The sequence below is a fragment of the Eulemur rufifrons genome, chromosome 19 (assembly GCF_041146395.1).
Source record: "Eulemur rufifrons isolate Redbay chromosome 19, OSU_ERuf_1, whole genome shotgun sequence".
Classification (NCBI taxonomy): Eukaryota; Metazoa; Chordata; class Mammalia; order Primates; family Lemuridae; genus Eulemur; species Eulemur rufifrons.
The window spans coordinates 20160123-20231866 of NC_091001.1; the positions used below are offsets into that span (position 1 = coordinate 20160123).

At 45.8% G+C, this 71744-nt stretch overlaps 1 protein-coding gene across 1 annotated transcript; it reads left to right on the top strand.

Moving 5' to 3' along the window:
• Positions 1-29665: 29665 nt before the first annotated feature.
• On the top strand, positions 29666-56827 carry LGI2 (leucine rich repeat LGI family member 2). Its single transcript, XM_069494833.1, has 8 exons — positions 29666-29871; positions 31760-31831; positions 33432-33503; positions 35500-35571; positions 40921-40992; positions 41693-41862; positions 48227-48391; positions 56005-56827. The coding sequence occupies exons 1-8, from the start codon at positions 29666-29668 to the stop codon at positions 56820-56822; spliced, it is 1647 nt and encodes a 548-aa protein (XP_069350934.1). The 3' UTR covers positions 56823-56827.
• Positions 56828-71744: the final 14917 nt, after the last annotated feature.

A 71744-nucleotide genomic window follows, 5' to 3' on the forward strand; every position in this document is an offset into this window, starting at 1 on the left:
AATAAAAGATTATTAAATAAATGGTATTGGTACAACTATTTAATTATGGGGGAAATACAGATATTGCTTTCTACTTTTTATCAAAATTATCGATTAAAAAGTTCACCCCTCCTCCTCAAAAAAATCATAAACTCTAACAGATACTATAGGTTAAAGTTTATTGGATTTGGGGATAGAGAAGGCCTTTCTAGGCTGGGCGAGGTGGCTCACGCCTGTAATCCTAGCACTCTGGGAGGCCGAGGTGGGAGGATCGCTCGAGGTCAGGAGTTTGAGACCAGCCTGAGCAAGAGCAAGACTCTGTCTCTACTAAAAAAATAGAAAGAAATTATCTGGACAACTAAAAATATATAGAAAAAATTAGCTGGGCAAGGTGGCACATACCTGTAGTCCCAGCTACTTGGGAGGCTGAGGCAGAAGGATCGCTTAAGCCCAGGAGTTTGAGGTTGCTGTGAGCTAGGCTGATGCCACAGCACTCTAGCCAGGGCAAAAGAGAGAGACTCTGTCTCCAAAAATAAAAAGAGAAGGCCTTTCTAAAGCATGGAATATATTATGGAGAGGAAAAAAAAGTTCCATAAGTTAAATTCCATAAGCAATATTAAAATTGAACTGAAACAAACTAGGATTAAAAGTTTGCAAAAAACAATATGATAGAGAACTTGTATTCTGAATATAGAAAGAGTTTTTACAAATATAAGACAAATGGTCTAATGAAAAATACGAGCTAATAATAAAAATGTACAATTCATATAGAATATACCTGGAAAAATTTTAATCGAATAGTAATTAGCTATATGAAATTTTTAAAATAAGACTTTTTTGCCAGTTAAATTGGCAGAGTGTGTTTTGTTTTCTAAATAAAACTCAGTGCTGATGAGCATGGAGTGAGAAGGAAACTCTCGTCATTCCTGGTGAAAGTGTGAATTATTACATTTCTGGAAAACAATTTTGTGACATGCATCAATGACCTTAAAAATGTTTGTGACTTTCTTTCACCTGTATGATACTACTTGTAGGGATCTATCCAAAGCAAATAAGCAGAGATGAAACCATCCTAGAATTCCTTATAGGGAAAGACTGAACACAACCTGACTTAGGCAGCTCTGCTGTATAACAGACAATCTCGGCATCTCATGTCCTACAACAATACAAAGTGATAGATATAATGTAATAAATGCAAAGGAAAGTGAGAAATCAGATGAGAAAGGAATCGTTCTTCCTGGAGGTGTCAGGGAAGTCCTAACAGAGAAAGTGATATTTAAATTGGGTCCTGAGAGATGAATAGGAGTTTACCAGTAGGGTAGAGGAGGGGCCAGGCAGAAAGAAGAACATGTGTAAATGTGGAGACGCCTAAAAGAGTATGTTTAAGGCACAGTGCGGAGTTTGACGTGGCAAGAGCTTAAATTGGGAAAGGGAGGGAAGGTAAAAGGGGAGAAGTCACTTGGGGTCCGAAGGATTTTGGTGCCATCCTGAGAATTACATAGTAAGTAGTCGACTTGTAAGCAGAATTTTGAGAGGATTCATTTTCCTTCAGGAGGTTCACGAGGCATCCTGGAGGCAGGGTGGCATTTAGGAGGCTCTGGTGAGAGAGACCAGCCAGGACTTGCTGAAGTTCGGCCCGAGGCAAAGGTGCGGAGGGATTAGAGAGGTATGAAGGGGAAGGGCTGCCAGGACTAGAATAAACAAGACATAATTCCTGGATTTGAGATTTTTTGAGACCTATGGGAACAAATAATCAGAATACAATGGACACGTGCAATCAAGGGTGCAAAAGGGTGCCTAGAAGGGAGGTGGTAAAAGTAGGTATTGGGGGAGTTATTGCCCCAAACAGCAGGAGTTCCAGAAGAATACTTCCATACCTTGTGTCAGCCTTATCCAATGAAAATAAAACTTCTTCCTCCCTGGAAGGCGTCTGGGAAGCCCAGTGCACTCCCGAGGACCGCAGGTGGGCTAGCTTACGTTCATATCAGTTTTCTGGCATCTTCTTTTCTCTATCAGTTGTCCCTATAGTGGAAGTAGGGGAAATGAAGGTTCATTAAATTGAATTTGCTACAGTTGACAGAGTGCAGTTAGTGGCCAAACTCAACGTATGGATTTTCTGTGAATATCCGCAATCGCCCTTCTCCAAAAGGGATGGATGACTGCAGATACTGGAAATTAGTCGTGCAGACACACAAACACACACACACACACACACTCTCACACACACCACTCTCTCCTATCCACTGTGCATGCATTTTTGCCTTCCTTTAATGGGTGACCATTTGCAAAGCTGACGTGAATGCCCATGCAAACAGTCCCATATGTTACTGTGACATTCTTATTTATATAATAAGAAAAAAAGAAAGGGTTGGGGGTGGGCCTGTAGGCTGTGTCTGGTAATAAGGCCCTCCCTTTATAGGTTAATTCTCCCATTGGAAGAGGGCTGCCTTCTCAGGCATGTCGGAGAGAGGAGAATTTATTATCCAGGGCACTGCTGTCACTGGGAATGCAGGTAAATAACCCACTGTAAATTCGGTGTGGAGGGGACATGCTTCTGTTCAGAGCTGAAGGCAGGAGGAGCAAAGGGGAGCTCAAGGCCTAGGAGGTAGGGGAGAGAAAGACCACCCAGCTTATGTGTTTAGACATTTCCCATTTGGGGACACTGTCACGGTCACCTGGGAAGTCCTGTTTTTCAGACTGGTTAAGCTTGGGAAAGAGAGCTCGTTGTGCATTTTGGAGCCTGTTTTCAAACAGAACTGTCATTATTACTGAAGGCTTTAAATTGATAGCCTGGTGACAACAGGGTTTAAAATGCCAAGCGTGTGGCCGTTTAGCAAAAGCTGGCAATTAACCTTCATGACTCCTATTATCACTTGGTTTTCTCAAAATTAGGTGCCAACTCCAGATGAAGTTTGACCCTACATTATAGACTCATGGTCTGTGGTGACAATTAACGTTCTGGGCCCAAGCCCCTGGGAAATGTCTTTTCCTCACTCGTGCTCCAGTGTCCCACGGTAAATATCCCATCTTTGGGGGCCACTCACTGCAGCTTCCCTTTGTCGACTCCCCATAAATTTTAAGGGTAAATACTAAACTATTGTAATGATACCAGAAAATGCAGAGCCTCAAACCAGAATTAAATTTGTTTCTCTCTCACAGAGCACTCAGACATAGGAGGATGGTCCAGGTTGGGTGGACAACTCTGGTCTGTTGAGACCTGGCCCACGGGACCTGGTCACTTCTACCTTGATGTCAACCATTCTCCAGCAAACATTTTCTGCAATGGGATGACAGTGAATATTTTCAGTTTTGTGGGCCATATGGATTCTGTTGTGACTACTCAGCTCTACCTTGGTAGCACTAAAGCAGCTGGAGATGATACATAAACAAATGGACGTGGTTGTGTGCCAATAAAACTTTATTTACAAAAACAAGTGGTGGGCAGGATTTGACCTGCTGACCCCTGCTCTAGAGCAATGCTGTAAAATGGAAATACAGTGCAAACGACATATGTAATTTTAAATTTTCTAGTAGCCACATTAAAAAAGTGTAATGAAACATGAAATTAATTTTAATATTATATTCTTAATGCAATATATCAAAATTTTTATCATTTTGACATGTAATCAATACAAAAAGTATTAGTGGTATATTTTATGTATTTTTTTTAGTACTGAGTCTTTGAAATGCAGTATGTATTAAACACTTACGACACACCTTAGTTTGGATAAGCCACATGCTTGGTAGCCACATGTGGCCAGTGGCTACCATATTAGACAGCACAGCCCTAGAGGGTTGCTCTTGTCTGTGTGGTTAAAGTGGCCCATTGACACCTCTGGTGCATTCTAGACGGCGACAAAGGGAGGGTAGTGTATGCCCTACTGTCTTAGCACTAAGACTCCAAAGTTTCGTACATCCCTTTCCCTGACTTAAGACTGGTGAGAATCCAATCACACAGACACACCCAGCACGAAGGGCACTGGGAAATGTATTCTCCAGCTGGGTGGCCGTGTGCTCAGCTAAAACATGGTGAGCAGTTCTATCACTAAAAGGCAGAAGGGGAGGAAAGATATTGGTAGGCAGTTAGCAATTTTTGCCATACTATCTTAGTTTCATTAATTTGCAACAGAGCCTTCTCTCTGATTCTGAAATCGCACTCCGGCCCAAGGATAGTCCTGAAAGTCAATCTATTGAAACAGAAAGGAAGGCAGGGGGTGGTTCCTGTTTCAGGCTCTTTCTTTCTCCTTTTGACACCTCCCATCCCTCCACCATTCTGAGTCCCTCTCTGTCCCCTGCACCTGTATGAGTTTCCTATTGCTGCCACGACATTTATGGCAAATGTGGCGGCTTAGAACAATAGAAATTTATTCTCTCGCAGTCCTGGAGGCGAGAAGTCCAAAATCACGGTGCCAGCAGCAGCACACTCCCTCCAAAGTCCTAGGGGGAGTCCCCCTCTCTGCCTCTTCCAGCTTCTGGTGGCTCCTGGTCTTCCCTGGCTTGTTACACATCACTGCAGTCTCCGCTGCGTCTCCCGTCATCCTTTCCTCCGTGTCTCTGTGTGCTCTCCTCTTCTCTTAAGGATACCGGTCGTTGGATTTGGGACCTATCTTAAATCCAGGATAACTTCAGCTCAAGATCCTTAACTGATCACACCTGCAAAGACTTATTTCCAAATAAGGTGACATTCCAGGTTGGCATGGATTTGGGGAGACAGTATTGAACCCACTACACTGTCTTACCAGGACTCTGAATCACTGCCGGTGGCTTTCCAACCACCCTGCCCACATGGCCCTGCATCTCCGCTGCTCAAAGCCCCTTGCAGGCAGGGTACCTAGTGCCAAGGAAGAGCTCAGGGAGCCTGTGGGGACCCTCCAAATGGCAGGAGGACCTAGAAAAGAGAAGAATTCTGGAGAAGAATATGCAGAGCAGAGGGCCCCTGGGCACTGGGGCCGGCAGATGAGGGGTGGCGAGGGAGCATAGGAGCAAACTTGCACACCTCCACTATGAATAAATGTGCACCCATCACGCCCCACAGATGGAAAGATATATAAAACACTTTGCATCCTGAAATGAAACAACAACAAAAGAACTGGATTGGATCACCCTGTCTAGTTCCAGAACCTGAAACAAATGAATCCTTGAGCATTTCCTGACAGTTGCTGATTACCTAGCAAAACGCCTTTATCCCTGACTCATGCAATGCTGATTTCTGCGGATGTGGAGATGATAATCTTGTCTGAAAATGGCCATTATTTCCCCATGAACAGACTAAAGGAAAGTTGGCAACCTTAGTAGTTTTGCAGGTGTTTTTTTTTTTTTTTTCTTTTTTTCCTTTTAAATAACAGTTGTGCTTAAATTTTCTGGCTTTCTTGCAATTCTTTGCAAATGGACTTTTTGTTCTTGCCTGAGTCTTCTTTTCACAGTTGCCTTAGCTGTCAAGGGTCAGCTGAAAGGTGACGCTGACCAGGAAGGCCTTACTGTCCCTCTCCAAGTCCTGCTGATTCTCTCTCCTAGCTATCTCTTCATTCTGCCCACTCTCTCCACCTCCACTCCACCATCCTTGTCCAAATCTCACCTGGGCTATTGCAACAGTTCTAACTGGCCAAGCTGCAGCTTCTCACTTGCCCACAAGCCACTTTCTACATGGAGGCTAGAGTGATCTTTTTGAAACTCAAACCCAAGGATGTCACCTGGACTATCTCCTTGATCTTAGGAATAATAGTAAATATGTATGTGGCACTGTGTGCCAAGCACTGTTTGAGAAATTTTAAACACACCTGTATTAATTAATTTAATCCTACCATTAAATTCTCATATTTCACATGAGCAAAATTAAGTAACACAGATAATAAGTGATAGAGCTGGGACTTGAACCCAGAGAGATTGGCTCCAGTGTCCATGTTCTTAACTGACAGGACAATGGCCTGGTGACCTCTGAAGCCCTCTGTAATGCCCCTGCTACCTTGCCAGCCTCCTCACTTCCTGCTCTCCGGGACACTGGTCTGCTGGCACGTTCCTGTACCTTTTCCATCCTACCCACCACAGGGCCTTTGCACACACACTGCCCTGTGCTGGGCATGCTCTTCCTTCCTCTCTAAGCCAAGGTTAACTTCTCACTTTCCAGACCTCAGTTCGGGGATGCCATCCATAATCTCCCCAAGCAAATCAAACCTCTGAGAGAGGCCTTCAGAGCACTAAGTCTCCCTGCACCACACATGCTTCAGTTCTACCTTCCACTGGTTTGGGGGAGTATTTGGTAATGCTCCTGTCTCCCCTCTCCCCACTTCCTCAACCCAAGTGTGAACTCTTCAAAGACAGGGCACTTTGCTCTCCGCTGTCCCTCCAGGGCCTGATGTGGGGTCTGGCTCACAGTATTTGCAGAATAAGGAAATAAATGAGGAGGATGTTGATGAATCAATGATACATGATATCAGATTTTAAAAGCAGTCCCGGGCTGGGCATGGTGGCTCACGGCTGTACTCCTAGCACTCTGGGAGGCCAAGGTGGGAGGATCGCTTGAGACCAGGAGTTCAAAACCAGGCTGAGCAAGTGCGAGACCCCATCTTTCCTAAAAATATAAAAAATTAGCCAGGTGTGGCAGCTCACACCTGCAGTCCCAGCTACTCAGGAGGCTGAGGCGGGAGGATCGTTTGAGCCCAAGAGTTAGAGGTTACAGTGAGCTATGATCGTGCCACTGTACTCCAGCCTGGGTGACAGAGCAAGACCCTGTCTGTCAAAAAAACCAAAAACTGAAAAATAGTCCTTACGGATGTAGATTACGGAAAAGCTCACAAGAGGGGAATAGAACTAAAAATTTTTGTTGTGCCGTCATAATTCCGGTTACAGTCCTCGGTGTGACCTGCCATGGTCAGGACCTCACGCACAGAGCAGGGAACCAGCGGGCTCTGCAGGAGAGCGAGCCTGGTCTGGGGACCGGAAAGACCCGGATGTGCGAAGCCTGTCCTCCGCGCTGACGTCTGCCACAGTTCTGTGGATTTCAGATGCTTTTTCACCCCTTCAAATTTTAGTGTTTTCGAAAGCAAAAGTCATCTTACCACAGAGCGGTGCACTTAATGAAGTGTATTTTTTTGTTGGTCCCTGTAAAGCAGTTATGAAATCAATGGTGAGTACCACAATCAATGGCATTTTGGAATCGAGGAAATTCTATTTGTGGCCTTGGGTAAATTCTTTGCTTTTCTGAGTCCTAATTCCCTTATCTATAAAAGGGCAGGGTTGTTGTAAATATTGGAGACGTATGTAATAGCCTTACTACAGTGACTCGAGCTTTAATTCATCAACAGAAAGTCTATTATGAGTTTCATAAAATATGTGGCAGATTAGTGTTTTGATAGAATAATCCATATGCTTGTATGCTCAGTCGTATATTTGGCTACTCACAATTTTAGAGAAGAAATGAGAGAGAAGCTTTTTGGGCTCTGTCTTCTTTACATTTTAGTTAATTCTGTATAAAACCTCTTTCTCATATCTCTACGTTGTGAGGCAAACCCTCACCAGCAGAGCCACAGGGAGGGAGGCGCCATCACTAGGGTGTATTCTGAAGGCTCAGTTTTTCTCTCTCCTGCATTTTCTAAAGACTCTACAAACATTCCACATAGGACCTTGCTTCTCTTCTCCATCAAAAATTATATGGAGGCCGGGCGGGGTGGCTCATGCTTATAATCCTAGCACTCTGGGAGGCCGAGGTGGGAGAATCGCTTGAGGTCAGGAGTTCAAAACCAGCCTCAGCAAGTGCGAGACGCCTGCCTCTACTAAAAATAGAAAGAAATTATCTGGACAACTAAGAAAATAGAAAAAATTAGCCAGGCTTGGTGGTGCATACATGTAGTCCCAGCTACTTGGGAGGCTGAGGCAGGAGGATTGCTTGAGCCCAGGAATTTGAGGTTGCTGTGAGCTAGGCTGACGCCACGGTACTCTAGCCCGGGCCATAGAGTGAGACTCTGTCTCAAAAAAAAAAAAAAAAAAAAAGATATGGAAATTTGACTCATCTACAAAACACGTCACTTTTTATTTTATTTTTTAACTCAGGGCAATTACTTGTTCTATTTCTACCTCTAATGTTCTTTCCAGTTTATTCTTGTGAGCATTAGTCAGTGCAGCTATATTTCAGTTAAAGATTCTATTTGCTCCGAACCAGTAACTGGAGCACTGGAGTACAATCTCAAAAAAGTCATCTAAAGTCTTCATTTACGTCACTGTTTGCTCTTTCTGTGACTTGAGCCGGGACATGAGCAATGATATAAATCAAGCCTTCAGATGATTCAGTGACAAATTATGCTTTTATGAAGGACCTCCCTTTACCCTTAAAAATATCACAGGCCCGAGAGATGTCTTAATCACATTTAACTTGGCAGATTAATGTGTACTAAGAATAAACTAGAAAACATATATTCAGACTAAAAACAGAAAAAGCAAATGCTGACTTAGGGCAGAGAGAAAGTATGAAATGGATTGATGACATCTTTCAAGTGGAGAGGGTCCGAGTGCCTTTTCTGCTGATTGGGGATCGGCCGTGGTGAAAGAGCTCAAAGCATAGCTTTTCCATTGACCAACTTTTGTGGGTGTCGGCAACTAATTTTTCCATTCTACGTATGCCACTATGATACAGTTTTCCACTATTTGCTGTGGGACATAGTCCTTGTCTTTTAACAGTTGATTTAATGTTTGGAAAGAGCAAAAAGCATTAAGAGCTAAGTTGAGTGAATGAAGTTGGTGATGAAGTGGAGTCGTGGAGAGAGAGAAAGAAAGAGAAAGATTTTCCTAACTGACTGTAAAGCAACAGAAATGATTGCAGTGTGTTGAATGGTACCCCTTGCCCAATCGCCAAAAATATACGTATATCTTAATCTGTGGAATCTGTGAATGTAACTTTATTCGGAAAAAAGGTCTGTGCAGATGTAATTATATTAAGGATCTTGAGATGAGATCATCCTGAATTAGCCCAGTGGGCCTTAAACCCAATGACAAGTGTCTTTCCAAGAGAAAGGCAGAGGGAGATTTGTGCCGCAGGGAGGAAAGGCCATGTGGAGATGGAAGCAGAGATTGGAGTGATCCAGCCACAAGCCAAGGGATGTCTGGAGCCACCAGGAGCTTGAAGTGGCAACACAAGATTCTCTCTCAGAACCTTCAAAGAGAGCACAGCCTTGTCACCACCTTGATTTTGGATTTCTGGCCTACAGAATTGAGAGAATAAATTTCTGTTATTTTAAGCCACCATGATTGCGGTAATTTTGGGGACAGCTCTATAAAGTTAATGCACCGGCTTGCTTTCTTCTTCGTCGTCTTTTTTTTTTTTTTTTTGGCTTGAAAACTTGGTTCTAAGACAATTCCCAAAGAGAAAGGAATTTCAGAACTAATTTGAGTAGTGTCGGTATTATCGAAATACCTGCTCATTGTCCTCTAATGTCTACTTAAAGCAATTTCTCACCAACTCAGTCCATCACGGTCCAACTAGAAAAATAGGAACCACTTCCAGTATTTATAGACAATGAGTTTAATGCGCGGATTTGTCGTACTGGTGAGAGGGGAGCTGAGAGGTCAAGAAGAGACAGGCCGCCCAGAGAGGAGCAGCAGCAGGAAGCCGTGAGCACCGCGAGGGGGCAGCCCAGGAGTCAGGGTCACCTGTGGGAAGCCGGAGCCACTCCTGAGAACACATTCCAGAAGCTGCTCCGGGTGGTGGGATGGGATTCCACTTATCTCCCAGAAGACGTGGTGCCATTCCTCTCTGTTTTTTATTTCCCCCTCTGCGGCAAACAGAATAATGGCTCCCTGAAGATGGTCATGTCCTTGTCCCTGGAACCTGTGAATGTATTACCTTATTTGGCTAAAGGGACCTTCCGGTTGTGATTAAGTTAAGGATTTTGATATGGGGAGCTTATCCGGGGTTATCCAGTGGATCCAACGTCATCACAAGGGGCCTTGTAAGAGAGAGACAGCCGGGTCAGAGACTGAACGGGAGAGGTGACACGGAGCAGAGGCTGGGGGCATGTTCTTTGAAGATGGGGAACGGGGCAGAAGCCAAGGAAGGTAGGGGGCTCTAGCAGCCAGCAAAGGTGAGGAAATGGCTTCTCCTCTCCATCCTCCAGAAAGAAACACGGCCAGCACTGGTGGCGCTTCGGCTTCAGGCCGGTGAGACACACTGTGGGCGTCTGACCTGCAGAGCTGGAGAATAACACATTTACGCTGGTTTAAGCCAGTCAGTGTGTGGTAATTTCTCACAGCAGCGATGAAAAAGCTAATGTACCTCCTACTTCAACTAGTAGGTTGAAACAGCCAACGTCATCGTCTCTCCAGCTGACACACGGCGCAGACGGACTCACTTGCTTTTTTCACTCCTTCCTTAGTGCCTCTCTTTACTTTGAGAGTTCCACGTTCCACAAAAAGTCAAGTGGCCAAGAAAATGATTGTGATTTCATGCAATCCGAAGAATTAGAAGCCATGCTATTTTGCGGTAAATGATGTTACAATTATTTTGTGAAAAAGTTTGATTTACACCCATAGGATGGTGTTTAATCCTTGTGTGCAACAGGTCATCACGCTGAGTTTGGACAAACGCCGCTTTTCAACGTTTAGGCATAATTGCTTTACTTTAGTAGTTGGTTACATTACTTTGGTGATGTTTATTAAAGCCATAAAATGTCTTATGCTGTTACTTGAGTGTCTTAGTTAAATGAAGCGGGCTTGATTCAGATAAATTCAGTGAGAAAGAATATTTTCTAAAATAATAGCTCTTGCTTTTTCAAGGGTTTTTACAATCTAATTAATGACAAAGCCTCATGGCACTGACATTACTTTCTTCTTTCCTCATTCCAAGGAAGGGAAAGAGACAAAGAAGGGAAAAAAAGGAGGAGTCAGCTTCCTTTCATATCAAGGGATAACGGACTAATAGTAATAGTGATAACAATAATGTAACTAAACTACGTTGAATCTATGTTAAGAGAATGATTTTGCATGCCCTTTTCATTTAGTTCTTACAGCCTAATGAAAGAGGTATGATTAACAATATTTTGCAGCTATAGCAGTTGAGTCTCGACAGGTCAAGTTTATCCTGGTAGTAAGCTTTTGAACTGGAACTTTTAAATCCAAGATTTTAAATACTGTATTCAGTTCTTGTTGTTGTTTTTCCCTCCAGCTTACTTTTCTGTCATTTGGATGCCAGAGAACACTTCCACTCAATGATAATTTATACATGGTATACAACGGTTAAATATTTATCTCATTCATGTGGGAATAAATGAATGAAATTTGTCTACCCATCCCCTGCACACCTCCAGGCAAGTTACCTGCTAACTCTTTGCCTGAGTAATGTGTTGCCAAGAGGCAAAAAAGCTTCTGGTTTGGAAAGAGTGAATGGCTTAAGCTCATTTATTTATTCAGTCCTTCGATGAACAGACGTCACTGAGGACTTACGATAGGCCAGGTGATGTGGTCATTGGGAATCTCAGGTAGAGAAACACAGGTTCTTCTCTTAGGCGTGTTCAGTGGCCTCTCCATAGGGCCAGGAACCTCGGCCCACTCTGATAACTTGAAGAATACCCTTGACTCACAAAGCCTAGACCTGAAAAGGACCTTGGAAGGCATTTCTATGTGAAAGGAGTAGGGGGTGGATATAGCTGACCAGCTGGACTGTGACTAAGAGTCAGATAGGCCTGGGTTCAAATCCTGGGTCTGTTACTTACTAGCAAGACCTCATTGGTTGCACTTGCTCACTGGGGAGCACATTAGCACGTTCCCTAGAGGGTGGAAGGGAAGCTTACTTGAGATGACATAAAGTGATTAGCTCAGGATAAGTCCATGGTTAGCGATCAATAAATATTTCGACTCTGTGTCACTCAATCATGCCTTTGGTCCGAATGCATTCCCTTCTGCCATTACAGTATTGAATGTTTAATGTTTGCGCATCATAGCTACTTATCTATAGTGTAGTACCTTCAAGATTGGTGACTATAACGTGTTAAAGAGACAGAATATTTTTTGTAACTATCTAAAGTTATGAGAGTACAGATCCTAGCCCACAAACCTCCCAGTACCATGGCCAGTCCAAGCCCTCACCACGTCTTGCCAGCCCCTCCTGTAGCCTCACCTTCCTGCTCCCCTCTTGTTTGCTAGAGTCTGTCCTCTGCACAGCATGTCCTCTGGACACGGCATGGCTGATCTTGTCACTCCCCGCCTTCCAGTGGCTTCCCGTTGCAACCAAAAATGAAACCCTGTGAGGCCCCTGCTGACTCCTCTGACATCCAGCCTGCCGATTTCCACTTAGATCTCTCTGATCTGGCCACTCCTTTCTGCTCCTTGAACACGCCAAGCCCTTTCCTGCCCCAAGGCCTTTTGCCTTCTGTCCCCTCTGTGCAGAATGACCCTCCCAACCTTCCCCTGCTGTGCCCTGCCTTACTGAATGCCACCTCCTCTCCTCAAAGGCAGCACTCTCTCCTTGCCAGCCCCTTGCCAGGGTGCATCTCCTCCACGACACCACTCGCCACCACGTGTTCACTGGTTTATTCTCGTCTCCCAGGCTGGAAGGGAAGCTCCAAGAACGCTGCTGGCCTCATTCACCTCTGCATCCCCAGGGCCTAGAACAGAGCCTGGCACACATTAGGTGCTCAATAAATGTCCGTTGAATGAATGAATGAATTCCACACAACAGTGGTTTTTCCAATTTGAGCTTTGAGGAACCATACTTCTATGATTCAATAACATTGTCAATATCTAATTTTGTAATTATATGTGCTTGAGCTATGATCATTTATCATCATCATCAACAACAAAACCCTAAAAGACAATCACTGTTCCCCCTTCAGGTAGACCCATGAGCTGCACTGGATGGAGCAGCAGAAAGACCTCTTGGTTATGCCCCACACGCCCAACACCAGAGTGAGGAAAACAGCGTCCTTGCGCCCTGTGATTGCCCGTGGAAAGCCCGCGCAGCTAGAGAAAGCCAGGAGGAATGCCAGTGCCAAGGAAATTGAATCTCAAGCTAGAAATGAAGGGTTCTATCACTTTATAAAGAGATACAGTGTGTGTCACATTCCACAGGCAACAGGATGTGGCTCCTCAGTCTTCAAATCTGCCCTTACGTTTCCTGGACACTGGAAGAAGGTAACCTGGGAGAAAAGGAACCTGTGTAGCAGATTCTCGGCACGGATGGTTGGCTTTGGAAACAGACGCATCTGGAACTTTGATTCAGTGGCTGATGTAAAAAGATGATATAAAATGATATAGATCATGCATTTTTAACGTGAAAACTGGTTTTAGGGTGGTGAAAAATCTTATTGTTTTATGTACAAGGCACATATATACATACACATTTCATGGGTAGGGGTCGATTAGGAAAAAATGTCTAAATGATATCTGGAATTCACCTAACAACTCCTATGAGGTTAGGACAATTTTGATCCCCCTATAGATGAGAAAATTGGTTCTTGGATAGAGTAAATGGTGCACTCAAGTTCACCTAACTTTAAGTTGGGGAACAGGGACTGTTAGCTCTAAAATACCATGTTGTTCCAAAAAGTCTTCTTCATAAAAACTCTAGAAGGTGCTTAGGCTCACTCAGTGCTACTAGAATACCTTGTTATTAGGGCATTAAGCAAAACTGGGAGCTCAGTGTCCTTTTGACTTCCCAGCAGGAGGCTTTCTGACTTCCCAAGGGTTCCAGAGCCCACCACTGGGGACCCGTTGGTGAACACATCCGAGACCTCCCACTTGTGTCATTAGTGCATTAGAGTTCATGCATTTTCATATGAGAACACAAGGTCGTAGGCCTGGAGGAATTAAACTGACATAACAAAGCACAAAGGGGGATATATAAAGGAAAACAAGAAAGAAATGCAAAGAGAATAAAAACCATCGGGCTTCTTAATACAGGTCTCTGGGCCCAAGAAGGACAGTGAGTCTCAGCTCTGCCCCTATGTGCTGTGTGACCTGGACAATCTACTTGGCCTCTCTGAGCCTCAATTTCTTCATTGGGGAGAAGGGGCTGAGGACTAGTGAGATATTCTATGAGAATGGGCCTCCCAGCCTCTGCTAGAGAAGATGTTAGAATCTCCATGCCTCTCGTGCCATACCCTGAGATACATGGTTTCCTTCTCCCAAGAGTTCTTCCACCTCATGTCAATGTTTGGTTATCTCCCAAATGACTCCCCAGGGTGGGAGGATGAACCCCACTGAGCCCCAATGTACATTTTCAAATGGAACTGTCTCCTGCCTCACAAAGGGCCAGCTGCAACCACAAAGCCACTTACTGTTGGGAAGAGAACAAATCCAGAGAGGATGGTTGAAATCATGCAACACATCACATTGTTTCAAAGACTCTAAAATACTTTAAGAGCCCCTGTTGATGCACAACTGACACAATAATTTCTCATTATTCTTCCCCACTCATTAAAGCACTTCTAAGAGCTTTTGCTCAGCTACCCTTTTCAGCCTAGTTCTTTTCACTCCATGTACTTGAATGTAATTAAATTCCATTTTGTTTTTAACACACAGGAAATAAAAAACTCCATGTTACTCACATTTAGTGTTTTTGGTGTTGTCATTCTTCAACCTGATTTATTGTTTTCTCACCTCTCCCTTTGCCTGGTTCTCATGTGCCCTGTGTTTAGGAGCTAGAAATGCCACCCCTGGTAAAGTCAGAAAGAGATGGAAGTGAATCCTACTGTTGCCACTTCCTGGCTGGGTGAACTTGGAAACTTCGCTTAAGTTCTCTGAGCCTTGTTTTCCTTATCTGTGGCACAGAAACCGTGACTGTTGATGTGAGAATGAAATGAGATCTCGTTCGCTGTAATAGTTAGCATTTTAAGTAGCAAGTGGCAGAAAATTCAGCTCCAATTGGCAAAAACAAAAAAATAGAATTTCTTGGCTCATGCAGCACAAATAATCCAGGTGTATATAGTGCCAGAGACCCCACTGATAATGTCTGCAAAGGATGCCCCTCACACAAAGTGGGACAGAAAGGAGGGCTGTGACTGGCCTAGGTCATGTGAAGCTTCCCCACTTTTTCTTTATTTCTTCCGTACTGAAGACCCACTGTGTGCCTGCACTCTGAGAATATCAAGGGGAAATGGTTCTTTTGGTACTCAATCCAGTTATTGGAAAATTTAAAGTATGTTTTGAAAATTTTGGATATGTGATTTTACTTTTTCAACTGGAAATTTTATGAACTGTAAGTAAAATAAATAAATATACAGATAAAATATTTCTGATGGAAATGCTGTGCTGTATCAGCTAGTATAACTATATAAAATACATCGCTATAGATTATACTATAAATATAAAATTTTGCATAGTATTTCAAGGGCTTAGTGTGAAGAAAAGTAAAATATCTCAATAATTTTTATATTGCTAACATGAGATTATAATATTTTGAATATCTTGGTGCTATGGGTTGAATTTTGTTCTCCTTAAAATTTATACATTGAACCTAACCCCCAGGTACATCAGAATGGGACTGTATTTGGACATAGAGTCGTTGCAGATGTAATTTATTGAGATGAAGTCATACTGGAGTAGGGTGGGTTCCCAATCCAGCAGCTCTGGCATCCTTATCAAAGGATGCCCAGTGAAGAGAAAGAGACACCAATAGGGAAAGAGCATGCGAAGACACAGGCAGAACACCTGTAGATTAACAGCAAACCACGAGACGCTAAAGGAGAGTCAGGGAACAGATTCTCCCTCACAACAACACTCAGAAGGAAACAACCCCGCTGACATCTTGATCTTGGACTTCCAGCCTCCAAAACTTCAGGACAATGGATTTCTATTGTTTAAGCCACTCAGTTTGTGGTACTTTGTTATGGCAGCCCTAAGAAAACTAATAAACTTAGGTTAAATAAAATATACTTTCAAAGTTAACATCACCCTTTTTTCTTACTTTCTAAAAATGTGGTTAATAGAAGGTTTAAAATTACATCTATAGCTTGCATTTTATTTCTGTTTGACAGCACTTTTCTAGGGGAAAAGTACAGATATGATAGGAAACCTGCTCTACTTAGGGGGTTCAAGAAAAGCTTCCCTGAAGAAGTGATGTTTAGACAGGGATCTAGAGATCCATTAGGGCTTAAGTGATCAAGCAGGGTGAGTGGGATGTGGAAGGGCAGAAAGCTCCAGGCAGAGGGACTCCAGGCTGAGTGTTTCAACAAACATTCAGGCAGGAAAAAGTATGACTCTTGCCTGAACCCCTGCCACCCACCCCAGTAACACATCAGAAGTTGTCCACATGAACCACTCCTGCAGCACAAAGGCATTCGACTCCTTTGAAGCAAATTACCTCCTGCAATACCACCTCCTGGCCGCTGAGGGGCGCCACAGTACAAAGCCGGGGCATGGACTTGTAAAGGAGACTGGAAAGACAGTCAACAGCTTATGGGGAACATTGTGTTTAATTGGAAGCTTTGAGTAAATAATTAATCTAATTATTTACAGATGTAAATAATTCAGGCAGACTTGGAAGATGAGAGGAGCCTGTTACTAAAATTGAACGATTTCAAGTTACTTAAACATTCCCTAGACATCATTCAAATGAAACAGCTCCAGTTAACCCCCATGAGCTGGCGGCTGTGACTTTCAGGGTGTCCTTTTCATGCCAGGAAAGAGGACCGGTTTTCATTGGGTTATCGGAGATGACAACCTGACAGCCCCACAAAAATTCTATAAGACCTGCTAGGTTCTAACCTCTGTGCCCAGAAGACGATTCTTCCCTCCATCCCAACACAGGGCGTGAACCCACGCTCTGAGCTGAGAGTGTGGATGCCACGGTGCTCAGGAAGATGACAGAATGAAAGGAAGATGGGGAGAGAAGTAGATTCATGGATTTACTTCCAAGCTAAGCCCTGCTGCCGTTAACTATATCTCGTTTGTTGTGAAGAAATTTCCTCTACACTTGGAAAAATGGAAATGTAGCCAGTTAGACTAGGAGAACATCTTTGAGGCAATCTAATTTTGAGTGCAATATAATCCCCTTTACCTCCATGCTCCATTGAAAGTTTGAGCCATTGGAAATCCCTACGGCGTGGTGTTTCCATTCATCATTCATTCATTGATTCATTCACGCAACCATTTATGGAGCCCAAAGAGGTTAAATGATTAAGGTTACAGTGACAGTTAGTGACAGTCTATCCTTTCTGGCTAAAGTCTTATTCCCTATGATGGAAACAGAATTTAAGAAGCAAACATTCACAGAACTTGGGTCCTTCCCTCCTTCTCTCATTTATTCACCCAACAAATATCGGGTGCACAGGTGGAGGGTGATGGAGGTACCATTTTAGATGGGGCAGGCAGGGACGGTTTTGTTAAAAACGGGACCTTTGAGGACAGGTCTGAATAAAGCGAGGGTGAGCGTTGCTGAGTGCAGACGAGTGAAGGGAGGGCTGGCAGTGGAGGACCCCCGTGGGGCCAGGGTTTATCGGGCGGGCTGGAGTCTCCCAGCAGCCCTCAGTCTGTCCCCCGCGGCCAACCACGTTGCGTCTGACGTTGCTCAATGTCCTCTTTGGCTGAAGGCAGCGGGGGACTGTGGAGAGCCAGCTGGAACAGTCAAAGTCAGAGTGACGGAAAGGAGATTGCATCCCTCCCGCCTCCTGGGAGTCCTTCATCCGTTGAGGAGAGGGGGGTGTCATTTCCCAGAACTGCTTGATCAGAACCTAATTATCCCTGGAGCCATGAGTTTGAGCAGTGGGATTCCTGTCACCTGGCACTGAGAAATGGGTCAGCTGCCAGGACAGAATGTGCCGCCCTCGCAGAGTGGGCAGCCTTGCCAGGTACAGGCCTCAGGGCTGGTTCACTCGCCTTTGGTACAGAGACTTGTACCGTGGACAACTAAACACACCTATGCTCAGCACTTGATTATAAAGGAATCATGGATGTTTCATCTCCTGCATAGGGGAACGGAGATCTGGTCCTGCTATTCACTCTCCCCAAAGGTGTCTGCCCTCACCCAACGGGCAGCTCTCAATCCCCAGCCTTCTCAGTCCCAGTGGTGCAGGACAGCACTGCAGGCCACCTCCTGCAGCACCCTCTTTGCATCCACTTTCCTGCCCATCCTCCCCAAAGCCCCAGCATCATCACTTGCAAAGCTCTGGGGTCAGGGAGTCTGGCGCTACCACATGGGGACATGAGACCGAGAGGTGTTCAGTTGATTTATTCAAAGCCTAAGAGTTGGTTCAGGGCAGAGCCAGACCACAGGCTCTTCCCTCTGCTCAATGTCACCTCCATCCTCTCTGTTTTCTGCCCACTGCTTTCTCCTTCACCAGATTGGGTCTCCTCCGCAGCTTCTTAAGCGATGGCCTTAAGCAAAGTTCCATCCTCAGCTGGTTCTCTCTTAGCGGTGGCTTCCTAGCTCCAAGGAGAACGAGAAAGAGCTGACTCAAATCTCCAGCCTGTGGAAGCCAGAGCCCTGCCTGTGATTTCTGCCAAGTCCCCAGGCTTGGGTTCTCAGGGTCCCTCTGTCTGGGCCCCTGTCCCAAGGACACAGTCTCTGTCTCACCGAGTGTCAGCCCTGGCATGAAGCCTGCTTTGTTGACTTGCGCGTGCACACACACACACACACACACAATCACTTGTTCAGGGCATGTGTGCTTTTGGCAGTTTTTCCAGAGAAAGACCAGGGAGTCATGAGGATGGAGTCACAGCTAGCAGAGCCCTCTCCATCCCTCTTTCTGCCTCTGCCCCGCCTTCTTCTATTTCTCTAGCCCATTCTCACCCCGGCGAACATATTCTGCTCTTTCCCTACATGACAGCCTTTGGAGTCTCATGCTCATGGTATTTTTCCAAATAGACCCATTTTTCTCCCTGAGTGAATAAACAGGTCTCCTTCTCCCAACATAGCAACGATCTCTCCTTTCTCCTGAACCTTCTTGCCCTGGCCTCTTTTCTCCATTTCAAGTTCAAACTTCCAACTGGCTTCTGGGCATGTCCACCCCAATGTCCCACAGACCACCCAGTGGTGACCTACCATTCCTCTCCCTCAGAATCCCTCCTCCTCTTCGTCTTTATTCTGCCATGCGCCTTCCCTGGCCAGCGGTGTCATTGGCCTCAGAGTCACCCATGTTAGCAAAAGTGTAGGGCTGGGGTTGGGCTTTCAAGTCAGATCATCTGACTGAAAACTGAATCTGCCCCTGGCTGTGCAACCTTAGGCAAATTACTTAACCCCTCTGAGCCTCAGACTCTTCGTCTGTATGTTGAGGATAGTAAAACAGCTCTGCGGGATAACACCTTCCAGGCAGAGCTGTTTCAAGTTTCAGGCAAGATAAACTTACATAAAATGTGCGGCACATGACAGGCATTAGAAAAACATTAGCTATTACTCTTGCTGTTATTAATCAGTGGCTTTGCTCATTGTTTCCTCATCGCCCCTCTCCTTGTTTGGATCCCACCCGTCCTTCACGGCTCAGCTCCAGCCACAGCAGCCTGGGAAGCCAGCCTGACCTTGCAGATTTAAAAGAAATCACTCCTTCTTCTGTGCATCTATGGTCCTCTGTATTATCAACTCCTGTGAAATAGTGACTTTATAAGGAAAAAAAAAAAAAAACGGTTGCTAATAATCTCTTGGGTCCGGAAAGACCTGAAGGTTTTCTGTAAGAACTTCTGCTGAGGTCCTTTCAGCTTTTGTCAACTGATCAAGCCCAGATGTCTTTACTCTCAGTAGCAACTGTGCAGTGATTTCTTTCATTTCTTTAGTTATTTGTACACTGTCTGTATCTGTTGCTGAAGTGCAAGCCCTCCCAGGGCAGGGGATCAGCCTCAGGAAACTCTGTGGCCTCAACCCGTCACTCAGGGTTGGCCAGGTTCAAGGAGCTCAGTATAGATACAGACTGGAAGTGCTCTAGAGATGTTTATTGAATTAGCCAGTGAACTATGGAAGAACGGAATTCAATAAGCGGCAGTTATTAACTCCTGTGAAGCAGTGAACTTCTAGGAAGAAATCACTGCTGATATTCTCTTGGGTCCAGAAAGGCCTGGAGATCTGTGACAGCTTTCACGGCGATCCCCTCCATTCGTGTCTACTGCCCAAGCCCCAGGTCCTTTTTGCCATTTGTAGCCGACCTGGAGAACCGCAGCTCAGATCTCTCCTGGTGGAAGGACTGGCCACCCAGCGGCTGAGAATGTGCTTCCTTCAGGGCCAGTCGCTAGTTGTCAGTTGCTCCACATCCTGCCCCCCTTGCAAGCCCCGGCCACTTCTCTCAGGGAACCCTGGGACTGCAACTGAGAAAGGTGGTGTTGCCACGGCCCAGCCACTCCCGCCGGATGGGAGACACGGAGCTGCCTGGTGGGCTGGGACAGACCTTCCCAGACTTTACCCGGTGCTGTCTCATCCCGCCCACAACAGGCCTGCTTTTCCCCTTTTTCTTTTATAGGTGTCACTTCCTAATAAGCCTTTGGCACTCGAAACTCCAGCTCAGTCTCTGCTTCCCAAAGACCCAGACAGCACACCTCTGCGGACCAGGGGCCCAAGAGCCTACAAACAGCCAGAAGGAAGACTGCCCTCACTTTGCAGGGGCAACACACATTCGCTGCAGGTGAAAAACCAGAATAGTGAGCTGACCCAACAGCACCAATTTTGGCCATGCTGTGGTCATCAGAAGCCTTTTCCAGTGGCCTACCCATGTACCAGAAGGACACTAAGAACGTTTGGTTTTTCTGGGGAATCTAGCTGTAATTATGTTGTCCAAAATATGACACTATAGTAAAATTGGTCAGAGAGAATGCTATTCTCATGGCAAACTTTCTGATTTCCCAAATGAATCTAAAACCAAGATGTTATCGATGAATCCTATTATTTCTCTTGGAGGATAAAAGATAAAAATATATAGTGCTACCTTGGATCACACCCCCAGGGAACTGTATTGGAAGGGGAGAGGTGTGCTAGGTGTCTGGGGCCCTTTCTGGTCTGGAGGCTCCAGGATTATCCCTGATCTCCAAGGTTGATTATGTCTTTCCCTCTCTCAGCCCTTGTCAATCTTTAGCAACTCTCTCTTGGCTCCTGGGGATTCTTGCCTCAAGCCAGGTCTCGCTTGGATCAAGGGAGAACTTGCAGAGGGCTTCCATTCTCCACTCCCCCTTTGGCACTCAGCTGGTGCCTCCTGGGATATTTGGACAGATTCATCTTGGAATTCATGTGTGCCTGCTAGTCACTGAGAGCCACCCTCTGAGGGCTTAAAGAATGGTCATATTTAATATTACTTTTGGACAACATTTCAACATCAAAGAGATGTCTTCAATTAATTTGGGGTCAGATGGAGGAGGGAATGGCAGGGCTTCTGCCTTCTAGAACCTTGTGGAAGGCACTGACACTTCTTCCCCCTCGTTCCAGTGCCTTCCAACGGCCTTTCCCTCCATATGCCAAAGAAGTTTACTGCACCTCCGACACCCTTGTTGATGGAGGAGGAAAGCTCCATCCACTACAGTCTTTGACACTTTGACACTGGCTGCCAGATCTTGGGCAGGCCACCTACCCTATCCAAGCCTCTGTTTCTTCCTCTGAAAACTCCCGTGCCAGGGTTATGTGAGCTGCAATTGAGACAGTAAGGATGAAAAGATCTTGTAAATTATAAAACCTCTGTATGAACGTCAGATACGGTCATTGTACCCCTAAAGGCCACTTTAATTCTCCTTGCAGGGAAGGTAAATATCCCAACACAGAGATGCTTGAGATAGAAACTCTTCCAGAACTTTATATGTAGCAGAGGGCAAGCCTGCAACAGACATGAGCTAAGACAGCCTGCTGAAGACAAATTTGGGATTTACAACTGCCCTCTCCTTGAAATGACTGCTCCTGCGTGTCAGCACACAGGCCAGTGGACACACCCCTTTGGCCTTCCTTAAATGATGGATCACCCACTCTCCTACTGAATTAGCAGTCTTCAGGAGCCACATAAATTCTAAGTTCCAATGCCATCATGACGATCGAGAACAAGGAGTCACGAGGTTTGTTTAAGGGACGGAAATTTATTTCAGTGCAGTGGCGGGTCTGATCTTGCCCTGGTGTGAGGGAAGCAGTGGGGGAGCATGCTGGGGTCTCCACATTGTGCCCTTGGACTGGGCTCCTGAGTCCCTGCCAGCTGCTTAGGGGCTGTGCGCCCGAGAGTGCAAGTGGTCCGCCTGGACTGGCTGCGTGTGCAGGGCAGGCTGAAGGCAGCAGCAGTGGCCCTGTCACCACTGGATTCCCAGAGTCCAGCACAGTGCCTGGCCCATGGGTGCCACCCAAGAAGTATCTGTTGAACAATTTGCTTTCCAGCTTTCAGAGAAATGCACAGTCTCTTGGGGTGTGGACAGAAAGTGTTGGGGAAGAACGAGGGCACTTCTGGGGTACTAGCAAGCTCTTTTGACAGCAGAGTCTTATTTCCTTGGTGCATTTTAAGCTTCTTGAGGGGAATTAGCTATCTCTGCCTTTACCGATATCTCTATCTATCTATCTATACATACCCATATCTATATCTGTAGTGATTTTGGGCCCTCCATGAATAGGTAGAGACCAACTAGCTAACCACTTAATTAACAACTTGTCCTGCTTATAAATAATTTTCACATTCTTCAACTGACTTCATCCTTCAAGCGATCCAAGGTGGTGTGCATTGTCCTCTCCCACTTGCAGAAGAGGAGATCAGGCCTTGGAGATAACTGGTGATGCTGGGGTTCAAATCATCCCTCTGTCAACACGGCCCATGCCCCCCCCCCCCCCACAACACCAGCTTCTCTTAGTGCTAGATTCTGAAGAGCTCAGGAGAGGGAGGCACAGGCAGGGCTGGGCTCTGAAGACAAGCTCTGCTTGCTGTTTTCCAATCAATTCTTCCTACAAGACATAGGTGGAGTGAAGAGGAGAGACCCACATCCAGGCCTGTAGGTAGCTGTGGAAACCTTCATCCATTTTCTGATTTCAGGAACTCTGTCTGAAATTCCCCTCTTGGTGTTCAATTTCAGTCTGAGAGCTGTGTTCCAACACAAATGTCCCTGGGAAGCCTAGTCCAATAAACAGTCTTTGGGATTAAATGTGGATGCATTTCAGATACTTTCCCCAGAACACATTTTGATGTGGCCTGGGGTAGGTTGAACAGAGGGCATAAGATCACAGAATATCTCAGATGCTGTAGAACAGAAAAATTATAAGCCCCAAATATATTTAATTTAGCCTTGATTAAAATTAAGTTGAGACCAGAGGCCAGTCTTCAATAGCAAGAATCTTGAGAGGATATAAGACCTTTCAGAATGCAAAGCATTGGATTAACCATGGTTTATGGATAAGAGAAGAGCTTAGAGGATATTTACAGACCCATTATTATAAATTTAAATCTCTACTTATTTTGTAACTTGTTCTTTTAAAGTAGAATTTCTGCTAAGTCTGTTTGCTAAGAAGAACGAAGAGATTTCCTATAAAAGTATTATTGTTGACTTACAAGTTTGAAAGTTTGTTATATGGAAAATTGAACTTGCCTTAGGGGGGTTGACTTTATTCACAGGCCCACTGTCTGTGATCTCATAGATGTACTTCTAACCCACTCAACCCAACTAAAAGATTGGGCACGTTCTCCTAGAAACAGGAACATAGCCAAAGGCAGTCTATCTCAACATAAATAAAGTGACTCATAAAATAAAGTGACTTGTTCGATAAGGTGACTTGTATAATAAAGTGCTTCTAACTGATTAACTTTTTTAACGGAGCGCAGAGCTTCGGAATAAGTAGAAGAAAGCAATGATAAAGACAAGGGCACATCATAATGAAACAGAAAACCAAGACAGAATAGAGAACAATCAACAAAGGCGTAACTTTGTTCCTGAAGAAAACTAATAAAATAGACAAAACCAGTATTGATCAAGAAAGGAAGAGATGACAACAAAATGAGGTGGGGACAGAATTTCAAAATTTCCTTCATAAAGAGGAGGGAAAAGACATCACAGCATTGGGGAGGGAGGGAAGAGCACAGGGAGAGGCAGATCCGGGGACACTTGACTGTGACTTTTACCTGTTTCTCAGTCTTATCTCCTAGTCCCTCTCGTGGCCTCTGGGGGTCGTGATGGCCGAATGGATTGGTTAGGATTCATTTGGTTGCGATAGATGAAAACCCAGGTCCAGACTAGTTAAGCAAAAAAGGGCATTTATTGTCTCACATAACTTAAGAGTTGAATGGGGTGGTTTGATGCAAGACCCCAATAATGCCATCATACTACCCTTAGGTGGGTGCCTTTCTTTGAATATGCAGGTTCTCAGGCTCCCATGAACACAACTCCTGGCCAGCGGAGAAGAGACTATTCCCCAATATTTCAAGAAGAAGCCCTGTCAAGGGATTTTGTTAGCCCTGATAGCTCCAGTTGGGTGGTATATTCACCTCTAAACCAGTCACTGTGTCTGGGAGCATGGAATATTCTGGAATGCTCTAGTCTAGATGACATATGCACTGGTATATGAAGGTATTCATCAAGTGAGCCACATGTATTGAAAGTTGAGGAGGACTGATTCCTTCCTAAAGCCAAATTGTGTCCTGTTGTCATGAGAGGAGGCAGCAGATGCTGGGTAGGAAAAATCCTACAGGTGTCCACTACCCTGATGGTGGGGAGGAGGTGACAGAGGTCACTAGAAACCAAGGGCAGAGTCCTAAGGGTCTTTTGGCTAATTTAGGAAACTGAGTAAGATATCCACAGGCAGCCCTTCAAGAACACAATGGAATTCCAGAGGCCAATCGGGGGCAGATTCGGAATGGGTTCCAGACTTGTGACACCCACTGAGCTTATGAAGAAAGCAAGTGATGGGAGGCCAGAAATGGCATCTACATTTGATCCACAGCCAATCACAAGAATAGCACATTGAGGCGATGTGGTCTGAGAGGGATTGGCAAACTCTTTGATAAAAAAACAAATGCACAAGACCTCCCTTTCCCCTCCGCCATGGAATCCAATTTGTATCCACTCAAACCAAGTGCCTTTGAGGTTGTTCCTGCAAGCATCAGAGTCAAAAGTGTTAGACATTAGTGAGGGTTCTGGTTCTGTTAGCCATTAGTGAAGGTCCAAAGCTTACTGTCTGGCAAGAAGACCAGGTAGGGGCTGGGGATGGAGTTTGGTTGGAAATGGAGGAGAAGGAGGGGGAAGATTAGCAGCACGATGAGGTCTCTGAGATTCTTACAATATTCACAGTTTGGTTTAGGATTTGAAGGTTGTTTTTGGTCTAAAAATAGATCCCCAAACTGCAGTATTCTTAGAGTGGCATTCGTCTGTGAGATTTCTGTGTTCCTTTCTCACTGCACCTGAGAGATGTTTTCTCCCTAATGTCTATACTTCTGAAATGTTGCTCATTCATTGACTCAATCCACCAATATATCACTGAGGGCTTACTGAGAGAGAATCAAGCTTTCACCTACAGTATGAAGATTTCCTGTTAACAACCCCCTATCTCCCCCTTACCATCCTGATGGGTCTTCCAGCTGCTGACCCAGCATCTGCATGTGGATGCCTCATGGACGTTTCAAACTCCACATCCCCGATACCAAACTCTTGATATCTGTTTCCCAGCCAAACCCTCTCCTCTTCCAGGCTTTCCCATCTTAAGCAATGGCACCTCCATCCACCCCTGGATCTAGCTGAAACCGTGGAGGCATTCTTGCCATTTCTTTCAACTTTCCTCCTAAATCCAACCCAACAGCAAGTGTGTTGATCCTCCTTTTAAGATATATTATACCTTGGATCCACATGCACTCTTCTCCATCTTCTCTGCCACCCGACCAGTCCTGGCAGCCACCATCTCTCACTGGGACTAGTTCAATGGGACCTCTTCCCATTCTCACTCAGCAGTCAGAAAGAAGTGTTCTGAAGTAGAAATGACATCATGTCGCTTCTCTGATGAAAGCCCTGTAATGGCTTCCTCTGGCATTTAGAATGACATACAGGCTCGTTGCCTTGGCCTACAAGGTCCTGCACAATTTAGCTCCTGCCCACCTCGCAGACCTCATTTCCAGTCTCCTTCTCCCTCATTCCCAAGCATTGGCCACACTGCCCTCCATTTAGGTCTGTCCACGCACTCATCTCTCTCTGGTACTGGGCTCTTTGCCCATGCTGTGCCTTCTGCCTGTGGCTTCTCATCCTAGGATCTCAGCTAACTTCTCAGACAGAAGTTAGCTTCTCAGACAGCTAACTTTTCACCACCTGGATTAGGTCTCCTCTATTCCTTCATAGGCTCTCTCATAATTTGCAATTACATACTTATTTGCTCATTCTTTTAATTTAATGCCTGTCTACAGTGAAGGTGGGGACCATGTCTGTCTTAGCCATTGCTTTATTTTCAATGCCCAGCACATAGTAGGTGCTCAGACCATATTGAGCAAATGAACTGACGAGTAGTTGAATGTGAGGGGACATGAATGGACACTATTTTTCAGCTGCTGGCACATGTAACCATCTAAGGTAGAACTGCTGTGAGACTTCAAAGAAAGCCATCCCAGCCTGCATCATTTCAGCTGCTGTAGGAATATCTGCTGTTCGTGTCATGAAGACACAGCTCTAGTAAGCGTACATCTGAACAAGGATTTTTACATTTTCAAAAACTGGTGCTATTTCCTGAAACAGATTGTGTCTCTCTGATTGTCTATTAAGTTTTTTTTCAACTGCTGAAGATCTTGGAACCAAACCAAAGTAATCTGCATTTCCATTTTTATATCTTAATTTATAAACTGCGCCTTATAATTTACAAGCACTCACTTACTTAGTGTCTCCAGCAGAGCCGAAACAAATACCAACTCTGCCAGCTACGCTACTCAAGCCTTCCTTCTGCACCGTGCCTATCAGGAACTTTTCAGCTTTCAGGCTGGAGAGGATGGGCTGCAGCCAGCCCTAGCCTGGGGACGGTGAGGAAGGGGGAGTAAAAATGATGATGTGTCACATTTATTTAGGAAAGAGAGAGAAAGAGCTCTTTACTTCCATTTTATGGATGGGAAAAATAGAAGCTGAAGATGAGAGTGACATGACCAAGAAGGCGTGTTTGTGAGTGGTGAGGCATGGCCTAGAATCTGCATCTTTGGAATTCCTCATGCCAAGAGCCTTTCCAGGACACCACGCCAGGCTCTCTCAACCTTGGCTCTAGTGACATTTTGGGCTGGATCATTCTTTGCTGTGCACTGCAGGATGTTTAGCAGTACCTCCAGCTTCTACCCAATAGATGCAAGTAGCACCCACCGCACTGTGACAACCCCAAACGTCTTCAGATATGGCCACGTGTCCCCCGTATCAGCTCTAACTGAAAATACTGTGCTATACGGTGTCCCTGACCTTGATTCGAATGGAGGCCCAGAGGTCAGCAAAACCCGTGTCCCTTCACAACCCTTCCCCTCACTTCCCTACAACCCCAGGGTTTACCTAAGACTGGCCCTGCCCATGAGGTCATGTAGAACTCTGGTCAAACACCCAGTGCCTCCTGTGTGGCATTAAATGCTTTATGTTCTTGATCACATTTAACAACAAAAAGCGGATGCAATGGTCTCCTGTTTACAGGTGAGGAAATTGAGGCTTAGAGGAGCACAGCTTGCTCATGAATACACAGTAGCAAGAGGCAGGCTGGGATGCAACCCCTATGTGTCTGGTCCTGGGTCCAGGGTCGACCTACCCAACCCTCTCACTCACAGATGACAAACAGGTTTCCTTTTCCTGGGTCAGCAGGGAGCACTGTGTCTGAGAAGCCTCAGCCCCTCTGCTCTGTAAGGGAGTAGCCCATCTCTTTTAAGGCAGACATCTTCCTGGCGTGCCACACACACATGCATTCCCTCTCCAGTCTGTGGTCTGTGTCCTCAGTCCCTAGGACTGTTCCTTGCTGAGTAAAGCATTTCTGGATGCATGTCCACACAGCAGCAAGTGTTAGACCCGGTAGCCAGTCCTGGAGTATGATCCTCCTTGCTGTGTCCTGTGTGACCTTGGGCAAGAGAAAAACATCTCTGAGCTCAATTTTCCCATCCACAAAATGGGAAGATCCATTCCTCAGGGTAGGTGTGAGAATCAAATGATGATAATTGCAGATGGCTTGCATCGATGCTAGGTCTAGGTAAATGGTGACCTGCAATAAATGTCTAACTCTCTCCATGCAGTTTCCTATGACAAGCTCGCTTTCGATTTCTGAACCCTTTTTGGTCAGTCTGTGACCCTACGTAGCCTTTGGAGTTACTTCTTTAGGGTTATCTGCCCGGGGAGACTTCACGCTCCCTGCGGACAGGACATGTTCCTTTGTCTCTTCCCGTAGCAGCCAGCCTGGTATTTTCCTATATCACAATACTCTCCTCATGTTGGATAGTGCTAAAAATGATTGCTGAAGAAGCGATTGTATTGATGATTCCTGCAGTGATAACTTTTTGCACTGGGCACTGCCTTTTCTGGGTATATCTTAATGTATGAAACGGTTTTCCTTGGTTTGTAGCCTGACCACAGAGCGTTTGATCCCCCACGCTGAGGGGTTTGGGCTGTTAGTCATTATTCTGGGTCTGCTTTGGACATTTTCTTTGATTTCCCCAGCTGCACTCTACCTCGTGGTAACATTCCAGCTCAGCACATCAGACTTAAGGATAGAAGAGGGGCTCAACAGGGCCCAGCTACCAACTGCCCTCCGGGGCTCCAATTCCCATCCTGCCCAGCCACTTCCCGCTGCACCGCCAACCAGTCACCGAGGCTTTCTGGGCTTCAGTTTCCCCACCAGTAAATTAAGGGTATCAGTAGGACCTGCCTCCAAAGGTTAGGAGACGTTTAGAACTACGGTGGCCAGAATATGTCACGCCCTCAATCTCTACTGACAGTTTGTGGTCCCTGTCTTCTAGCTGGGGCTGGTGGGGTGGCCAGTGAGCGGCTCTCCAGCTCTTTAGCAGGAGGTAGGCAGGGCCCAGAGTGGCCGGCACGCAAGGTGCAAGGCTGCTGCGGCTTCGCTGTCCCCTGTTCCTTCTGCAGGGTAGGGTGGCTGGCTTCAGCAACCCCCCTCTTCGGGTGCCGTGGGAAAGGGGGGCCGGATCCCACTGCCCCACTCTGAAGACAAGCAAAGCCATCTCTGCTGACCTCCCCCCCCCCACCCCGGGACTGGCGGCATGAACTTCATTCATCTTCAAAACGAATAAAGTCTGCTCACAAGTCTCTCCTCTTCATAGCACCCAGGACAGATTCCCTCCCCAGCGATCAGGCCAGTCCCCTGCCCCTACTTTATTGATTTATCTTTGCCTGTTGTTTTGGCCCCGCTAAAGGAGCCCAGTGCCTCCCCCAGATTATTTCCAGCCCCGGGAGGGACTGCGGGCCTCTGACCTGCCCCCGCTCAGCCAGGCCCCCCAGGGGGGCTCGGTCCAGGCCGCCCCTCCCCCAAGGTCACCCAACTTTTCCGGGTCCCGCAGCTCCCGGGAGGGCGGGGCGGGGGCCGGGCGGCGCCGCCTCCATTGGCCAGAGCCGGGCTGCGGGCGCGGGTGCTGATGTCAGGCGGGCGCGAGTGCGGCGGGCGCAGCGGCGGCGGCAGCCGAGCAGCCCGGGCGCGGGTGGGGGGGCGCCGGGTGGGGGTGGCGGCCAGCATGCTGCTCGGCTGCGGCTCGGCCTCCCACACCCGCGGCGCCCTAGTCCTCGCCAGCAGCGGCGGCGGCGGAGCAGCGAGCGGCGCCTGCGTCTGCAACGGCGCGGGGTCCGAGCGCGCGGCGCGGCGGCGGGGGTCGGGGCCGGGCCGGGGACCGGGCACCGGGGACCGGGCATGGCGCTGCGGAGAGGCGGCGGCGGCGGGGCGCTGGGGCGGCTGCTGCTGCTGCTGCTGCTGGGCGCCGCGTGCCTGATCCCGCCGAGCGCGCAGGTGAGGCGGCTGGCGCGCTGCCCCGCCACTTGCAGCTGTACCAAGGAGTCCATCATCTGCGTGGGCTCGTCCTGGGTGCCCAGGATCGTGCCTGGCGACATCAGCTCCCTGTGAGTGGGACCCCTCCAGCCCCCACCCTGCCCCGCCCCGCGCCCGCCGCCGCCTGGGAGTTGCCTGTGGCGCTGGGGCAGCGCGACCCTGCCCCACTCCCCGGCCCGCTTCTTTGCGTTTGGGTGGGGGCGCACTACGGGCGTGGGTGGAGTGCTGGCCTCGGTGGGGTGGCGAGAACCCGAGCCCCGGAGTCCGTGAGCCCAGACCGGTCCCCGTGGCGGTGTTTCTCGGAGTGTGGCCCGCGGCCACCTGCATCAGACTCACCTGGGGGAGCTTGTGCTAATGCAGAATCCGGCCGGCGCTGAAGCAGAGTCTTTGGAGTGGAGCCCTGGAGTCGCATTTGGCGTCCCCGGGCGATCCTGGGGTGCATTAAAGTTTGAGAGGGTGTGTGTGTGTGTTTGCGGGCCCGGGGGTGAGTGTGTAGGGGCATGTGTACAAGCAGCTGAACATGACTGGAGTGCGCGCCCAGCAGGAGGGGCCGAGGCCTCACTGCCCCACCTCAGGTCTGGGGCAGGTGCTGTGGCCTCCTTCTGACTCCCCCACACTGCAGGTCGGAAAGAGCCTGGGTCAAGGCATCCAGCTTCCAGAAGCAGAGGGGGTGTCCCACGTGGCCTGGCAACGGGGGTGGCACAGAGGGCTTGGCAGAGCCTTGGGGCATGTGGGACGCCCAGCCCAGTGGCCAAGTGCTGGAAGTCAGCCTGACTTCTCGCCCCGAGTTCAGGAGGGCTTCTTGCCCCCTTTCACCACCACACTGTTATACTGGCTGCGTTTTCAGCACCCAAGGAACTGACAGGAGAAAGGCTTGACATTACTTATCCACCTGCCAAGAGATGCTGTCACCTTGCCCTCAACAGCCACTAGCTCTGCAATGGCTGTGGAAGGGGCTATTGGGCTGTGTCTTTACTGCTGAAACGTGTTTCCTGCTAAGACCACTCCCTTGTTCCAGGCCAGGTGCCCAGCTGCCCACTCAATTGTAGAAGCAGGGAATCCCCGGGGTGACGTTTGTGCTCAGGGCGCTTGCTGGCGTCCCATACTCCCTGGCCTCCCACCCAAGATAAATTGCAGGGGCCTGAACCCAGGAGGGAGGAGATTCCCGTTTGCATTTATAAGAAGTCGGGAGAGTTGGGCTGGTGGGAACAGAGGACCTTTTTAGTTCCTAAGATTGCCAAGTTGGATGTCGTGGAGGATTCCAGAGGTTAGAATTCCCCTTATTAAATCCTTCAGACCAGCAGCTGCTTAATTGATCTGCATGTTGACTGAAAATAGTTCTGAAATCATGTATTGAGGTCCTACTCTGGCCAGAAGGGACAGGGGACCTGGGGGCAGAAACTGAGCCAAGCCCTTGCCCCTGGTTGACCATTTTATCTGGCAGATGGCATCGCCTCCGCCGCACAGCCGAGTTCAGGTGTCTCTGAGTTTTTTCCCCAAGGCTTTCATGCTGCATTTAATCAGAAGTGCTCTGAGTGTCTTTCAGAGATGTGCTCCCAAGGGGAATGCTTAATCCTACCCCGGAGTTCTGTCGGCCAACATTAACACTGTGTCTACACAAACAGAATCATGGGCAGAGGTGAAGTGATTATCCATTTTCAGAGGGGGCCTCCCGTAGTTGAGAAGGGAAATGGGGGGATTGATTTGGACTGACTGAGATAATGTCTGTGAAAGGAGCTGATGGTGAAGGTTTCTGGAATCCAGACTAGTTTTCATATCGATCCAGTGCACTGGCAAATGGCTTGGCTTTTCTCGTCCCTGCCCCTGGCCAGCTGTGTTAAGCCTCGCTCCTGAAAGGAAGAGTTTGAAATACAGGTGGAAGATGAGGCCGATTGCCCACCCTGGCTGGCACTTCCTAAAAGAAACCTAGGCCTCCTTTTGTCCCTCTTTTGCCCATAGGAGCCTGGTAAATGGGACGTTTTCGGAAATCAAAGACCGAATGTTTTCCCATCTGCCTTCTCTGCAGCTGCTGTGAGTATGGGACGTTCTTTCTGCGAATGGGGGTCGGTGAGGAGCAGATGGGTGATCTCTGCTTCTCTGGTATCAGTCCTTCCTGAAACACTCCAGCTCCACCAGGGAACCGTCGATGGCTCTTGGTGTTAATTTGCCCTGGGGTTTCCCCAGCAAAGTGCCAAGGCTCCTTGCTCAGTTTTCTTTCCTTAGTTTCCATGTTTTCCTCAAGGCCTTTATTGTCGATCCCGACACCCAGATCCAGCACGGGGGAGATGACTACATTGAATCATGACTGGATCATCACCTTAATGAGCTGTTTCCCAAACACCTCACTTTAAAAGAAAACTCACATTTTAAAATCTTAATGTGACTCTGGAAATAGGAGTATTTCTAGCTTCCTGAGTACTTACACGGGCAGCATACTGTGCATTTATGTCAGTAGTTTTATTTCATCATCGTGTTATCTCTGTGAGGAGGGTATTCTTATTTTCCTGTTTGACAACTGAGGAAACTGAAGCTCAGGGAAGTTAAGTAACTTGCCCCAAGTCACAGAGCAGGATTCTAACCCAGGGCCCAAGGCCCACATTCACACCACTCTCGCCCCGGCTTGTCTCAGTGAGCAATGCCCACGTCCCTGTGCTGAGTGCCCGTGTCGGACCCTGGAACCCAGGTCTGTCAATGTTTGCTGATGAAAGGAAATGTCCAGAAGGCAGCTTTCAAAGGCAGGTCAGTGACAGGCAAAGTCAAAAGTGCATCCTCATTCTCTTTATCTGTATTGGTTTCTTAAATTTATGATGAGATTGAAATTTAAACAAGCAATGGGCTACAGGAAAATATGGAGAAGTGGAGTGTAGGAGATCACTATTCAACCTAAACTTACTCTTGATATTTTTGTTCTTGAAATGTTATGTGCCTACTTATAACATTATACTTAACATTTCAAAATCTGAATTCTCTTAGAAATTGCAGTGTTATTAAAAATATACTTTCCATATGATAGAAATATAATTTTAGGTGGTTTTTCTTTCTTTCTTTTTTTTTTTCCCAATAGCCTTGAGTGGTGACTCAAATAAAGAACTATGTGGGGATAAAGAGTCTTCTGTAGGAAGGTTTATTGAAAAAACTTTTTTATTATTTCTCATGGGAATGTATAATGTAGTAGAAAGGATTTTCTTTTTGGTCTTAGCTGTGTGACTTTGGTCAAGTGATTTAACTTCTCTGGGCTCAAATTTCTCTAAAAATAAAATTAGATTAGATCCTTTTAGATCTCTAATTCTATGATTACTTGTGCATCATAAAACATTCACTGGCTGTTTAGTTGTGCTGAATATTAGAGTATGTTAAAATAACAGCTATCAGATCATATTACCTGAGACCCACAGAGGAGAAGGGGGTAGAGGATCCCAGATGACCAAATAATCTGGCCAAAAGGGACCCACTTGCCATTGTGTCCATCAGAATTCTGCAAGAGTCGGGTTGTGGACCTAATGCATTGTTCTTAGGCTGAAAAGAGCCCATGTTTGCCCCCAGATCAGAACATAGCAAAAGAAATAGAAATGGCTTGACCATGTGACTCAAGTTTTACATCTCTGCATTGAAACCTGTCCCTTATTTTCAGATTGCTGAATTCTAACTCATTCACGGTCATCCGGGATGATGCTTTTGCTGGGCTTTTTCATCTTGAATACCTGTAAGTTTTGTGCTTTGTCTACTTGCTGAGCACTCGGTATCTCAGCAGAATTGCTGGATTGCTTTCTGTGCTAGGACAGCATCTCTGCAAGGATTTTGGGGTGGAGAAAATGGAGAAAACCCCATTCTCTTTTCAGCACTGACCTTTTATTGTTTATTTGCGTATAAACAAGCTGGGACACAAGGAGGTTGGAGACAAAGAGGGGGCAAGGAAACAAAGAAGGAGAGAGATTCATTCATTCTCTGCTGACATTTAATTTGTCATGTAGTAAGCACAATTGGAAATTGTGTTGTGTATTTTCACCTCTCATAACTAAGCGTGGATTTGCTGATCAGCCAGAAATAGAGCTGAAGGGTTCTGAGGGTTACTTATTTTTAAATAAAGTCTCCGTATCGGGAGGTCCAATTTCATGTTTTCCATTCCTCTGTCCCGTATCATCGCCTTTGCAGTATCTCCTGTGAGTTGCTGCTGAGGGTCTAATTTTCTCTTCTTTTCATCTTAAAAGGAAAAGGTCATTTTTCCCTTTCTGGATGAATATACAGTATTTTTTCCCCTAGCAATGAGCTTTGCCCTCATTCTGATTTCTGCTTTTTCTCACTTTCATGTCTTTTTTTCCCCTTTAAGTTCTTTCATCCTTGTCTTTGATAACTTTGTAATAATGTTAATCCTGCTATCAGATGGGATTTCCTTATTTAGCATTCAGAGGGGTTTTTAAAGCCTTGTCTCCACTTTCTTATCTGAGTTCAACAGGTAGGTATTGGAATTCTAGACACATCCTGGGTAGAAGAAAGCTCTCTGCTGGTTTTGTGTCTTGAGGAAAGATGTTTCTGGAGGAATTTTTCCCCAGAGTATACATGATATGTATGCTCTCATAATACTCTGATGGTAGACACAATACGGAAAGTGTGGCACAACCGCAGTGCTAAATCCAACTAGTGTCTATCAAAGCAAATAAACAACCAGTGGGAGTAGCAATGTGAAGCTGAGTTTTCTCTTACAGGCAGTTCATCCTACTGGCAAGGTTACTGGGGAGGAAGTTAGCTTATCAGTTTATTCTGAAGCGTATTAATGAAGAGAGGCTTGATTTTTTTTTTTTTAAACAGATAACAGAAAGTTCTTAGTGCAAGAATTAAGAACTATTTTACTGATGGTGTTGTGGTACAAAGCCTTTCCCTTGTGCCATCTCCTCAAAGACCCTCTTACATTTGACTTAACACAATGCTGAAAACTAAAATCTAGTTCTTTGTGGCTCTAGGGAATAGTCAAAGTGCATTCATATCATATCTTTCCCACAAAGACCTTGAAGCGTGGCCAGTGTTACTATTGCAAGATCCTGTGTGTAAGCCCTATGTCATTTTAGTACAGAGAAAGAAGTTTAGTCCCTACTCAACTTCGTCATACTTCCTACTTTCTAGTGGCTTAGAGATCTTGAGAGTTTCCCTGCCCAGTTGCCCATTTGCTTGGAGATTAGACTGTGTAGGACATGATAAACCCAGGCTTGCAAGAAGCCAAGCTTAATGGAATGCTCCTTCAGCAAAAACTTTCACATGAAGATGTAAAACACTGGGCTCCCTTCAAGGGACAATGATACTAACAGAAATATTAATAGCCAGGCTCTGTGAAATGTAAGAGGGGTTGAGTAGGGAAAATGTCTAGAAGCATTCCAGTCTTGCGGAGATATGACAATTTCTTGCCTTTGTGTAGTGCTTTCTTCTCCCCGCCCCCACCCTCAAATGTTTTACCCATGTTGTCAACTCTGAATTTGAAGACTTCCATGCTGTTTCTGGAAGGAGCGTAGGACTCACACTTATGTCATGTGTTCTTGCACACACGCCCTGCTCTCATGTGGAATTTGGTGCAGCTGACCTAGTCTTCAGAGGGGGACTTTTATAATTCATGAATGCATTTAGATTTTCTTCTGAAAGCATACTAATATAATTTTTTAGAGATACTAAGCAGAGAAAATTCATTTTAATGATACCACTTTTCTTCTTAGGTTCATCGAAGGGAACAAAATAGAAACCATTTCACGAAATGCCTTTCGTGGCCTCCGTGACCTGACTCACCTGTAAGTCCTATAAAAAGTGTTGTAAGCCCTGTAATGTGTGGGGTAAGATTCATTTGCTGGTTCCTCTCTCTTTCTTGACTTTTATTTCTATACTGTAACATTCCCTGAAGGAAACTAACTTCTAGGTTGCCCAAGAAGTTTCTATGTTGTGGATCAGACACTGGCTAATTGTGATTTCTCAGACACTTGGCTTTAGTATCTTCCCCATCATCCTGAGTGTCAGTCACGGGGCCACGTAACTACACATGAAGGAAGATGCAGTTTGAGTTGTGAGGGGCCTGTGCTACTTGATAGATGGAATGGGAAGGACACTAACATGCATCTTATACCTACTGGGTGCTTAGTGAGCCACCTTCTCTTTATCTTTAATGATAATCTGTGAATTTCCATTTTACAGATTTGGGAACCAAAGCTTACGTGACTTGGTTGAATGTAGGATCAGCATTAGGACAAAGTGGAATTGAGACGTTTTTGTGGTTCCTCTCATTTGAATGCAAATCACTTTTTCTTTTATGTTGGATTAATCTATAGCTTCAGCTAAGCTCCCTGGTTCTTTAATAGCTTTCTAGAGAAAAAAATTAAACAAATTAATTTGAATTGGCATATCAGAATGAAGCAAGTATACACATTTAGAAAATTTATAAAACTGGAAAAAATAGTGACTGTGTTTATGAAAATGTAAGAATAGTCATTGTCTTGGTGGGAGTAATTTCTTAGCCAGGAACCAGGTCCCAATTTGCATGATGAATATTTTGTATTTGAGTTAGATGACATGTCTCATCTTCATAGTCAGCCTGTCTGCAGGAAAGAGAAAATCAGGACAATTGCAGGGCTTTGACTGGGGGTGCTGGGCAGGGGTGGTAGTCCCTTTAGCGTGTGTACCCTGAATGATACGGTATGGATATGGTCATCTAACAAGGTAACCATTCACACCAAGCCCTGGTACTGGAAAGATGTCTGTCAGTAGGTCTAGTGAGCACGTGACTCTGAATTGCTCTCAAGCAGAAGCTCTGCCTACGTTAAAGCGTGCAGGGTGAGGGGATGAGGGAGCGGACATGAGAAGTCCAAACATCTGGATCAGCACAGTCGGTCCTGGAGAGTGTCAGACTCTGGTTGGCATTATTGCTCTAGGTTTTCTTTTCTTCCTATAAAAGCCTTGATTTTTTTTCGGATTCAACCGAGGTGCCAAATCCCCACATTCCTATAGCAGCTAAAGTTATAGGCTTAGAATTGCATAGACTTGGGTTCAAATCTCAAGACCATTAATTTATTCATATTACTTAGATTTTTTTTGAGCTCAGTTTCTTCCTTCTTAACACATGAAATAACAAATGCACAAGTATGCACACACAAACACAGTTATCTACGCACGTGTATATAAGTTCATGCACTCTCAGGCACCTTCTACACATGAACAAAGATATGCAAATATACATGCAAAATACCTGCATGTTCATACCCTCCTACTGATGGAAGAACCGTAATGGGGATGATTATACTGACTTTATAGGGTTGCTGTACATAACGGGTTAATGTTTCCTTGCAAAGCATCCAGTCCAATACTCATAGTAAATGCTCAAGGTACGGTTGGCAGTGTCACCATCATCATCATCATCATCCCAACATCATTACCTCCCTCCTCTCAGTGTGAAATCTCAGTTTTCTCCATGGACTGCTAAGTAAACTTGCCAGTTTGGGAGGCCAGACAGGGTCTGCTAAGAAGACAGCTGTGGGTGTCTGGAGAACAACAGCTGTGGCTGGCTAAGTCTAGTTTCCAGAAGTCAGGAATTAGGGACTTTGTTTTTGAGCAAAAGCTCTGGGCAGATTATGAACCTATAGCAAAACCCATGTGACTGGCTGAGTTAGCCCAGATGGCAGCTTTAATTTTCCCAGTTGGCTATAGTTCTTCCATCAGTAGGAGGGTGTGAACAGGCAGATATTGTGCATGTATATTTGCATATCTTTGTGCAGGTGTACACAGTATCCATGGGGGCATGGAATTACATACATGTGTGTACATAACTGTGTGTGCATGCTCGTGCATTTGTTATTTCATGTGCTATCATGTGTGCAAAGAGCACCTCCTTTTCTGTGCAACGCAGAGAGAGCACAAACACAGAGCAAGCGAGAGAGTCCTACACCTGGGTCTAGAGCATGAGGGAAGCATGAGAGGAGAGACTGGCTTTTCCCAGCAAGTGGACCAACATGCAGTCAAGTCCCCAGGGCTCCAGCCTTATTCCCCTGGTTGGGACGCTGTTTCTTCTGCCCTCGGTCTTCTGGAATCCGCCTTTTCTGTCAAAACCCAGATTAAGTTCTATCTCCCCAATAAAGTCATTCCTGAGCTTCCTCTTCACCCCTTCTGTTGGCTCCACACAGTCAGCACCTTACTGTCTACACTGGCCATACTGGTTGATACTATTTCATGGGTGTTAGGTTTATCTCCCCAGCAGTGTTGAGGGCTCCAGGAGGACAGGGCCCTTGCCGATCTTCCATTAGCTCTGCTCTTCCCCGCCCCCCCCCCCCCCCCCCCCCCCCCCCGTGTCTAGTGCAGGGCTGAGTCAGCAGGACATACTTTCTGAGTCATGGTTCACCAATGGGTTCCTTACTGAGCTGGATTTTTCATATGGATTCTACTTCTAGCAAGTCAGGTGACCTTTAAAGTTGACTACTCAGTTGGGGGAGGTGGCTCAGGCCTGTAATCCCCGCACTCTGGGAGGCTGAGTCAGGAGGATCACTTGAGGCCAAGAATTCAAGACCAGCCTGGGCAACATTGTGACACCCTGTCTCTACAAAAAATTAAAATATTAGGCAGGTGTAGTGCCACATGCCTGTTGTTCCAACTGCTTGGGGGAGGCTGAGGCGGAAGGATCCCTTGAGCCCAGGAGTTCGAGGATGCAGTGAGCTGTGATCGTGCCGTTGTACTCCAGCCTGGGCAACCTGTCTCAAAAAGAAAATAATAATAATAAAAGTAAAAATAAAAAAATAAAGTTAACTCCTCTAAGCTAGAGATGTATTTAGTCATTTAAGCATTTAATACATTGTTTCAAGAATGAACGCATTCTTCTCCTTACAGTTTTTACAACCTTTAAGCAAAGAGAAGAGATCAACTCTCTAAAGTTCACTCCTGTGTTTCAGGAAGTCTCTATCTAGAATGTGCTTGTTTAAATTAAGTATCGATTTTTATCTTTTATGAACTTTTCCAACACCTACAGACTCACATTCTTACATGCAGAAACCTAGATCAGGTTTCAAAGCATTGCTAGTCTGTAACTAAAATCTAGAACATTTGTTTCCAGCAGTCCTCCAAAACCCAAGGGACAGGGAGCTGTTAAATAGTTTCAGAAATGAAGTAAATGTCTTGACGTTGTAGACAAAATGAAGTGGAAAGGGAAACGTTAGCACTTAGTGTGAGCGGGGTGGATAACCCACCTAAATAATTCTGCTTTCTGAAATCCAAATTGAACACTTGGAACGGCTGCTAAACACTCTGCTTTTTTTTTGGCACCGGTCGTTCCATCTATTCTTATTACTTCAATACAACGACTTTTCATTTTCTAGCTAAATAATTTACATCTAATTAGCTAAAACATTTTTGTACTTGACTTTCCAGAAAAAGACCATCAACTAGAAAAAAATCAAAACAAGCGCCCCCCTTTTTTTAAAAAAATTTTAAAAAGCTACTTTCAGAGCACATCTTCAGTCCGATTACACATTCAGCCTATTTTCCCAATACCTTTAAAAATGTACAGATAAATCATTTAGAAATGGAAGATAAAATAGTACATGAAATTGAATTTTAATCCATTTGTGGTTATATAGACAGTAAGCGGCATAATTCAGAAACTATGAGTCCCCTCATGTTCAGTTGTATCTTGAAGCAAGAATGTTTGGGCTCAAAGCTTTCTGCAACACCCAGCTAACTGACTCTAACAAGGAACACTCATTTCTCTAATTCATCTTTCTGGGATGCGTCATTATGATGCTACAAAAGACTAATTTCATATGTGTTTTAAAGAAGTTGGTGCTGAATTGCTTACATGTTTATCATTTATATGTTTTGCTATTTGCATTCATATGTGTAAAAGAAAACAAAAGTAGGCATCAGTTTCGTAGCTGACTCACATTAGGGTGCAGTGTCTGGGGAAATCATAAACTCAGTGTACAGTGCTTCAACACCCAGCAACTGTCTACACCAATAGCCCTGCACCATGAACATTCATCTTCAGCAGGATGATGAAAGGACACTGCAAAATCCTGAATCATCAGAGAAAGAGTTGATGCTGTTCCTTCTAGTCTCTTTCCTGGAGGTGGGGAGTAGACTTGGATATCTTAGAAAGATCTTCAACCTAAGACCAAAAAGGCAAAATGATTTCTGGTCAACCTTTGTTAATGAGAAAATGAAATTGATCATAATCAGTCATTCCCTAAACATTCTGATTCATTGAGATTTTATTATATTAACCATAAGGGTTAGAGCTGAGTGTCTTTATGTAAAAGAGTATTTACTGAGTCCTTTCTTAGAGTCACAAGTAACAGAATTCACTCAGATGCACCTTTGGGGAAGTTCTCAGGACAAGACTGTGCATCTTCCTTTATTGCTCTCACTTGTTCATAATTTTGTTAATTCATCCATTCAACGAAGATATATTGAGTACCTACTGTGTGCCAGGCACAGTTCTAAGAACTGGGGATATAGCAGTGGACAGACAATAATCTCTATCCTCATGCAGCTTATGTATAGGGAAGATACGCACCTAATAAGCAAATAGATAATTAAAATAGGTAGTGTGTCAAAAGACGGTCATGCTGTGATGATCAACAGAGCAGGGAAAAGAGATGTGCAGAGGCCAGAAAAGGTGGTAATAATTGAGGGGGCAATGGAGCGCCAAGTGGATATATGGGAGAAGAACATTCCAGGCAGATGGACAGGTTCAGAGCCTTGCACTGGGAGCATACCTCACCTATCTGAGGAATAGCAAGGGGGCCAGCGTGGCTGGATCTGAGTAGTTGAAAATGTGGTCCCACAGGTAAGCAGGAGTGGAAGTAACGAGACAATGGAGGGTCTTGCATGCCATCAAAGGGACTTTGGCTTTTATTCCAAGAAACATGGAAAGCCAGCTGAGATTTAACAAATGTACATAAAGAGCTTAAAAAATGCTTATTTTAAAAACAAAAACAAGAATTATAATCCAGCATCTTTAATGTTATCTTTGTATAACCAAACTCATTTTTAAATCTCAGTATTGATGACCAAAGCTCTGTTTTAAGTTATTGGCTTTATTTAAAGGGGCTTGAGAGTGACAGGGCATGAGATAATAACCACATTAAAATGTGACTTTCTGGTTCTAGTTCTTTGGCCAATAACCACATAAAGGCACTACCAAGGGATGTCTTCAGTGATTTAGACTCTCTGATTGAGCTGTAAGTAATGAAATTAAGTTCATATGTGCTTGTCATTGTTCCCCAGTTAATCATATCTTTTAATCCCCTGACCCCTTCGCTGCATTTCTTTTATGCTGTAGCTAAAAATTTATTAAAAAGTAGTGTATCCTGGGAAATAGCATGTAGTTTGTATTGTGTTGGGTTTTGCCATTGTATATGCTTAGTATATAAATATGGTAAATGACTTTTGCTGAATGGGAGGTTCCCTTTCCTGAGATAGCGTGTCCACCTGCTTTATCCCCCGGTGTTTGTCACTTCCTACTGGGCATAGTTTAACAAGATCTTAAAGTTTAACTTGCGTGTGTGAAAACTATCTTCCTACAATGTCCTATTGTTGTTTGTATGAACCTGAGTTGTGGGCTATTCTGTCATCCCTCCCCGGTTTCCAGCATGGCATGGTGACAGCTTCCAGAAGGTTTGGAGAGATGGTGATGGGTCATTTCTGAGAGCTCTCTGTATGTTACACAGTTAAAATCATGGACACTGAGGAACATTAAATAAAGTCAATGATAAGTATAAGAAATAAGATGCATTAAGTACAAACTTTTTAAAAATTTCATTTTGGGGGTTTTAAATATATCAGGATATTAATAATTCTGTAGTTTCATGTTATCTACCAAAACATGTCTGATATGTCTATTTCTCTGTGTATGTGTTTGTGTTTTGTTTTGATTTTTAGAGATTTAAGGGGTAATAAATTTGAATGTGACTGCAAAGCCAAGTGGCTGTACCTGTGGTTGAAGATGACAAATTCCACTGTTTCCGATGTGCTATGTATTGGTCCACCAGAATATCAGGAAAAGAAGCTAAATGATGTGACCAGCTTTGACTACGAATGCACGACCACAGGTATTGAGAACCTATAGTGTCAAAGACGGATTTTAGAATGATCCCTTTGTTTTTCTTTTAGACTGTCCACAAGGAGTGGGAAAAAGTGAAGGTGGAAGTTTTCTATCAAAATAATTTTAGAGGAAGTTTAAGCATTCTAAAAGAAATGAACTGATATGATAAGGAAAATATCTCAATAGTCTGGAAGGAATTTTATTAACTGCACTGGCTTTAATTTTGATTCTTTACAAAATTCAAATTTCTGTAAGGGTTTTTCCCCCCTTTTTTTAAAGGTCAAAATATAAACCTGTGAGTTTGACATGAGAACATTTTCAGATCAGTCTGAGTTGCGTGGAACGCCAGTGCACAGAGGCCTAAGCTACTCTGTTGTCACTGTTCTCTTGCTTCAGTGAGGTGACGTTTATTGAAAATTTAATGAATAAATGCCATACTTTTAAATCTACAGATTAGTTTCATAGTTCCTTGTAAAAAGAGGTAACTAGGTAAATTGTAACCAACGGCAAAGTAGAAAATCTAAGTCAACAACTCATTGTCAAAAGCAAAAACTCACACTGAGGGGAAAATGTTAAGAAAGTGTGATTTAATTTTCCAGGCTCTGCCTCAAGGTTCAGTTTGTACATTTTTTCAGGTTATCAGATAAAATTAAAATCCTGACCACCTCCACTCTCACGTCCTAGAGAGAGCAGGTGAGTATCTCCATGTGAAAAGCTTAGGTGGAGTTTCCACAGTTTCTAAAGCCAGATTTTAAAGGAGAGAGGATCAATCCACAGTATGAAACCTGCTTACCACATTTTTAAAAATAAACATTTCGCTTGAGAGTTGATATCTGCAAAGCCTCAAGTCATGTCAGGAGAAGCAGCGGGAATGAGAACTCAGAAAATAGTTACAGAAACTCAAAACTCTAAGAATCAAATATCACATTCAGGCCAATCCCTGCTACGACCCTTCCTTCCCCAAACCCACAAAGTAAAAATGATGTGTAGCTATGTTTGTTTGCAAATAAGGGACCCTACACGTTCTGTCTTTTCTGATGGAAAACCTGGACTCTCATGGGAATGCCCTTGTCTTTCATCACTGGGTAGGAGCTTATCCAGCTGTGTAATTGGCAGGTGCCCTGAGTCAGCTGAGGCCACTAAAAGGTTCTTTATTGTATTTTAGGGCCAGTGTAATAAATCAGAGGTCACAGTCAATGACATGTGCGCCAAAAGGTGGCATTGAAGACAATTTGGTATTAAATGCTAAACCAAAGGACTCCTTTCTGCCCTTTTCCCCATTTTTCTGGAAAGTTCTTTAAACCCCAAGGTGACGTTAGCAGCTTTTCCATTGTTCTATTCACACCTGGCCATGGTGTGTGAAAACTTTGCCAACCTTTGCGGAAAGTGATGTGGGCTACAAAGGGTCTTGGAAAGAGGGAATAATTTATATGAGAAAACATGTTTTCTTTCTTTCTTTCTTTTTGAGACAGAGTCTTGCTCTGTCACCCTGGGTAGAGTGCAGTGGTGTCACCATAGCTCACTGCAACCCCAAACTCCTGGGCTCAAGTGATCCTCCTGCCTCAGCCTCCCAAGTAGCTGGTACTTTAGGTACATGCCACAATGCGCAGCTATGTTTTTCTATTTTTAGTAGAGACAGGGTCTCTGTTGCTCAGGCTGGTCTTGAACTCCTGAGCTTAGGCAATCTTTCTGCCTCAGCCTCCCAGAGTGCTAGGATTACGGGCGTGAGCCACCACCCCTGGCCTGAGAAAACATGTTTTCTGAACTCAGGGGCCATGTAGATGATTATAAAAATGATCCAGTTGCTTGAGCCCAAGTGTTTGAGGCTGCAGTGAACTATGATTATGCCACTGTATGCCAGCCTGGGTGACAGAGGGAGATCCCCCCATCTCTTATAAGAGAAAAAAAAAAAAGGTCTGAGCTCTGAGAATTGTTACGTTATTGTACTAAAATGGAGGTGGCTTGGAACCAAGGTAGCCAGGTCCAAATCTAAGGGACAGCACGAGCCTCCTAACACATTTTAGGGCTGTCTCTGTCTCGTGTGTATTTGTCTTCACTGCCAAGCTTTCTACTAAGCTTTAGAAAGTCAGCACAAGGCTTTCTGGTAAGAGAGAGATGATGGTTCTTTCTTTACTATGATTTTATCCCTTTCAGACTCATGAACAAATTAGCTCTTGCTCACAGTTTCTTCCTTCAGGAAAAAAAATAGTGCAACAAACTGGTGACCCTCCCCCGAACATAATCCCTGCATGTTAAGAGCTGGGTCAGTAAGTTGTAAGTGTTTGGATTCCTATCTTCTGCTCGGATCACGCTTTGGTCTTTGGTGGTTTGTTAAAGACTGGGAAGGAAATGAGTGAGGGTGGATGGAAAATGAAAAGCCAAGTTGGAGAGTTCATGGTGTGGTTACCATATCTTAGTACTAAGGGTTTGGAAAGAAGCACATTTTCCGAGTACATTGTTTTCCTTTTAGCTCAGATTTTCAGGAAAGAGTAAGTTTTTTCAGGTAGATGTCTCACCCTGTTTTTCCCAGAGAAAGGAAGGTACTGTTACCATTCTGTTCCTCAGCCAAGGGATGTAATTAATACCACAAAGCCACCTTGGGCTGGCTGTTCCAGCTCTTTAAATTAATCACAGTCCTTCCAGAACCCTCCCTTTTGAGTCTATTTTTAGCCACCTCAAAAATCCCTGTTACCTACCAATGATTCCCTGTGTTAGGTGAATAATTCACTAAATTCCTTAGAGAGAGTGAATTTTGCATCCTAATTGTCCTGTTAGCTTCCCTACTTCAGGACTGATGAAAATGCAAAGAGAAATAATGCATTAATGTGCAGTTTCTCTCCCAGTAGGATCGGCATCATGTATAATTTATTTTCTGCAAGTGCTATAAATAGCCTTGTAAAAATCTGTTGATTCCAGTGGGAGAAAGGCCTAAATTGTAGGAGTCCCACTGACATCATGAACTTAATCCAGTGTGAATGGAAGTGGCAGCTCTTTTTGCAGAGTGCCATTAATATTTTAACACTAGTAAATTGATGTCATATCAATATGTGTATTTTCGAGATATTTCCATGATGAATGTGCTTTTGCTGTTTGTGAGAGGTGAATTAAGTTGGGGGCGGGAGAGGGTATTTAAATTCCTGCAGTCCTCTCCTCCGATACCCACAAACACACGTGCATCGATCAACTTCTTTTCACTCCTTTCTTCTTTTTCTTCTCTTCCTTCTCTTCCTCCTTCTCCTCCTTTATTTGGAGGGTGGGAGGCTGGTGGGGTGGAGTCTCTTATTAAGAATTAGATTTGTAATTCAAATGGTTTCATAATCTGTGTTATCCCTGATAGTATATAGAAATTATTACAAAACCACTCTTTGGGGAAGATAAATGAATATAGGACCCCTAAAGGCTAGAGTTGTAAAATGCTCTCTATTCCAGCAGCCCTTTTTCATCCTGGGATTCTTCAATAACAATGGAAACTTTTTGGTCTGCACTTTAAACGGCCTGCCTTTTTAAGCGAGTGCTCATGTTTCTGAGGAGACGAGTGAGTTACGGGCGTCACGGGAGTATTTAGAACCTCTGGCAGGCTTGGATGAGTCAAATGCAACCGGAGATGTAGGAGAGGAGTTTATGGCCATCTCAGTTGTAATTAAAAGATGGCAACAGTCGTCGCGTGCTGCCTTTTCTGGGGATAGAAAAGGACGCAGAGAATGCTGTGTTCTGCAGCGCTGACATCTCTCCTTTCCCTGCCCATCTACATGTGCACACGGAAAGCGGCAAAGCCTCGTGCCGTCAACACGCGCTTTCCGGCTTCTACGCTGGCTCTGCCAGTGCCTGCAGCAACGAACAGAGGTCCACTCTTTTCTGTTTTTCATCTTTGACTGAGTAACACTGTTATTTTGGGGGGCAGGGCCAAGGGGTGGGTCTAGCAGCCACTGTGACTCTCCCCTGAGTCTTCCGGCAGGCAGCTTGCCACCGTCATTGCTGCAGGTGTAACCACTGAGTGATCGCCGTGGATCAGGCGCTGCACTGTGTACTTACAGGCACTCTCGAATTTAGTCTCTACGGCAACCTTATGAAAGAGATGTCACCCTCATTTTACTGATGAAGAACCTGAAGCTCAATTTTCTGGCCCAGGGTCACGTAGCTAAAAGCGGTGTGGTGGGACTCCAAAGCCCTGTCTGTCATAGCTCCCGGCGCCAGCCCCATGCCGCGGTGCTCTGCTTTCTCCTTGGGAGCTACCCTGTCCCCTGGAGCCACCTGTCCACTCTTCCCTCAGTCACCTCCTACCTGTCGGGCTGCAGAGGCCAGCCTACCCATACTCATTAAGCCAACAAGCATTTATTAAGTACCTACTGTGCACCCAGAATTCAGGGAGGGGTACCTCCAAAAGTTAACACGTATTGAGCACTCACTTTGTGCTAGGCTAAGTGAGTATGAGTCACAACACATTATGTGGAAACCAAGGCAGAGAGAGTTGAGTGGTTTTCCGAAGGTCATTTAGCAAGAAGGTGGCACCTCAGCTCCGGCATCTTACTTAGATGATGTTAAAATAGACACTCCCTCAAAAGACAAGCCCAGCGCTGGCTAGGACAGAGGAGGTGGACTGTCCTTTCTTAGACCTTGATTCCAACCCCTGAGATGTATTTTCACAAGCATTACCTGACCTGTCCCTGCCATCAAGCTTGGGAGGTGTCATTGCCCCCATAGTGTGCATAGGTAAACTGCGCCCTTGAGGGGAGAGGTGACCAGCCCAGGGTCTCAAGTGCAAGCAGTGGCCTTAGGTGGGGTGTCTTCAGACACAGTGCTCATTCCTGGGCCTCACATACCCTCTCCCTGGCCCTACCCTGCTCCTCCAGCCCCATGACTGTGACCTGCTCTTCCCATCCATGCTCCACTTCCTGAGTGCTTGTCACAGGCTCAAGCTGTGGGAGGCTCGGAGAAGCATAGGAACCAGGCCCCATCTCAGGGAGCCTTTGGTCCAGGAGACACCATACTGGCTGTGTGGCCATGGCTAGACGCTCACCCTCTCTGGGCTCTGTAAAATGGCTCAAGTCTCCAAGATCCCTCCCAGATCTCCAAATCAGACTCCGATGTTATTGTTTAGAGCCACAGTGGATAATAAGGTTTAAAGAATGCCTAGTTAGAAGCCCACCGAGTTAGGAAAGAGTCTTGTGGATTGGGCTGGTCAGGGAAGGCTTTCAGAGGAGACCTGAGGAGGGACGGATAAGGATTAGGTGGAGGAGAGGAGGGCAAAGCCAGGATTTCCTCCGAAGAATGACTTCCTTAGCCAGGCGTCCACCACAACCCCACGTTTTACCCTGGGTGCATTTAGCCTACCAAGAAGCTGCACATAGAAGCATTTCTAGCCAAAGAAATAACTTAAACTTTATTCCTTAAACTTGATTAGTGTGTGTATACTGTTTTCAGAGACTCTTTTTTCCCCGCTAGTTACCCCACATGCCGTCTATCCTTGCTTCCAAGGACGTGCTCACTCTGTTCCTCGGTAATTGTCTGTTCCCTGCCAAGATTTAGTGCGGGAGTGCGTAGTAGCTCAGGGGAGCAATAGGCGTGAGAAGCATCGACTTACCACTAAATGTAAGAGTAGAAAGCGTGCTAAAATGGGAGGGGCTCCATGTTGCTCAAAACCCAGTAGATCTCCGGTGACTGCTTGCAGGGCTGCGGAACGCCATCCCCATCCGAGGCACGGCTATCACTTACCACTGCTCCAAGTCCAGTGATCAGTAAGCAGACGTAGGTAAACTGCCTCCTCCCCTCCCCGCAGCTGTGGGCTTTGTAAACCTCCGAGACCATAGCAGAGGGTTTGGCTTTGTTTCCAAACATTCACCGTGCCCCTTGGGGAGTACAGTGTTAGTTTTGAACCCTCAGCGGTGTTGTCTCCCGAAAGGGGTAGTGCTGAGCTGGGGGTTAGAATGACGGGATAAAAGCGTCAGGGAAGTTTGTGAAGCACCACATCAAACAAAACTCACCAGGATTCTTTCCTACAGGGGCTGTTCCGAGAGTCACTCACATGACAGTTTCCAGAGCGTTGCTCCATGCGTCCTTTCCATCTTGTCATTTTGAAAGCCAGGTCTCACCAAATTTGTTCAAAACTTGAGCTCCTTTAGCCAAACTCGTGAAGCAGTTTATCTATGGGAAGCTGTGTTCGAAGCTATGTGTTCAGTCCAGCGATCCTGTGCAAGCCAGAATCCTTCACAAACACGCTGCAATGTTTGTGTTGCGTCTCTCCTGTCCTCCTCCCCTCTCTCTGGTCCTTTTTAGAACTGATGTGATGATAGAAAGGATAGAAAGGTGATGGCAGTTGATAATTCACACAAGAGATTTTATGAACATGTTTCTTTTTAAACACCCTTTCCTAGATTTTGTTGTTCATCAGACGTTGCCCTACCAGTCGGTTTCGGTGGATACTTTCAACTCCAAGAATGACGTGTACGTGGCCATCGCCCAGCCCGGCATGGAGAACTGCATGGTGCTGGAGTGGGACCACATCGAAATGAATTTCCGGAGCTACGACAACATCACAGGTGTGTTGTGGCTTTGATCAGCGGTCTGAGGTAGCTTCAGCATTGCTGAACAGCTGTGAGAGGGGAACACTCTGCCACGTGGAGGGAGAGCCGGGGTCTCTAACTTGGCGAGAGCTGGGAACCTGTCCTGGCCCACCCTCATTGCCTCCCCAGTGTTTTTCTTGGAATGATCATTTATTAGTGAGAGCAGACACCGCAGGGGGTGATCCTGTTTATTGTTGGTGAGCCTTTTGGAAAGGGAGAGGATGATGGTTTCATGTGGTGGGAGGCGTTTTCTAGGAGCCATGAGAAGTCGCCCTCCTGAGCTGCTCAGCCCTGTCCTAAGGCCACAGCAGATTTGTAACAGCTACGTGGTGCTTTGGCCCTCGTTAAGCTGATTGTTACAGACACACACACACACACACACACACACTGTAGCTTGTTCCTAGTGCCCCCTTGCCAGGTCCTAGTGATCACTGCTTTCCTTTAATAAGTACATACAAAATAGGAATACATGGACCCTTCAATTCAGGCATTTGGAATATGATTTAGTTAATGCTGTGTCATGGGATCCCGGTGCCTGAGTGCTACTAAAAATGGACTGTCTACTTGCTGCTTAAATAAGTGGATAAAATAAAAATAATCTTTCAAAAACTTCTCCTTTATCAAAGCGCAATCTGATAATGATACTAGCTTTGTAAACAGTGCCACGAAAGTCTAACTATCACCCCAGAAGAGGGTTTCTTTTAGAGGTTCCCGATGGGACTTTAGAGCAGCGTTTTACTGTTGCAGTGAGAGGCACAGCCAGGTAGGATCTCTGGGTTGGGAGGCTCCTGGGAGTGTCCCAGGCACGAAGTGGCATGCAGCAGGTGCAGGGACGGAGGGGGGCAGGGCAAAGGTCATTCCACCCCTCGGGGAGAGCTGCTAATGGGCCTAATCTCGCAGTGCGAGATGCATGTCCAGATGCTCCAAAGATGCCGTTTCAGGTGAGCCAGCTGCCCTGGCCCATCTGGCCTCCTGGTGCTGAGCTCACCTGCCCGGAGAGAAGCCCTCTCGGAAGCGCAGACTCAGCGCGGAGCAGAGCAGGGGACCCTGCGGGGAAGCAGAGAAAAAGGGAGATGAGAGAGGGACTCCACGTGCAAGTGTTTTTTTTCTCCCCTCTTTTTCCTGACTTGGAACACAGGGAGGCATGGACGGGCTGGCCGCCCTGCCTCTCCTCCCTGCCCAGGCTAGGAGGTGAGAGCAGAGTGACACTTCGCTCTTGTGTGAGGGGTTCTGTGGGCCTGCGAGGTGCCAGGCCCTGGTTTATCTCATTGGAAACTCACAATAGCCCTTTGGGCACTGCCTGTGGGTCGCCTGCCCAGAGGTAGAAGACAAAAGTGCTCTTCTCGAGAGAGGTAACTCATACACTATAAAGAGCTCAGGTTCTGAAAACCGATGAACACGGATTGTACTCCTGACCCTGCCATGGACTACGAAGTCCCTGTACCTTGGGGGTTTGGTTTCCTCATCTGTAAAATGGGAGTAGATGTGCCTCATGTGGATGTTTTGCCGGGAACAGAGCAAGCCCTTCTTGAAGCCAGCGTCCTCACTACCTTACAAATGATGAGGTCAAGGCTTGGGTGTCCCGTCACCCACTGTTTACTGGGGACAGAGCCTGGGCTCTCTCCCAGCCACCCCTTCCCTCTCCCAGGGTGACCTTGGTAGGACAGCACTGCCCTCCACCTGCCCTTCTGACAGACTCCAGCTAGTGGCATCCCAAATTCACTCACTCACTCATTCCTTTATTCACAAAGATTTTTTGAGCTCTTGCTCTGAGCTGGGCACATTCTAGGTGCTGGGGACGTGACAGTAAACAACCAAATGAAAACCTCTGCCCTCAAGGAGCTTACATTATAATGGGAGAGAGAGAGAATAAGAAAGACATGTGATCACAATGTATAAAAACACATCAGACAGCAGCGTGTTAAGGAGGGGAAATAATTTGAGGAGGGAAGGTTTGGAGCACTGGGTGTGAGAGGATCGAAATTTTGGGGCGAGTGTCCAGTAAAGGCCTCATAAGGGAGGTGCTACTTGCACAAGACCTGTGGGACAGGAGGGCCTGGTCCCCAGGGAGAGCTGGAGGAGGGACCACCAGGCAGCAGGTGCGCAGGTGGGGAGGCGGGAGGGGGTCTTTCCTGTCTGAGGAACATCTAGGGAGCTAGTTTGGCACAAGCCACACAATCCAGGGCAGCTGCAGTGGATGAGTCAGAAGTCAGGAGGGCTGATGTGGGGGCCTTGCAGGGCCTGGGAAGGACTTGGGCTTTTACAGTGAGTGCTCTGCAAAGCCACGGAAGGTTTTTGTGCAGAGGCCAATAGGACTATACGGGAGGCGGGAGGGGCCTGGCACAGAGGGCCGGGTTGTGTCTTTGTGGTTGTGGGTGTGAGTAGAAAGGAGGAAACAGAGCAGCCAGTAAAGAGGCTATTGCAAGAGTGCAGAATGCAGGCAAGCGATGATGGCCTGGACCCAGTGGGGCCGCAGAGGTGGTGGGGAGGAAGTGGCAGTGAGATCAGAGTGGATGTGGCCAGGGCCAGAGCCCGGCTGGACCTTGTTAGTCTCTAGGTCTGAATCTGCCACAGGCTGGGCACGGAGCCCACTTGGCTCCTCTTCTCACAGCCGAGCCCAAGAAGTGAGCTCCGGCAGTGTGGTAGTTACACGTACAAGCTCCGACATCAGACAGGTTTTTATTTATTTTTTTTTTTTTGAGACAGAGGCTCACTCTGTTGCCCGGGCTAGAGTGCTGTGGCATCAGCCTAACTCACAGCAACCTCAAACTCTTGGGCTCGAGCAATTCTTCTGCCTCAGCCTCCCGAGTAGCTGGGACTACAGACATGCGCCACCATGCCTGGCTAATTTTTTTTATATATTTTTAGTTGTCCAGCTAATTTCTTTCTATTTTTAGTAGAGACGGGGTGTCACTCTTGCTCAGGCTGGTCTTGAACTCCTGAGCTCAAAGGATCCTCCCGCCTTGGCCTCCCAGAGTGCTAAGATTCAGGTGTGAGCCACCACACCCGGCCTCAGACGGGTTTTGATCATCCTGGCTCCAGCTTTTACTAGCTGGTGACCTTGGCCAAGTTATTTCATTGGATAAGGCCCTTTCATCTATGAAATGCGGATTTTAGGAATGTCTGTTTCATCTGTGAAATGGGATCAGGGTGGTATTGGACTCAGGGGAACATGGTAGGATTTACTGGGGGTGATGTGTGTGTAACAGCACCGTGCCTGGCGGGCAGTAACTCCTCACCAATTGTTAGCTTTCTCACTTGGGGATAAAACAGGAGCAGCCCTCCTTCTTCCCCCACCAACCGTAACTTCTTGACTTCCATTAAAATCTCTCCATAACCTGCATAACAGAGGGAACACAGGGAGCAGCAGCCTGGGCTGAGGGAGGCAGGGGAAGGGGGATTACAGGAGGGTGGGCCGCTCGGTGAAGGAGGAGAGTGGTTGTACCTTGGTTGCTGGCGTTGAACTAGGCGTCAAGGTACACCCTATGGCACATGTGGATAAGCAGGGGCACAGCCCCTGGAACCACTCGCCTGGGACAAGAACCAGGCAAACATGGACCGTTCTCCCCTCCTGGGGCCATGCATGCCTCGTTTGTCATCTTGTTTGGCCGTGGGGCGACCCCAGAGTTGGCAAGGGTGGGGCAGGATCTTCTCAGTCCATATACACCCTCCTTTGCAGCCCTGGTAACCATGGTGCAAAAGGGGCAGCTCCACCTGTCCAGCTGTCCCCAAGGGGGAGAGAGAAACCCCTGGTCACGTTCACCCTAAGGTTCACTCCTTCCCCCTGTTCTCTCTGCATCTCTTCTCAGCTCCTGACGTTTGGTTTATTTTGTTTGCATTTTGACTTCTGCATGCTCGGCATGTTCCAATCTGTAATCCCTCCTCCTACATTAACACACACACACACACACACACACACACACACACGCAGAGTGATCTCTCTGCTACCGACAACTCCATAGGCTAAAAGTATTTACGTGGAGAGAAGTATCACAGAGCATCTCCGGGAAAGGAATTCCTTCTGTTTCATGCAGTCCCCTGGCTGCAGCAGGCAGACCTCTAGGAAGCCTCTGGGTGGCAGGGGCCTCCTCGGCCAGGCGGCTCAGGAAGGGGGTGAGGACTGTGCACTCTCAGTGCTGGCAGGGGGGAAATCCGTGCAGCTTTTGAAGAGCAATTTGGCAGGTAAAACCCAAAAGCCTTAAAAATGTACACATTTGCTCCAACAATTCTTACATTTGAGAATACTGCCAGATGGTATCAAAACATGTTATTTAACAATATTTTAAAGGAAGCATGTTATTTAACAATAAGGAAAAACTAGAAATAACTGCAATGTCCAACAGTAGGGGACTAGTTAAATAAAATATGGTACATCCATGCATGGAACAGTGTGTAGTATAAAAAAAATCAAGTGGTTAAAGATTCAATAACGGCCGGGCGCGGTGGCTCACGCCTGTAATCCTAGCACTCTGGGAGGCCGAGGTGGGCGGATCATTTGAGCTCAGGAGTTCGAGACCAGCCTGAGCAAGAGCGAGACCCCACCTCTACTAAAAATAGAAAGAAATTATATGGACAGCTAAAAATATATATAGAAAAAATTAGCCGGGCATGGTGGCGCATGCCTGTAGTCCCAGCTACTCGGGAGGCTGAGACAGGAGGATCGCTTGAGCTCAGGAGTTTGAGGTTGCTGTGAGCTAGGCTGACGCCACGGCACTCACTCTAGCCTGGGCAACAGAGTGAGACTCTGTGTCAAAAAAAAAAAAAAAAAAAAAAGATTCAATAACATGGGAAAATGTTCACAGCATAGGAGTCAAGTGAAAAAAAGGAGGTTAGAAAAAGCATATGTATGGTATAAATCCCAATTTTTTAAAAAAAGCCTATTAGAATGTGTATTAATACATAGATTAAAGATTTAAAAATATATCAAGACATTAAGTGTTAGTTTACATTTGTAGTATAAGTGATTTTTATTTTCTTTGGAGGTGGAGTGTAGACTGGAGCCAGACTGCTTGGATTTAAATCCCAGGATCTACCACATACTAGCTGTGTGACTTTGCATAAATTACTTAACTTCTCTGTGCCTCAGTTTTACCCTTTGTAAAATGGGAATGATGAGGATAAGCATAGTACCTGCCTTATTTGGATGTTATGAGGATTAAATGTGTAAATACATGTACTTAGAATAGTGCCTTGCCTCATTGTAAGCACACACTTTATAACTTTTACCTATTATTATTTTCAAAATTTGCTTTGGTGGACATTTAACATTTTTATTCTCAGGGAAAAAGAATTGCAATAATTTGTTTTAAATAAAGGAAAGGGATCAAGTTCTTGCAAGAAGGCCAGAACGGTAAAAGAGAAAAGTAAATGCCACTCTGAAACCCACCCACTGTGTGGTTCCAAAGTTAAACATCAGGACAGAAGTTGGGTAATTATCCTTGTAATTTATAGACTAAATTCACTTTGGTCCAAATTATCTAGAAAATTAAAAGGAAGAAAGAACTTGTAATTGAATGGTCTAGAATGAGGGTCAGTGGTCTTGTAGGTGGCGCCTTGCTTGCTAGTTGGTCTTCTGGAATTGGGAGGTTGGAGGAGGACCTGGGTGCAGGGTGGTAGAGGATGGCAAGAGGTGAGCCAGAGAGGAAAATGGTCCTCGGTCCCTGAAAAGTTCTAGTTTTGTGACACTTGAGCCAGATCATTCAGACGGTTGCTCCTTCTCTAGATATTTCTGGAGGGTCTGCTATGGACAGGTACTAAGGGGCAAGGTCTTTTGCTTATCAAGACAATGGATTTGATTGTCCAATAATGGCAGCCACTGATCATCAGCATCTCCTACACGCAGGTGCTCTGTGCAAAAAACACTTACCGTGAATGATCTCATTTAGTCTTTTTGGTCACCTGTAAGGGCAGTGCTGGTAGCATCATCAGGCTCCTATGGGCGAAGAGCTTGAGCACAGAGAGTCGAGTTAACCGGGCCAGGGTCAGAAAGCTTACAAGGGGGGGGCTGGGTTTGAACCCCAGGCCACCTGGTCTAGGTCATGAGGTTTAACACTACTTGTTCTCTCTGTATTTAGCTTCCTGTGGCTCTGGAATCGGAAGAGTCCAGAGGTCTTTGAGAGTCCTCAGAATTTTTTTCTCCTGCCTGTGAGACCTGACTCCTACCTTTTTACCTTTCCTTACCCCCGGGGGGAAGAAGCCTATTTAATTGCCTCATTCTGACATATGGAGTCAGGAAATAGGTTTTTTTTTAAGGATATAAATTTTTTAAAATTAATTTTTTAATTGACAAATAAAAATTGTATATACTTATCGCATATAACATGTTGTTTTGAGATATGTATACATTGTGGAATGTCTAAATGAGCTAATTAACATACTTTTTGAATAGCATGAAGACAATTCATTTGGTGCGTCAGTGAATTTCCTGAATTGTGTGCCCACCTTGGAAGACTCCAGAGGCTCTGATGACCTCACATACTCATTTCTATGGAAGCACATTTTGCAAAGATTTTTTTAAAAATTTTAATTGTGGAAATATAATACATAACATAAAATTTACCATTTTGTCCATTGTTAAGTGTTCTGGTTAGTAGTGTTAGGGTCATTCACACTGTTGGGCAGCCAACCTCCAAAACTCTTTACATCTTGAAAAACTGAAACTCTGCACTTATTAAACACCGGCTCCTCATTGCCCTCTCCCCCAGCCCCTGACAACCATCTTTTACTTTCTGCCTCTGTGTCTCTGACTACTCTAGGTGCCTCATGTCAGTGGAATCATATAGTGTTTTGTCTTTTGTGACTGGCATATTTCACTTAGCATGATGTCCTTAAGGTCCATCCATGTTGTAGCATGTGTCAGAGTTTCCTTCCTTTCTAGAGCTGAATAATATTCCGTTGTATGTATATGCCACATCTTGTTTATCTACTCATCCACTGATGCAACTTGGGTTGCTTCTGCCTCTTGGCTATCGTGAGTAACGGTGCTGTGCATGTGGGTGTCTTGGTCTGTTCAGGCTGCTGTGATGAATACTAGAGCCAAGGTGGCTTATAAACGACAGAAATCTGCTTCTTGTGGTTTGATTGGAGGCTGGGAAGTCCACACCAGCAGATCTAGTGTGTGGTGAGGGCCCACTTCACAGCTGACCATCTTTTTGCTGTGTCCTCATGTGGTGGGAGGGCAGAGGGAGCCTTCTGGGGTCTCTTTATAAGGGCACTAATCTCATTCCTGAGGGTTCTGCCACCATGACCTAATCTCCTCCCAAGGGCCTCACATCCGAATACTATCACACTGGAGATTAGGTTTCAATGTATTAATTTGGGGGGCTACAAACATTCAGTCTACAGCATTGGGTGTATAGATATCTCTTTGAGTCCCTCTTTTCAGTTCTTTTGGGTATATACCAAGACGTGGAATTGCTGGATCATATGGTAATTCCATGCTTAATTTTCCAAGGAACCACCATACTGTTTCCTGTAGCAGCTGCACCATTTTACATTCCCGCCAGCCGTGCACAAGGGGTCCAACTCCACTATCAAGGTGCATTTTTAACTGTAGCTGCACTAATCCCCTTTTTTGTTTTGGAGCACAGGTCAGTCCATCGTGGGCTGTAAGGCCATCCTCATCGACAGCCAGGTCTTCGTGGTGGTGGCCCAGCTCTTCGGCGGCTCTCACATTTACAAATACGACGAGAACTGGACCAAGTTTGTCAAATTCCAAGACATAGAAGTCTCTCGCATTTCCAAGCCCAACGACATCGAGCTGTTCCAGATCGATGACGAGACGTTCTTTGTCATTGCAGACAGCTCTAAAGCGGGTCTGTCCACCGTTTATAAATGGAACAGCAAAGGATTCTACTCGTACCAGTCCCTGCACGAGTGGTTCAGGGACACGGATGCAGAGTTCGTTGACATAGATGGAAAATCGCATCTAATCCTGTCCAGCCGCTCCCAGGTTCCCATCATCCTCCAGTGGAATAAAAGCTCCAAGAAGTTTGTCCCCCACGGCGACATCCCCAACATGGAGGACGTACTGGCTGTGAAGAGCTTCCGCATGCAGAACGCCCTCTACCTCTCGCTCACCCGCTTCATCGGGGACTCCAGGGTCATGAAGTGGAACAGTAAGCAGTTTGTGGAGATCCAGGCTCTCCCATCCCGGGGGGCCATGACCCTGCAGCCCTTTTCTTTCAAAGATAATCACTACCTGGCCCTGGGGAGTGACTACACGTTCTCCCAGATATACCAGTGGGATAAGGAGAAGCAGCTCTTCAAGAAGTTTAAGGAGATCTACGTGCAGGCGCCTCGTTCGTTCACAGCCGTCTCCACCGACAGGAGAGATTTCTTTTTTGCGTCCAGTTTCAAAGGGAAGACAAAGATTTTTGAACATATCATTGTGGACTTAAGTTTGTGAAGGTGTGGCGGGTGAATTTAAAAGACATGTAGCATTAGCCCTCACGAGAGAGGACCAAGAAGAAAAATAAACAAATCAATAAAAGCCAGGCTCAGCGCTCTGAGATTAAAAATGCACTGGGGAAATAGTTAGAAGTTTTCCAACTTTTAGAACTCACATTTTAATCAGGGATTGCATTTACTGGCTAGCTGCATGACATGCCCCTTCTACCATTTAAAAAGACATCTTAAAGCCTGTAATTTCTGAGAAAAGAGTATAGCATTTACTCTTACCATCTAGAAAAGTAATGCGCTTTTTCTTTTCCTCTTTTTTTTTTTTCTTTTTAATGAGGAAGGAGAAAATTGGATAAGACGGGATGGCTCTTATAATGAAATAAAAAACCAACCAAACAAACTATGGGCCCTTCTCATTCCATTTTAGCAGTCTTTTTGGTAAGAACGCTTAAAGCCAAAGTCAGCTGAAAAGTTTTGCTGATGATTAGTTTAAAAATCTTATACCACTCAGCAATGCTATTTTCAGCCATCCTAGTTTCCTGAAAGTAATGCCCAGCCCCTCAAATCCTCCTTAATAGCAGAACCTTGGCTATTTTCTTGGCCCGCATGGATGCTTGTCATGGGCATGTTAACGATTTAATGTTTGACATTGCTTCCTCTGCCACAAAAGAATACATCCTGGTGACACATGTCTAGGCCCAGCACGGGACGAGGGCTCAGCGGTGAGACAAAGGAGTTTTCCCTCTTTCTTCTGGTTCAAAGCTGCCCCTCGTGGTGGCTGGAGCAATAAGGCTTGTTTGATGCTCTTCAGGACTCATCTGCTTCTCCGAACCCATCCTTTGAGTTTGTGGGTAACCAGCAGACAGGCCAAAGACTGAACAGTGCTTTTTGTTCCATCCTGTAGAGGGATGAAACAGGTATTTCCATCTGATAAGCTTTTGGTAGAATTTTTGAAGTGAGATTTTATGGAGTGAAAGGGACTTTCCATAGGTCTCCATGTGCTTTGAAACCTGGAGGTGGCTCTTTGATGTATGCATGTCTTTGCCCTCTGGACAGCTTAATATTTCAGGTAATTGAATACCAACTTCCCTACCTGCCCATCTGCCTACCTCCCTAATCACATAACAGTCATGTTTTGTTGCGTTGCTGCTATTTCTGCTGCTAGCGTAGCCCTACTGAAGGTGCTGCAGACACCAGATCGCAACCCGGATACTCGTGATAGTGACACTCCTTCTCCTCTCAGTACTTTAGCAAAGGAACCCTCCTCCCCCCAGGGCCCCACACCCCCAGGGGGCCACATGTTGGCAGCAGGGTCATCCTGTACAGGCTGGGGACCTCAGGCTGATCAGCAGGGACCAGCTATGGGGCCAGACAAGCTGAACCCCACAAACCAGGTGCGGACCAGGTGGCCTATTTCAAAATGTGCCTCTTTGCCACAGACAACAGGGGAGCTCATGGAGTCCAGTTGAGTGGAAGGTTCCCAGTGGATGTTCTGCCCAGGTAGCTGATTCTCTTCAGAGAATAAGAAGTGAATGCTTTTAGGGGTGGCTCTGAAAGAGCAACCCTACAACTTCACTTCTAGCCATGAAAGTGGCACAATCACATTGTACTATATTATTATTTTTTAATGATTATTTGCCATGTCATGAGTAGGTAGATGTTTTGCCACAAATATGAATGTGTTTGTTGTTTCCTGATTTACACAATGCAGACGGAGGCAATAAATAGCACTCAGAGAAGGATGCATTGCTGTTTTGGGTATATTTCGGGACTGCAGGCTGAGGCTTCCAGCCTAGGAAACCAGGGATTTTAATGAACTAACTCACCCACACATACTAGTGTTGTTGCTTGAAACTTCTTCTAAATACCTAGCAAACAGGAGAAAAGTGGTTTGTTTTCATTTTTAAAGCATAAATCACTCTTCTGCAGTCTTTTGCCTTCTTGGTTTATTTGAATGGACTACAAATGCCCAGATCCCCACATTGGAGGCTGAAACGAGAAAACTCTGCTGTTCTTCTGGCTGTAAAGACGGGCAAGCTATCCTTTCACTAACATGGAACCCTCAGGCAAGCCTGGGCAGAAAAACAGATACTTGGAAAATAGTGTAGGAGACATTTAGACAATCCAAGCTCCTTGCCAGGTCGAAGTGATGTTCCCGATTCCAGCCGCCTGTAGGGAAAGCAACTGGGGCATCTTTTCACAGTGCTGTCACTGCAGAGCTGTACCAAGGTCCCAGCTGTACCTCTGAGGGTGAGTCAGGGACTGATAGACCGACTTACCACTCTGCTCACCAGTGCCTGGAATCTGGAAAACTGCGAAGCACAGGATGCTGGGCTTGGGAGGGGTGGATTTGTTGAGTCCAGATGGGGTTTTAGCGGGTGAAAGTAAGATCTAAACAGGTGATGGGTGGGGTGTGAGAGGTGGGTGGTCTACTCAACTGCAGTCAGGTCTCCCTCCCTCCCTCCCTCCGTTCCTTCCTTCCTTCTTTTGATTTTGTACAAGACCAGTGCCTGCAATCTACAGAGTGCCTGTGCTGTGGGAGGAGAAATTTGTTCTGGCCAACTTACTAAGGGAGCGTAGATGTTCTTGGCACGAGCTAGTGGAAGTTCGCTCCATTAATCTTACTGCTTCAGCCCAAGAATCCCTGAAGTTTTAAACAATTTCTGCAAGAGGCTTTCTTCCAGTAATAACATAAAACACAAAACCAACTAAACAACAGCAAACGCCCAAGGCTGAGAAACGTGTGGACCGTCCCCTGTGGAGATCAGCCCCAGGGGGCAGCTCTTGCTCCGTCCTTCCCTCCCATCTCCCATGGGTGGCACCTGCTCACCTTGTTTCTCCTCTATAACCTCTTTGCCTAGGCTCCTGGACCACCCCCTCCATACAGCCCTCCTTTAAAGGGAGGACTTGTCCCCAGACTCCATATGGTTGGGACTAGGACTCTTATCAAAACTCAAAAACAAACCTTACATGTGAAGAGCACTGTGTTCTTGGGCAGTGGATAATAAGCCCACCTTGCGTTTCAGCAAAGCTTTATATTTTTTCAGTGAACATTGATGTCCATCTCATTTGTTCATAAGCAGTTCTACAGTTTATTGGAAGTCAGGTATTACTCTAATTTCAGAAAGATGGACATAGACACAAAATCTAAGTGGATTGCCTGCCCATGGTTATCCAGTAGGGAGTGGCCATTCTAGAACTTTCCTTCTGATCAGTGGCCATTGTGTTTTCTTTCTATGACACTCTGCTCTACCCTCCCAGAGAAAGACTTTCATTTTTATCATGATTTTGAATATAACAGCACCGTGAGATAAAATAAAAAGTGCAACAAAACACACACAGCCAGAAGGAAAATCATGCTGAATAGACACCATTCAATCAACCGGTCCATCTGACAATTAACAAACATTGTGGAACTGCCACTATATGCAAGGCCCGACTTTGGGAAGTCTTCCAGAAATTTCAGATAGCTTTCTGTTATTCTAGAGAGGATTTCTAGGTGTACGAATGTTTCTCCCCGCTATATGCCCCCACAGAGCTAGGAGAGGGATGCTAAGACAGACATGCATCTGGTTCATGTCACAATGTCCAGAAGATAAACAAGAAGAGTTCTATGAAGGGAAAATTAAAAACCCGAATGCACGAGTGATGATGAATTGCTCCTGGCCATCATCAGCCTTTAGGGATCACACTGGAAATGGCAGTGTTGCAGTTTTCTTCCCCATGGAGTGAGAAGCTGTGTATTTTTAGGAAAGAAATCAGTGTGGGAATGCCAGAGGTTTGGCTGCCAGGAGCACTCGTGATGGAAATTTCTCCGGCCTGGGGTACAACGAGAGAGACGAAGGATCCGCAGGAGGGGCGTCTCTTTGCATGCCGCCGAAAGAAAAATCTCCTTAGCCGGCTTCCCGAGTCTTCTGCAGGGGTATCAGCCCCTCACTTGCAGCTGCGAAAGAAAGTTCTTTAATTAGGCAGTGGCCAAAGATTCTATTCAACAGCTTCCTGGAGTGAAATACAATAATCTAGTTGCTGATGGAGCTAGAAAAATGGTCCAGATTTGGGGGGGCCAGGGAAAGGGAATGGGCAGAAAAGCAGGACAGATGGCTCTGGAGGAAACTCTTTGGGGAAGGTAGAAATGAGCTGGAAGACACGGAAAAGTGACACTGCTTTCCTTTGCCTCAGCCAGGCAAGCAGAAGGTAGAATGACCAGGCAAATGAACAGCATCCCAATTATTAATGAAAAGAATCAATTGCAATGCTAGTTGAGTAAGAATTATATTGTAAAGCTACCGAGACCTAACCAAGGCACTCGTATCCTTACTGTATTCCATTGTTTGTTTCAAAATCTACTTTTTCTCTAGTAAGGAAACTATGCATTCCCCATCGATCCCTTTGATTATCAGGAATGTGCAAGAATTGTGACAAAATAGGCCAGTATGCCATTTGGTACCATTTTTATGTATTTTAAATGCATAACTTAGGTAAAGTAAGAATAGTTTATATGTATGTGGAAGCAAGTTTTGCTGTATGCAGACTACAATGGATGCATTTTAGGCTGTGTGTATATTTAGCTCTTTTCAATAAATAGAGTTAACAAATGGTATGCCTCTTACTTCGATACATTCTATAAGCCTATGAATAAAAAGTGCTCTGTGCCTCATGTAGCTTTGATCTCTGGTCTGCTTGAATATAGATCTGCCCATGTGAGTCACAGCTTTGAAGGGACATCATGACGGGCAACTGAGGGACAGCAGTATTTTTGGGCTCACTTCCTGCTTAAATGGAAGATAGGCACCACCAGGGTCTTTTAGTGCTTCTACTTGGAAACGAAAAAGTCATTAAAAACTCACCGAAGAACTTTACAGTTACACCTCTACCTCATCTGTGGAATTATAGTCCTGATAGACTGACAAAGAACTAGGAATCTTTGGGTGTCTTCTGATTCTACATGGTAAGAAGAAGGTGAGATTGTAAGACCTCATTGGTTGGTTGAACTATGAACTCCTGGAGGGCAGGACTTTTGACTTGTTCTCTGCATGTCTGGGATCTAACTTGGCACATAGTAGGTGTGCAATGTTTGCTGCATGTGTCTTAATCTAAGACTCATTTGGTTTAGTTGGACAAATGAAGGGTCAAAACTTCAAATCACATATGCTTACTATGTGCCAAGTACTTTGATATGCTGTGAGGCTTTTTAAAATGTTCAGGAACAGAGTTCTTGCTCTCATAAGACTTAAAATCTAGTTAAGAGGGAAAGTCATAGGTGTCTGAAGCCATAGTGAACTACACAGGATCTAGGTAAAATTCTGCATTACAAAATAACGTGTGACTGTACAATGAATGAAACAGGTGTCAGTGAGAACCAGGTGTCCCATCACCCTTGCTCTGTCCTATTGGTTTGTAGCAGGTCACAAGTTCTGCCCTCAAGGGGAAGGGATTATATAAGAATATGATTCAGGAGGCTGGGGGGAGTCAGCTTAAGGCGTGTCCATCACAGGCACCAACCAAACAGAATGGATGCCCAGCTGATCAGAGTAGACACTAACCATAGACAACCATTTACCCGGACCCAGTGCATTTCAGTGGAATATGAGCTGTGAATACAGATAATAACTTCATGGGAGAAAAGATTATTTCAGGCCAGGGGAAGTACCCTTTTGACCAGTATAGAGAGGAGAAGGGCTTTGTTTCTTTTCATTGTTGTTTTACCATTAAGTCATTGTGTTGTGTTTGTGGAGAAGTGCAGAAAAGAACAGAATTTCTTCAAACCTGCAAGTCAGAAACTCATTAAAGCAGAGACGAATCCTAATATCTCAGTGCATTTCATCTTGGAACTAACGTGCTCTGTGTAAATTGCCCAGTCTTGACCACATGCCCATTAGCAAGGCAAGTACATTTATTTTCTCTGTTTCTCAGAAAGCAAATTGAGGACTGAGAAGAATTGGAGGTATAAGTAATGTGTCACCTTCATTGATTACCTGTCCTTGCAATTCGCTTCTGCACTTGCATCTCAGACAGGACAACCCTTTACTAACCAGGGTATAATTGGCACAAATGATTTTTTTCCAACAAATTGGTAGCAGAGCTGAGACTGAAGGCCTTGGACAAACCCTGCTTCCTGGCCTCTGCTCCAGGCAGTGTCTTGCTGACTGTGAGCTTTTCCTGCTCCTGCATTCAGCCAGACAGAAAACCAAGGCAACAAAGGAAGAGAGGCCGACAGTCATGGAAATGCTACCCCAAAATTCTTAGCACTTGCTGGAATCTGTATGGAGGCCCCAAAAAGCATACTCCTGCACACATCTCCAGGTGTCTACTCCAGTGAGTCTGCAAAAACCAAGAGAGAAAGTAGAGCTAAGTTCTTGTCATTTTCCATGAAACAATTGTTAGGGGCAAAGGGAAACAAGTCCAGTTCTTTGTGCCTTACCTCATACCATCCATCACCCCGAGAAGTGACGCAGAGCTCTGATCAGCACCTCCGATTGTAGCGCTGGAAGATTCCAGGTTGTGTCGCCAGCCCAGCAGTTCTGCCATCTCCCTTTTCGCTCTCAAGGACAGTGTGGGCTGCAGACTGTAAGAAAGTAGGGCTGGGCCGTAGGAGAAAGCAGCACTCTGGGGCCTGGTCCTGGCCAGGCTTAACCCTGCTCATCCTGCCATGATTTACTCCTGGATTCTTGCATTTGTTTCTCTTAACCCATCTAAGAATTCTAGACACATTGCCACCCCCAAATATTTTTATTTCAGGTTTACATCATTTTCCTGTCCCTTTGGATCATAGCATTTTGGCTTATAAATCACACGAAAATCCAAATTAACTTTTTCACTTGAGTCTATTCCGCTAATTTTGAGTACCCACTATGTGAAGATGCTGTGCTAGTACTGAGAATACAAAAGTCTTAAGAAAGATACAAAAGCATTTAAGGAGCTTTAAAAATAGTGCTTTCTTGCCATTTTGCACGGGGTGGAAATTCTCAGAGAATATGAATGTAACCTGAATAAATAATCGGATCCAGGTGATCCAGTCTCACCACAGTGCAGCACTTAATGAAGCAGCCCCCAAATCAAATAATAATGCAACTAATTCTGGTCTGTACTGTGCTCCTCCAAGAAGAGGAAAGCCCGTTCATAACCATCCACGTGCTGCTTCTGAAATCCAGTTTCCCCCCAAGCCTCCTGATCTCCCACCACCCACAGCCAGCAGCCACCCCCAGTCCTCATCCTACACTCTTTGATGAAACTCCCCCTTTTGTCGCCACTCCATTGTCCGGCCCTCTTCCCCATTTCTCTGCATCAGTTTCCTGGGCAGAGGGGAAGAAGCTCCACATTTTCAAACATGAATATATTTTATTCTTTCTATTATAAATTCAGTAGATTTTAACATTCTTCTGCCTCCGCTCCTATCTTTCTGCACCGTTACCTGTGGTGGTTTTAAAATATGCTTGCAAATTCTTCGATGCTCCTGTCTTCAGGAAGTGGAGCCTGATTCCCTGCTCTAGAGTGTGAGCTGTCCTTAGTGACTTGCTTCCAAGGAGTAAAACATGGCAAAAGTGTTGGCGTGAGATTTCCCAGAGCAGGTCTTGGCTTGCTTACTTGGAGGTCGGTCGCCATGTTGTGAAGACACTCAGGCAGCCTGTGAGAGGCCCCATGGGAGGATCTGAGCCTCCTGCCAACAACCAGCACCACGAGAGTGAACTGTCTTGGAGGTGGCTCTGTCCACCCCAGTCAAGCCTTCAGATGATCCCAGATCTGGCCAACGTCGTGAGTACAACCTCCTGAGAAACCTGTGCTGCTACTAAGCTACTCCTGGACTCCAGATCCATAGAAACTACGTGAGACAACAAGCGTTTACTGTTTAAGCTGCTGAATTTTGGAGTCATTTGTTATGCAGTAAGGCGTAACTAATACATCACCATTTTCATTGGCTTATAGGAATGAAGTTGCTGCCAAGTGAATCCATTAATTTGAGAAAGTTTAAGAACCAACACGTATATATACCACACCACACCATGCCACACACACGCTCCCACATTGTTTAAGGGAGAGATGCCATTTCCACACATAGTTTGTGCCCAGGCGAGTCAACAGCTGTATTAACATCAAAAGAGGGAAGTGATCAATTTACCTAAAAAACCAGGGGAGATTTCTTGAAGGCATTTCAGCAGAGCCTAGACTGAGATTGCCTGTCAAAGAGGAATATAATCACCTTAATTTTCTTAACCACTGCTGAGATTTCTTTGTGACAATAAGGTCTTCCAGCCTGTGTTTTGTGGGTTGTGGCTGACTCTGAGGAAGATGAAGATGCTCTGAAGACCATCTATGATATCTCAGTGTTATCTGTCACCTCCTGGGGTTTGATGTGGCCCTGTCATAAGCCCTGGTTCTCTGTCTGAATATTGCAACCCTTGAGACACAGGGAAACTGCCAGAATAGCACCTTTATTACAGATGGAGGCACAAAGAGGTTGAGAGCTTCCCCGGGTCACACAGTTAAAGTGTGGCAAAGCTTGCAGACTGTGACTCATTATCTGCAGGCAAGTGGGTTTCCTAACGCTGATCCCCAAAACAGATATTTTTGACAAACCTGGTGACAGATTTGCAGTACAGAGGATCAGAGGAAATGTTTGCACCCGGCCAGAGGGAGAGGGCGAGAATGGCTTCAGTGGGCCCAGTTTCTGGGTCCGAGCTCACTAATCCTATTAGGACATCCCGGAGGGTTGTAGAGAGAGGCTTGCAGATTGGTGCCAGGGCTGTTGTGCTCCTAGAGCTCCCTCAAAATGGAAGGAAACATCAGGAGCCGCGACAGGCCTTTTCCCTCTCACGTCAGCTACTCAGAACAAGGCGATGTTTCTTTGGCCTTGAGTGGATCTGGGGAGCTCGGGCTTCCTGTTTCCTAATTCTATTTGCAAGTTATTCACAGAGACCAGGAAAATATATTTTTAACCACTTGGAAGAAACCTTTTTGGTATGAAACAGGCAAGTAAAAGGAGATTTGGCAGCACTGGGAGAGGATCTTCCTGCAGTGCAGGTGATGAGAAGGGTTGATGTAGTTCAGTGAAGCTCTGTTCTCCCAGACATTCCCTTTCTGGGTTTTTATTTGCTATTTTATCAGCTTTTCACATTGAATAGCACCAACCATCGCAAACTATAATGTCATTCTGGGGTCCTGGAAGAGGAAGCAGGTCAACTTTACATTTCTTTCAGTAACATCGAAAGTCAGGAGAATTTTCTGGTATTTCATATTTTCAGCAAAGTGGAGTATCTGCTCTACTTACTAAAAATGCCACTCCACACCCCCATTTCCATCTGCATTTACGTTCCGCACATGCTGCTGAAGTAGCTTTTCCCCTTATGTTTACTTCCAACACATTTGCATTTTCTGTCGCAGTAAATAACCCAGTAAAACCCTCCAATGGTAAGGCTGTAGCCCTGGCTCTTTCTAAGCATGGAATCATAGACGATGATTTATAGTCATGATGGGCTACAGGAAGGGAAAAGTGGGCATTTGTAAAGGAAAAATAGGTGAGTTCAAACAAATGCTCACTGAGCTGTTAGCAAATTAAAGACATGAAACTGACGTTCAATTTTCTATAACCATTAAAGTCGAGGGTGGGATGGGAGGCCGTGGCAGGAGGAGGCTCTCATTTCTGAGGCTGTGTCTGTGTGGTCACCACTGTTTCTCCAGCACGCCTAGCCCAAAAGGGTTCCTCAATTAATATTTGCTGAAAGGATGCAGATTGGATAAATGGTTAGTATTTATTGGGTGCCAGGCACTAGGCAAAGAGTGTTACGTGACTCAACTCCTGTATTCTCATGTCTATTCTATGATGCAGGCACTCTCATGTCCCCATTTTACAGATGAGAAAATGGAGGCACCAAAGATGTTGAGCGCTTTCCCGGATAACACGGTTAAAGAGTGGCAAAGCTAGGAAAGCATGGCCCAGACTGCTTAGCTAAGTAGCTCAAGTTTGCACAGCCAATAAGACCTGGAACACAAACGAGTTCACCTCCAGAATAGGTTGCCAGATAAAATGCAGGATGCCCAGTTAAATTTGAATTTCAGATACACAACAAATTTTGTCTTAGTTAAGGATGTCTCAAATATTGCATGGGACATATGCTAAAAAATGATTTTTTTTAGCATGAGTTTTCTCATGTGTCTCTGAATTCAAATTTAATAGAGCATCCTGTAAATACTAAATCTGGCAACCCTCATCCAGAACCCACACATTTAACCACTGTCTTGTACTGTCTTCAAGATGCTCAGAGGGCAGCCAGGAAGAGGGACCCCATTGTCATCTTAGTTTGTATATTTATATAGTTTATACAACCAACCCTCACAACCAGTGGGCAGGGTCAATATTATCTCCTTTTACAGATGAAGAAGCTGAGAGCCAGATAGCTCGTGTGTCTTGCCCAAGGTGACACAGAAAATAATTATCATTTCTAACCCCTACACGGCCCTTGTCCAGTGCCAGGTGCTCTTCCGAAGGCTCTATACCTGTTATCTCAGTTAGTCCTCACAAATTCTGCGAGATAGGCCCCATCATTATCCCCATTTAACAGATGAATCAACAGAGGCACAGAGAGGTTAAGGAACTTGTCTGGAGACACACAGCCGGCAGGTAGAGGAGCTTGGATTTGAACACAAGCAAATTTGGCACCAGAGGATGGACTTTTATCCACTGTGCTATGTTCCCTTTTCAATCCTCAAATACACAAAAAGCCATAGCTTCGTAGGTGCCAAGTGCTGATCCTGATGTATCAGACTCCAAAGTCCATGCTTTTTCTGTAATCCCATTCCAAGGAAAGAACATGCATACAGTAGAGGGGTGGAGGGGCTCTGTTTTGCTGCATGGGTGATCTGAGAAGCTGCGCAGGCAGTCCTTGACCAACGGCTCACCTGCCTTTTCTGCTGCTCACCCACTCACCCACCTGATGGGGGCCCCTCTCTTGTGCCACTAGCCAGCTGCTCTCTCTGGTGTCCAGGACATGGGGGGTCAGGGCTGAGTCTGGAATCATGGCTCGCGAGGGAGGGCCTGACATCCTTTGGAGCCTGTCTTCCAACCCCCTTGTATGCCAGGTAGGAAGCCGAGGTCCACAGGTGACATGTCTGGCCTGAGGGTGGTGATCTAGCAATCTCCTGCTTGTGCTTTGCCTTTCCAGTGGAAGGTGATGAACATGGCGCCACCTTGGAATTGCAGCTTTAACCATTTCAGTTCCAAGTAATCAAGATTGTGAAAGCCCATGACCTTGTGATTTATGGAATCACAGCTAGGGGACCTGTGAGGCTGTGGGCTGGGTGGGGCTGGGCCAGCCTGTACCAGCACCTCTGTCTCAACTTGGCGTTCTTGTTCTCTACATAGTAGGAACTGTGCGCACCTTTATGAAGGTAACACAAAAGTTTAGTTTATGGCCGACTCTGTGTTAATTGCTGTACATGTACTTTCTTGTGTTTTTGTGTTTTAATGGAGAAATTTCCTTTGTCCCTCCCTCCCTTCCGTCTGTCCTTCCTCCCTTCCTTCCTTCCTCACTCCCTTCCTTCCTTCCTTCCTCCCTCCCATCCTTCCTTCCTTCCCCAAATATTTGTTAAGTGCCTGCTATGAGTTGCACACTGTGCCAAGCACTGGATATTCGGTTTCTAACAAAAAAGACTCAAGTCCCTGCTCATGTGGAGCTATTTACTGTGAAACTCAGATATTACATGGTTCCCAGAGGCCTTTGGTCATATCTCAAAGGTGACTGGCCTACACAGTGACTCATACTTTTTTGGGGGAATCAATTTTGATAAGCTGAACTTTCTTAGCAGGAAAAAAAAATAGAATAAAAGCACATTTGTGTTTCAAAATAATGTCCAAAATCTGACCATGTCCACCCTCATCGAAGTTCCTGTGTTCTCTTGCCTTGCTTATCCCCGTGGCCGCCTCACTGGGCCCCTGCTGCCTCCCGGCCTCCCCCGTCTGTTCTGCACTTGGAGGCTGCAGGGATTTTGTTAGAACGTAAGTCAGAGCAGGTGGCTCAGGGGAAGGTCAGGGCTTCCCATCACTCTCAGAGCAAAAGCCAGATTTCTACAATGGCCTGTGAGAACCTAAACTACTCTCTCTGTCTTTGTTTCTTTCTGTTTCTCTGACACACACCCCCACACACACACACACCCTCTCCAACCTCATCTCCTGACTCCAGCCTTGTTCTCACTGTTCGTTGAACCCTCCTTGGCCATGGAAGAGAAAAAAGAGGAAGAGCCTGGATCCTGAATGACACGTGCAGCAGAGATGCCCTAGCAGCCTGGACCACTCACTTCTAGACTGCGAACAGGGGACAGAAATAAACTTCTGTCTTATTTAGGACACTGTATTTGGGGTGTCTTTGTCACCGTGTAGTATGTACTCAGCCCAGGGGTCAGCATACTACGGCTCTTGGGCCTCGTCTGGCTGTCTGCTTTGTAAATAGAGTGTTACTGGAACTCGGTCACACTCCTCCTTTTTTGCATTGTGGCTGCTTTCGTACTTGAACAGCAGTGTGGAGCAGGTGCAGCAGAGATCCTATGACCTCCAGAGCCTGAGATATTTACTCTCTAGCCTTTCATAGAGAATGTTTGCTGGCTTCTGCTCTAAGTAATATGCACCCATTATCGTCATTTTTCACATGAAAAAAATGAAGCCCTCAAGGGTTAACTAAGTTGTTCAGAGTCAAACGGCAAGTGAGTAGCTCAGCTGGATGCAAACCCAGACAGAGCAGACTCTCTGGTGCAGAAGGCAGAGCACCCTGGATAGGCCAAGCCAGGAAACGAAGTCAAGTCACACAGTTACTCACGCTCCACTCAAACATGCAAAAATCCTCACCTTTTCGTATTTCCACACTCGTTAGCTTCTCCTTCAAGAGAACTTTCCAGGGTCCTTGTGGCAGTGGGAGTGGGAAAGGGAAGCGTCCTTACATACATACAGAATCTTCTGGATACTCCTTGTCTTCTGCCCTGCCCTAGTTTGGTCCCTGACCTTGGGAATACTAAGTCTGGTTCTTGCTCAGTTTCCTCATCTGAAAAATGGGGATCATGATAATACCTACCTCACAGAACTAATTCAAAGATTGAATATGAGCTAATAAATGGAAAGCACTTAGAAAAGCCTCACATTTAGCAAGCGAGCCATACCTGTCGATACGTTGTTCTTGGCCAGGACCCATCACTGGATCTTGCCCGTTTGCCTCAGCCTTGGGAACTTACCTACGGTGGCCTCTTTGTTCCCTGGCAGGCCCCTCTGCCAGCTGTCTCAGCATCTCCAGGTCTCCTCACCAGGGCGCGTCAGCGAGGTCCCTTGTGTCCAGAAGGGCTGCGTCTGCCATAGTTGTTGCCCCCACATTGTGTCATGTTGAAAGAGGCCACTTGGTGGCTTCTCCTAGACATCTGGAGCTTCTGCTGGGGACTCATGGGGAAGCATGGCCCTGGCTCTGCAGGGTTCTTGGCCCTCCCCTGGACATCTGGATTGAGAACCTCAGCGAGTCCCTCTCTGCTTCTCCTATTTTTTTTCCTCTTCCTCCCACAATCTTTTGGCCTAGAAGGAATATTCTTGCCATTTCCTCTGCATACCCATGGCTTCTTTCCCCTCTGTCTTGTGGGAAAGCTCTATGGTCTAGCCAGCCATGCTCTAATGTAGACAGGAAACTAAAGGAGTTTAGAAAATCCTTGTCTGTTGACAGTGCCTGGCTGTCAAGATCATTGTCTTGCTAAAGAGGTCAAGGAAGGCAGCGTAGAGACTCCAGCTGACTAATGGCCTCTTTCTTCTGGATGAAACCTACCCTTTCCTTCCCTGGGGCAACTGCGAATTACGAGGATCCCCACTGGAGAAGCACTCTGGCAGATCCACTAGGTGGGGATGTTGTAGAAGGGAACTGAGCACCAGCTGTCTGGTTGGCCCAAATGTCCTCCAAGGTCCTTCGTAGCTGAGGGCATACGAGAGTGCCATGGCTACTGGAGCGCCAAGGGCGCTTTGGCCTTTCCAGCCTGGGCCAGGGCTCTTGACTCTGCTTCTCCTGTTGGGCTCCCAAGAATAGTGCAGGTCCAGACTGGGGGCTTCTAAGAGCAGGTGCACCCCTGAGAACTGGCTGAATGCACCTGTTTCAGGGGCCGCTTTGCAAGGTGCTGAGATACACACTTCCCGTTGCCAATCACCCTTGTGCTTTTGCAGGCTTGACCAGTGGAACCAGCCACCAGGAGCAAAGGTGTGATGAAAGAAAATCTACACGAATAAATAAATGTTTCTATTTATTAAAGCATCCTGTGAAAACGCCTGAATGAACAGTCATCACATGTGGAGGGCATGTTTGGAAAAGCTGTTTTATAAACTGTGCTGGTATTGTGTACTTTGGGGGCTCCTCAAAGGGCCAGGGAGACATCCCTTAGAGGGACCCACAGAGGCCTCCGAAGAAGCCCATGTGAAGGCCAATCAGAGGAAACATGCAGTGTAAATTAAGATGATGTAGACGCAGAAAGCCAGCTGCGGTTTCAAATATGAGCCACAAATTAAAATTCAATTATGCAGGTGTCACAGGCTGTATTTTCCAAATTTGGCCATAGCAACATCTCCCGTCCCAGTGCTAGAATTTGAGTGGGCCCGTGGCTCACTTGTAGCCAATAACATGCAGCGGAAGTGGTGTCGTGACTTCCAAAGCTGGATCATTACAAATGTACTAGGTTTCTATGTGGCATGACGAATGACCACAAGGCTTGGTATCTTACACCTTGTGTGGGTCGGAGGTCCCGGGGCAGCTTAGCTGAATTTGCTGCTCAGGGTCTCCCAAGGTCGGAATCAGGGTGTTGGCTGGACTGCGTTCTTATCTGAAGGCTCAGCTAGGGAAGAATCCATCCACTTTTAAGCTCCCTCAGGCTTTTGGCAGAATCCATTTCCTTGGGACCGTAGAGTTCGCGGTGGCTGACTTCTTCA

Coding starts and splice junctions, on each gene's coding strand:
- LGI2 (XM_069494833.1), top strand. CDS start 29,666: ATGGCGCTGCGGAGAGGCGGCGGCGGCGGGGCGCTGGGGCGGCTGCTG. Junction 29,872..31,759: donor CCTGGCGACATCAGCTCCCT/GTGAGTGGGACC, acceptor TTTTGCCCATAG/GAGCCTGGTAAATGGGACGT. Junction 35,572..40,920: donor CTCCGTGACCTGACTCACCT/GTAAGTCCTATA, acceptor TTCTGGTTCTAG/TTCTTTGGCCAATAACCACA.